Source organism: Cynocephalus volans, chromosome 8, assembly GCF_027409185.1.
Source record: "Cynocephalus volans isolate mCynVol1 chromosome 8, mCynVol1.pri, whole genome shotgun sequence".
Classification (NCBI taxonomy): domain Eukaryota; kingdom Metazoa; phylum Chordata; class Mammalia; order Dermoptera; family Cynocephalidae; genus Cynocephalus; species Cynocephalus volans.
In genome coordinates, this window is record NC_084467.1 from 19,570,981 (window position 1) to 19,641,445 (window position 70,465).

The following is a 70,465-nucleotide window of genomic DNA, read 5'->3' on the forward strand; positions in this document are numbered from 1 at the left end:
TCCTGGGGGAGGCACCTACTGCCTCTGTACAAAGATGTGGCTGCACAGATGCTCTCAGAGCCACCTGCCAGCTCTGGACCCTGGAACCATGATCGCTCTGGAGCATCAGTCCCATTCCTGCCCAGAGCCTTGGAGCTGAGCCAGTCCCTTGTGGGGAGGGCGGTGGGGTCCCCGCCTCCAGCGGGAGGCATCCACCCACGGTCAGTAGGGCCGCCACACGGCCTCGTCCATGCGGCCCGGCGTGCTCAGGGCAGTGGGCGAGTTGCTGTGGCTGCCGTCGGCCTCCACGCCATCACTCTGGCCACCCAGGCTGGGGTTCATGAGGTTGCCGGCCGCGACCGAGGCGGCGCTGCTGGTGCAGGAGGCCAGCATGCGGGTGGGCGAGCGCTCACCCCCGCCGCTGCTGCTGCCGGCCACCATGGAGAACTGGTAGGAGCCGGACGAGGCGCCGTAGTAGAGGTGGTAGGGGGACGGGTTGGCCTGGAAGGGCCCGCTCTGGTTCTGCGGGGCCCCGGGGTAGGGCGGCGGGAGGTAGGTGTGGTGGAAGCGGCTGGTGGCCGGCATGCCTGCCACGCCCAGGCTGCTGATGCTCGTGCCCGAGGGTGTGGCGCTGTAGGGGAAGGCAGCAGACATGGCCCCCGGGTAGTGCATCCTGGGGTCCGGGAAGCGGCTCTCCGTGAGGGTCGGCAGCGCTGGGAAGGAGCGGTCAAACTGGCGGGGGTCGGAGAATGGGTTCAGGTCCGAGGTACCTGGGGACAATGAGGAGGAGGGTCAGTCACAGCCTGAGACCACTCCAGGGGGCCTTCTTCATACACGAGGCCCATTCTGGGGCCCCCTGGCTCTGGAGTGGGCCCTGCCCCTCCTGCCCTGGGCTGCTCAGGGGCCAGAGCCCACCATGACTCCTAATTCAGACCCACCGAGGCAGCAGGTGGGAGCAGGTGCCTGGGCCAGAGACTGGCCGGGGGAGCCTCCCCTGGGCAGGAACAGAGGAGGGTGCTTTTCTTTCTCCACTTTAGATCCTCCTTCACAGCCTAGCCGTGGGGAGTCTGTCTAAGGTGTGAAGGTGGGAGCTAAAGTCAGGGGTCAGCATGGGCTCCCAGCAGGCTTGGCTGGGCAGTCCCCACGCTCCACTCACTGTTAAGATCTGACAAGGCCACGGGTGTGAAAGGGTCTCCAATGGCCCTGTGAGGATGGGAGTTGGACTCTGCTTTTGAAAACAAGGAAACTGAGGCAGAGAGAAAGATTGGTTCTTCTGGCATTGCACAGAACAGACCGGAACTCATCACAAGGCATCTGCTCTCTGCTGGGGGCCCACATGCCAGCCTCTCCTGCCCAGGTGCATCTCAGTTAGGTTCCAGGTGCTCACGCCTGGGCTGTGGGTACTGGGTTCACAGCAGCTCTGCCCGCCCTCCCCTCTACCTCACCCTGGGCCTGTGTCTCCACGGCCACCCTGCAGGCTGGAGCTCACTGGTAGCCACCCAGTGACCAGATGCCACCCTCACCTGCCTCAGCAGCAAAGTAAGACAGAAGCCAGAGGGCTCCCAGACCCCAACCTGGTTACAGAGGGACACAGTGTCCAGCCCAGAGCCTACCCCAGCTCCCCCAGGAGTTCAGCTCCTTGTTGGGCTCCAAGAAAAGGGTGTTCCAGCCTCTGGCCCCTTCTTTTATAATCACAGACCTCCCAAAACTTCAGCATTCAAAGGGGGTTTGGGATTGAGTATAAACTCCTTGGTGGGAAAATAAGCCCAGGGAGGGTGAGGCACTTGCCTAAGGGTCACACAGCACATGGGACGTGGCATAAAATCCTAGGGTTCTGGTCCTGAGCCCCAAAATGTGCCTGATAGATAACTGTCCCATCTTTGAGGCAGCACAGAATCAAGGTTAACTGTGTGGCCTCTGGAGCCAGTTACCCTGGTTTGGACACTTACAAGCTATGTGTCCCTGGGAAAGTCACTTAACGTCTCTCTGCATTAGTTTCCCCATATAAAAAACGGGGACCATAACTTCGTAAAGAATGTTAGTTAATACACGTGACATGCTTAGAATGGAGATGGGCACAGAACAGGGGCAGCGAGAATGCAGCGCTGCAGTGGCTGCAATGCCTCTTGCTCTGGGTACCCAGGAGAACGGCCTGCTCAGAGCGCTGCCAAGGTGAGGCCTGAGCCCGGGCCCTCCTTGTTCTCTGGTAGCACTGGGGAGGTGGATGGGAGCCCAGTGGTGGCCCAGAGGTGAAGTCTGTCTGCCACAACCCCTCTGTCCCACCCACCAAAGGATAAAGGCCAGGAGAGGCCCCAGGAAGAAACCAATCTCTGCCCCTGGCCCGGCAGGGCTGCTGCCAGCTCCTGTGGGCACCGCTCAGCATGACGGAGGCTTAGGGCGGGGAGCCGTGGGTGCCCCCAGCCTCCTGCTTCCTCAGCTCGCCTGAGGTGCTGTGTGACCTCAGGTGACACTTTCAACTTCTCAGGGCTTTGGTCTTCCCACGTCAGCTGGGGTGTGTTTCCCTCAACAGCAGGTTCTGGTCCTGGGTGTGGGTCAGAACAGGGTGATGCTCCAGGCTCAAGGTGGGTTTGGCTGGCTGCAGCCTTCTGGAAGATCTGGTACCCTCCTCCCTACCCGGTCATTGGGCTGCTCTGTGCTGTGTGAAGCCTACGGTTTCGGAAGTGGCTGGCAGCTGCCACTCTCACCAGGCAACCCCAGAGGGAAAAGGGCCCGTCGCAAATGCCAGCCACTCCAAGCACAGCAAGCACGAGGCTGGCCCCCTGCGCTTAGAGGAGTGAAGTGGGTGCTGCCCACATGACGGGAACCCCCATTCTCAAGACAAAGAAACCCAAACAGGAGCTCAGCATGTGACAGCAGGGAACACAAGGCCCTGCAGGGTTGGGCCTGGGCTTAGCACGTGTGTCCCTCAGAGATGGGCCTTCCTGGACCTGCCACTGTCCCCTCCTCCTGCTCTCTCGAGGCCTTCACCCCTCTTCCAGGGTGGCGCAGGAGGTACCTGCCCTCAGCAGCTCTCACGTGTCCCCACCCCCAGCCTCGAGCCCCGGGAAACCCGAGCTGGCCGGGCCACTGTCGAGCAGCCAATCCCAACAGTGGAAGGAAATGTTTATTTTCTTCTCCAAATTGCCCCAGCTGCTGCGTAGTGACTGAATGAACCCTTTGAGCAGTGAGAAGTCCCCATTGTGGGCAGCTGCAGCCGGGGGGGCCCAGGACTGGGGTATGGAGGGGCTAGGACTGTGACACTGCTTGCCAGTGACCAACGCTGGGGGTCAAACCTATAAACAGGCACCCAGGGAAGTGGTGGTGGGGGACCCCCAGCATGGAACCTGAAGGCAGGGGCTCATCCCACCAGGAGGGAGAGCCAGTGAGAGTGACTCCCAAGCCTGGGCCTGCCAATACCCCTCAGTGGCAGGGACCTCCTTCTTCTCACTTTATAGAAGAGAAGACTGAGGCTCAGAGAGGTTCAGCGACTTGCCACAGTCAATGCCTGGCAGAGCCAGAATTCCTAGCCAGGTCCACCTGACTGCAAAGTTCATGCCCCTTCTCTGGCTCCAGTTGTCAAGGGCCCTTTCTCTCACCCCAAAGTGGACAGTCCTGGGGAGGGGGAGGCCTGGCTGGGGCAGGGGGCCTCAGAGACTGCCTGAGGCCCAATGCTGTGGGCAGCTAGTGAGGTGCTGGGGACCCTGCCTCAGGGTGCAGCAGCGGCAGGACTGTGGTGGCTACCGCCCCTCAGGCTGGACCTCTTCTCTTCCCGGCCCTGGAGTGGAGCAGGGGCCCTGCCTGCTGCAGGCCAGACAGAGCCCTGCTGCAGGGCTGGATGGAGGGTGGGCAGGCCTGCATTCATTCCCAAGTCATGCCCACCCAACTGTGGCAGGGCAGCTGGGGCTCTCCTTCCATGGAGCTGGTGGACAGGAGGCCACTGTTCACCTCCACCTGCTGGATTCTGGGGCTCCTCTGGCTGGGCCCTAATTCCCTGTTGGGGCCAGCTCTGCCTGGCAGATAAGGGCCTGGATGTTAATCTACTTTACCTTGACAGGGACAGCTATTAGGCAAGGGGGGGCATAAGCCCAGAGTGCAAGGTACCTCCTACCACCTCCTGAGGCCAGACCCCTACTCCATATCCCCCCATGGCTCAAGAGCTGAGTGTCTCAAATTCACCAGCCCAGAGAGGAGGCTCAAAGAGACTGGTCTGGGGCCTTGCCCTACCTTGGGGTTTCAGCAGGGCCAAGGCCCAGCTTCCTGAGCCCAGGTCAGAATTGTGGGGGGAGGGGGGGAATTTCTCTTCACACTGAGGGGCTGTATCAAGTCCCCGCCACCGCATCATGGCTGGCATGCATGACAAGGGCAGGGGGGCAACGCCTCCCTTAGCAGAGATGTCCTGTGGGCCCCCAGCTCAGCATGGCATTGAGAAAGAGGGACGGGAGCGGGGCAGGCAGAAGCTGGTTTGCAGGCCTGCACTGAGTGCTCCCTGCTCTGGGCCCTCAGAAGTACAGGAAGTTGTTGGGGACAGGCGCTGTGGAGACTTTGGACCTGGTTACAGACAGAATGTGTGACCCAAGGGTGACTCTTAACCTCTTAAACCTCAGCTTGTTCATCTACCAAACGAGCCCTGATCGGGCTCTGGTGAACTGAGAAAGAACAGACACAGTGCAAGGCACCGCCAGCCCTCCGCCTCTGTCCAGTCCTGCTGCCAAGCAACCTCTGCGCTTCCTGACCTGGGGGCCAGCGTGCACATGGCCTCCGGTGCCCCCAGCTCACTGACCAAGAGAACCTGGAGAACAGAAGAGAGTCTCAGCATCCAACTGTTTACTGAGCACCTGCTGTGTGCCAGGCATCTACATGCTCTGGAAGACCCACCTGAGATCTAGCTGCGATTGCTCCTGCTGTATCCATCTAGGAAAGGCGGACAGAGACCCAGTCTTGGTCCTCACCCCACTTCAGCTCCTCCCTGTTTGGGAGGAGTCTCTGGGCAGGGTGACAGACCTTTCCCAGGCAATGCTATGTGCCTCTCCAGGGCTGGAACATCACTTTAAATTTACAAAGTATGTTTGAGTACAACAATGTCATTTGAACATCATGTAAGTGCTGGGCAGAGGCATCCACCACCATGCCACTTTTAGATGAGAAAGCTGAAGCTAGAGAAGGACATTGTATACACAGCAGGGACATGTCTGTCACAGCTCCTTGGACAAGTCATGCCCCAATATTAGTAGGGGCACTGTGGGATTATCCCCATTTCTAGGTGAGCTCCTGGAGGCAAGGGCTGTGTCTGTTCATGCCGATGCCTGGGGCCAGGCACCATGCATGATCAATAAATGCTTGCCGAGTGAATGAATGAAGGGCCTAGCACAGAGCAGACCCTCAGGAAACATCCACAGGAGCAGCTGAGCACAGCTGCTCCTCCATGAAAAGAGTCCAGCAAATGACCTTTGGACTTTTGGTCTGGGGCAGATGGACTGTGTCCAGGTCCCCCATTCCCCTCTATGCATCCCTTTTGCTGTATACCCCCCTCCCCCATGCCATACCTTGAATTGGGGTCTGGGCCTGGCTGCTGAAGTGGCTTGTGGTGGTGAGTGAGCCGCGGGGGCTGGGCGTGCTCGGTGTCACCCGCATGCGCAGCCGTTCCAGGTCCCCAAAGCGGTCGGGGAACACCTTGGTCTGGTCCTCCAGCTTCTGCCGGTGCCCTGCAGAGCATGGGGAGCCCATCAGCCACTGGCTCCCCAGAGTCTCAGGGGAGACAGAAATGCCTCACTCTTCCTGAGGTCTAACTTTAGGCCTCCACAGGGAGAACCATGAGGTCACCACCAACCTCTTTTCTGAGGTTCTCGAAAGACTTTCTGAACAAACAACGGTTATTATGTGCTACCTTGGGGCTGCCACGACCTCATCCCTAAACTTCATGAGGAGAAATAATCACTCTTATGCCACAGGTGGGGCTCAGGGGGCGCTCCAGGTCACAGGGCCAGTGAGTAGAGGAGTCAGGATTTGAACTTGCGGTTCATATCAAAGTCTGTGACCTAAACCTCTCCAACACGTTTGACAGAAGGAGAAACTGAGGCAATAACAAACTGAGGTATGGGAAAGTGGCTCCAGCACACTTCCACGGGAGACCAGGAGAGAACCCAGGAGGGCTGCCCGCCCCCTCAACCCCAGATCTGCAAGAACAACGGGACTGTGGCACCTTCAGCCCTGAGCCAGCCTGGGACCCTCAAACACGCCTTCTCCTCCGTGGGCCTCAGACAGAAGGGGAAATTCACCAGGATGCTGAGCAGAGGTGGCTTAGGGCACTTGAGTGAGGGGCTGGACTCCCATCTCTGCCTGGAAGTTGAAGTCAGGGGACCAGTGCACCCGGCTTGGGCATCGCCCCTGGAGAAAATGGCCAGCATTTCCCACTACCCCTCTGCCATGGCCCATACAGGAAAGACCCCAGCCTTGCTTCCCGGGCCCCAGGGGTGCTGGCAGGATCCAGCTGACCGTGCTCCTACCACCCTGCAGCCTGCTGAGGCCAAGGGAACGCTTACTGAGGGACATCAAGCTTCCAGGGACCGACCCCGCCACACACACTTTTTCAACAGCTCATTGTACATTTTGCAAGCAACACGTAAATATTTACAAACATAAAAACATTACAGATAAGGCTCTTTTGATCCGCCCTAAGCCGTGCTCCAGAAGTCCCCACTGTGACCAGTCTGGAAGTTTTTCTTTCCAGACTTCTTTTGGTCTTACATGCACAGAAAACACAGAGCAAGTTCCTCATGTAACTTTCTTGAATGGTCTCAGCCTGGGTGTTTCATTCTATAGCTTGGCTCTTCTAGTAGCACACCTTGGAGCTCGGCCTCAGGTACCTTAACTGTAAAGCGGGGAGACTAACCCAGCCCCATAGACATGACAGAGTTTCCATAAAACCTGGGGAACCCTCCCTGGAACAGTGAGGGCACCACAGGTGTGACACTACACAGCCGTGCCATCGGATGTCCCTCATTCTCACTTGTCACATCCACTGTGCAGTTCACTCTGCTGTTCCCCTCAATGGACACCTGGGTCATTTTCAAATTTCCTCTACGGTTCCCTGACGTGCAACACTCTCAGGAATGTCCCTGCTCACACCTCCAGGGCTTCTCCAGGGCAGACACTAGAAATGGACCACTCTTTGGAGCCACACATCCTTGGGTCCTATTGATCAGCCTAACACTGTCACAGCCGCTGGCATTCTGCCTCTCATGACCCCCTCGAGGGAGCAGCCAGGCAGGCAGGGTGGCCAGGCCCTCTTGCACAAACAAGAGAACTGGGATCAGAGAGGCAGAAGGCTCGCCCAGGGTCACACAGTGAGGAAGGGGTTGGGAATTCCTGGACCTGGTCCCCTTTAGAAAAGATACGTGGGAAAGGGGCTAAGTGAGAGAAGGTTTGCTTGAGTCCTTGGGTCTGGTGTGACATGGAATTTTCCATATTGACAGAGAAGAGGAGAGAAGGAGGTGGGAGCCAAAACAGACCTCCTCACTGTCCTTCCAGGGGCCTGAACGAGTGATCCGTGGGGGACTGGAAAAGTGTCAATAGACTGTTGACTGCTTCTGGGAACGAGGGAACAGAGAGAGTTGGGGCCTCGGAAAATAGGGACACAATGGATGCTGGTACCTGCAGATCCCGAGCTCCCCACATGCCACCACCATGAGCTCAAATGGGAATCTGAGAGCCTGAGAAATGGAGTGTGAAGTCCTGGGGGCCACAATGGGCTCAGCAAGTCACTGAGAAACGGAACCCCACTTTCTCCTCGGAAGAGGTCCCAAGCCAAGAACCCATGGGACATGCAGCAACAGGAATGAGACCATGTGGCCTCCAGCCATGCCCTCCCGTGGCTGCCTCCCAGGACCCTTGGCAACAAAGGGGAAAATGTGGGCTGGGGGTGAGTTTTGTAGGAGCTGGGGCTGCAAACCCGGATGCCTGTGGGGGCTGGGCAAGTCACGTAAATGAGGCAAGCAGGATGGGTGGGGTCTGGGGCAGAAGTGAGAGGGTGTGCTTTATAGAAGGGCCTTGACTGGTGCCCTGATGGGGGTGGGCCCAGTGTGGCCAGAGCTTCCAATTCCAGGTTTAGGACTCTCCTGACAGGCCTTGGAGGAAATGTTGTTGTCCGTGCTGCTGAGGCCACTGGAAATGGTAGGGTGATGGGCATGAGCTGGGGGACGAATGAATTCAGAACAATCTCAACAGGCAGGAAGCCTGCCGGATGGACGTGGAGACCGCACACTGACCTGGCAGCTGCTTGGGTGCAAAGGATCCGGGTGTCTTAGTCAACCACAAGCTTAAAGTGAGCCAATGGGGCTACACAAAAGCTGGTGCAAAACCTCAGGCCTTGTTATCATCGTCATTGGTGAATAAAGTCCCCAGTTTCTGAGTCACACCGTGTACAGAGAGTGTTTACAGTTACTCCTGGGGCCTGGCGGAAGGAGGGCGGGGTTCACAGCCTGCCTGGGTTCGAGGATGGGCCCTGCCACTGGCAGCTTGGTGGCCTCATGCAAGTTACACTCCCTTCCCCACACCCCAGGCTGCAGTGTCCCCATCATGCTGCCCCCAGGGGTTGAGGTGTTGGCCCAACAAAGTCTGTGGACGCTCTCCACCCACATGGGTCATGCTGTCATGGCCATCACTTCTACCCGTGTTGTGCCCAAGGGAGGCAGGACTGTCACCCCCACGTTAAAGACCAGGACACTGGGGCTGGGATGGTGAAGTGGTGCCCAGAACACAGCCGGCATTTGCACTCTGATCCCCGACTCCGTGTCCAGTGCTCTTTCTCCTGACACTTTCCTTTTTGCTCTTCTTGTTCAGATGGGTCACTGAGGTTTCAGGAAGAGCCTACACGACGTGGCTGGTCTGGGCCTCCAGCTATGAATCGGGTAACCTGGCCCCAGAGCACACGGTCCCACCATATGCTGTTTTGCCTTCATGTACAGCAGGCTTCCTGGAGGAGGGGAGTTTTAAGAGCACTCGGGAATTCTTCCTTGTTGCTGTGGAACACTGGAGCCACTACCAGGGAGGGGCGAGGGGGAGCCAGGGCAGCCCCACGTGGCCAGGGCGCCAGAGAGTCTCAGAGCCACGGGGCCAGGGCCTTCACACTGGGAGCAGAACGGAAGTTCCTGTGCCCGAGGAAAGAAGATGAGCCGCAGAAAAGGCCTCTTTCATTCGGTTACCCACAGTGGGAGCTGGGTAGGGAGCTCTGGCCCTACCCCACTTAGTCACCTGGGGCCCAGCCCTTCTGTGATCTGTGCCTCGGTTTCCCCTGTGCACAGCCTGCTTGCTGAGGCTCCCTCCCTCTGACTGTCCCTGATGTAAGACTGCAAGGATCAGCCACTGGTCAGACTGAGACCCCCAAAGGAGAAAAGGCTGGGCTGCTTGCTCCAGGACCTGCCCCACCACCTCTTTCTGCTGCTGTTGTTCTCAGTGTTTCTCACATGTTCTCTGCCCCCACACTTCAGAGCCTCAGCTCAGGACAGCCTCAGCTAGGAGTGCATTCCTGACCTAGGAGACCCAACCCAAGAGCACCTCCTACAGGAAGCCCCTTATCCCACCTCTGATCTCCCATGGCATCTCTGCAGGCTAAGACCTAAAAGCAGTAGCTAGCAAGAGCAGAAATAATAAAAACAGCAGCTGCCACTTTCTGAGCTCTTTGTCCATTCACTGTCTAAGCAGCTGACATGCGCTGCTTTGTTTCACCTTGTAATATCCCCGCAAGGCAGGTCTACCTCTGTCCCGATTTTACAGGTGAGAAAACTGAGGCTCGACCAGTGACAAGCTCAAGGTCACACAGAAGGTGCCTGGCTACCTGCTCTCCCTGGAGCCCATCTCTCAGGCAAGGAGCCTGGGTTTTGAAAATTAGGGGCTTGGGCCGGCCCGTGGCTCACTCGGGAGAGTGCGGTGCTGATAACACCAAGGCCCCGGGTTTGGATCCCATATACGGATGGCTGGTTCGCTCACTGGCTGAGCGTGGTGCTGACAACACCAAGTCAAGGGTTAAGATCCCCTTACCGGTCATCTTTTAAAAAAAAAAAAGAAAATTAGGGGCTTGATAATGGGTGTTGGGGCCAGCCCAGACCCAGGGCAGAGCTGTTCTCTGCAGGTCCAGGAAGATGGGCCTGGGGAGAGGAAAATGAGAGGGTCTCAGTGGATTCTGCTAGGTGCCCTTCCCTGCTCTGAAGCTCAGGGTTGAGTCCACCTCTCTGATCACACCAAGTAGGTCCCTCTTGTCCTCTGGGCCTCAGTTTCCACGTCTGTAAAGTGGTTATCATACTGTCTAACCCTGGATGGTGTGGATGAGCTGGAGGACAGACCACAAGTTTTTAGAAGTAGAGTGCCTTGTGGGAAGATGGGGAACGCCTGGGGAAAGCCCCACCTTGGCCTGGGGCCTGGGCTCAGATCACAAACAGCTCTCCCAGTCTGGCCTTGAGTAGACCCATGATCCCATTTATGGGAGGGCAGATCCCAGCCTGCCCCTCCCAAGGGCCCAGGAGACCCAGGCCCACATCAGGCAGCTCCCACCCACTGGTGGTCTTGGACAAGTCCCCCTCTCCCTCTGGACCTCAGTCGTCTCATCTGTAATACGGGGATCACACACCCTAACTCTGGAGACTGAGGACAGGTTTCAGGAATTAAACAGCTTACCACATCTTGGCCTTTAAAGAAGGCATCTCGGTTTCAGTTCTGACTTGGCCATCTACTCCACGGCAAACTACTCCTCTTCAATGCATCTATACGGTGGGGTGACCAGCCTCATAGGTGTGCAATGAGGGTCAAAGTGCAAGAAGGACCACAACCAGGGTCACCCAGTGTAGGAGCCAGAGGACAAGATGCCAGGTTGGGGGCCCCCTTACCACCATCCCCAGGGCATTTCTCACTATCACCAGCTGGGCCAGAACAGGGTCCCATTACCTGCCAGGTACCTGGTGCTTCTGGGGGAACTGAGAGTCCATTAGGGCCATCCCCCTGCCTCCATGCTGGCCCAACACAAGTCTGTGCGATAGGAGTGGCAACCGTCTTAGCAAGCATTGCCGATGCACCAGGCACTGTGCTAGGTGGGCCCCGCATGTCGTCTCCAAGGGTCACAACCCTCTTCGAGGCTGCTACCATCACTCCCATTTTACAGATGGGAAAGTGGAGGCACATGGTCAAAGTCACAGAGTGAGGGGCATCCCTGAGATTCAAAGCTGGAATGGTCAGCATGATTCATGGAGCACCTCAGCTTCTGCTAAGGTCTTGGGTTCCCAAGACCTCCAAGAGAGGAGAGCTGGCCACGAGGTCCTGCTGGCAAGAGGCCACCTCCGTGTCCAGCCTCGACCAGCTGGGAAGGGAGCAGCAAGTGGGGAGGAGCAGAGTTGTGCAGGGCCACAGGAGTCCAGGGAACAATGTGTGCCCCAACTGTCAGGCCCTTCACCCATCTGAAGCCACTCAGCAGCCTCCTGGCTGCCTGGTGCGGCCACAACACAGACACAGCAGCCACTGTGTCTGCCCAGCCATGGGGTGGGGCGCCCGGGCCCAAGGCCTGCTCTGCGGCCTGTCAGGAGATTTACACCCGACTCTTAACAACTGCGCGGAATCGCAGGCGGGTGCTGGGCCCGGGGTGGTCTGCTGTGAATTGGCCCCCTGTGAGCAGATGAAAGCAGGTCGGTGGCTGGGCAGGGAATCGGGTTGGCGGGGGGCCAGCAGCAGGGAGGCGAGCTCCCCCCAGGGCTGCAACTGGGGCTTCCAGCGGCCTGGGGTTGATTAGGGGAACCCGGGAGGTCTGAGGTTAACCCCTTCCCTCCTGCTGGGTGGATTCCCTTGGCACCCCTAGGCCTGCTCTCAGCCTGGGGGATGTTCCTGGGGAGTGTGGGGTCAGGGGCAGTTACCTCTCTCCAGCCCAGGCATCCCCGCTTCCCCACACTTGGAGCTGAGGAAGAGACTGTGGCAGCTTACAGACCCTGAGAGGCCCGGCTTAGGGTCACTTTTACTGCTCACGCCACGCCCCCGGCCACCCCACCTGGCCGTCTGGGTCACTTCCTTCAGGCCTCTGCTAGAATGTCACCTCTTCAGAAGCCCCATCCCCTGGCTCTCCACCCCTTCTCCCAGCCTTGTTCTTCTTCCTTGTACTTCTCACTACGTGAAATTAAGTTATTTGTTGACTTCATTTATTCATCAAATATTTATCAGGCACCTACTACGTGCTCATGTCTGCATTCCCAGGGTCTATTTGTCTGGAAAAGCAGAGAAAAGAACCCTCACCCTGTGGAGCCTATATAATAGTGGGGGGAGATGGATAATAAATGAAATAAATTAATGAGCTATGCAGCACCTTAGAAGGTGAGCAGTGCTCGGGGTAAAATGAAAGCCGGGGAGGGTAGGGGAGAGTGGTGGGTGGCTGTGCATGTGCGATCTGAAACAGGCTGGCCGCTGAGACGCTTGAGTGGAGACCTCAGGGTGGGAAGGAAGGAGCCACGTATCTGGGGGTGTCTGAGGAGGAGTGTTCCAGGCAGATGAAACAGCAGTGCAAAGGCCCTGAGGCAGAAGTGTGCCTGGCAAGTCTGAAGAACAGTTGGGAGGCTGGGTGGCCGGAGCGGGGTGAGCAAGGATGAGGGGACAGGAGAGAAAGGCAGGGGGGTTACAGCACAGATTAGGTGGGGCCTTGAGGGCCATGGCAACAATGCTCATTCCCCATCTCGCCTAGTGCTGGGAGTACAGTCCCCAAGAGGGAAGGAACCCACTTGATGGGTTCACTGTGGTGTCCCCAGCACAGGGAACATTGCCTGATACATGGTACGTGCCCAGAAAACATTTGGTGAAATCATTCCATGTACATTTTGGGGAGGAAAGGGCCCACATGGAAGATGCCAGAACCCCCTGCCCCCTCTGCCTCAGGCAGACTTAAAGACCTGGGTCCTATTCTTCCATGTACCAGCACCTGCTAAGCCTGGAAGACGGGAGTTAGCCATTCCCAAATCTGGTCCACACCAGAATCGCCACATGATGTACCACCTCCCACACGAATCCTGGATCTGGTGCAGCAACCTGCTTTTTTAACCAGCCCCCAGTGACTCTGAGGGACACCAGCACTGAGAACCTCAGAAACCAAGGCCACACAAGCAGGAAGCCACCAAGCCAGCCTTCAAACCCAGCTGGCCACCTGGCTGCAGGTCAGGCATGCTCTGCAGGGCACCAGAGGGGAACGACCCGGCCACAGAAGCCACAGCTGGGCCTCAGGGATCTGCGGACTCCCACTCCTTAGCTCCTAGTACCAGCCCTAGTCCCACCCACCCCACCCCACCCCACCCCACCCCACCCCACCCCACAGAAGGCTGAGACCTCACATGGCGATCGGGGGCTGCAAAACAGGAAAAAAGCCTGGAAAGGAAATTCTGGAGCACGAAAGGCTGGTGATAATCCATTAGGGGTTTGGGGCACTTCCTGCGGGCCAGGCAGCTGTAAACTCATTTAGCTTTCACAACAACTCCCCAAAGCAGATACTAATAGTATCCCCATTTTACAGATGAGCACGTTGAGGTGGAAAGGCCCTTCCAAGCAGCCCTCCCTTTTCTGAGCCCCCAGGGTACACTGAAGTTCACATGCAGCAAGTGGTTTTGCCTCCTTGGCCTCTGTCTCCTCCTGGGGAGGCTGAGGATCAATTAACAGAGACTTTGCACAGAGTCTTGCATACAGTGGGTGCCCAGCGACCGGCAGCTGTTAAGCTGGGCTCTTCCCTCTTATGGATGGGGAAACTGAGGCCAGGAAAGGGGAAGGATTTGTGCAAGGCCACAGACTGAAGGCTGGAAGCCAGAGTCCTAGTGAGACCCGATCTCAGGGCCAGGGTGGGCCAGACGCAGAAGCAAGCAGATCCTAAGGATAGGGGACCCCGAGAACTGCCCCTCCCAACTCTGTTCTATAAATGAGCTTCTTCTACAATTTTCTTTGAACAAGTCACTTTAAAATCCTCCATTTTCTAGCCTCTGCCAAGGCCCAGAGAGGGACACCATCTGTCTTAGGTCACACAGCAAGCCTGGCCTCTGACTCTGCTTGTCTCCAGCCCAGCTTCCTTCTCTTTCTCTTGCTGCCTCGTCTCCCTTTGGCTTCAGCTGCCTTATCCTGTGCCACCCCTTCCCTACCAGCTCACTTCAGAAAAGGCCATCTCAGGCCTGGGGCACCCCAGGAGAGAAAAGCAGGCAGAGGGTTCAACTGGGGGCTCCCAAGGGCAGGGCCGAACTTCATGCTCATAGAAGGACCTCCTTAGGGGAGGGTTGGTTGCTCTAGGCTGGGCAGGGCTGCACATGGAGGATCTGAGGGATGCCAGACTCTGCCCTGCCCCGGGGACCTTCCCACCAAGCTCCAAGACCCCTGCTCACATGACTCTACAAACAGGTGCTCACTTCTCTTTGGAGTGGCTCTTAAATGCTGCATCCTCACTCTGAGCCCAATTATGCCTCTGGTCCATCAGTCCATACCAATTCTGCCTCTGGCAACTTAGAGCAGGACTGTCACCTCCTTCAGTGGAAACTTTATACCTGCACCTCTATTACTATGGCCTGGGTTCTCAGCAGCCACCCTGCTGCTCTCAAGAGAAGGTCACCATCAACTAACGGTGGTAGTGGGAGTGTGGGGGGCAGGGACCAGGGATAACAGAACACCACGGATCCAGTGACTCGCAAGGACTATCCATCTGCTACAGCCATTTACTGTCCACATGCTGCCACTGATCTCCAGGCCTGCAGGGGTGGGGGCATCATCCCACTTTGTGGAGGAGAGAGCTGAGGCCCAGAGAGGTCAGTAACTTGCCCAGGGTCCCACAGCGGATAACAGCCCTGGCTAAAGCAATCGATCACCTGCCAAACACCCTGTAAGTGCTTTAAACAGATTAACCCATTTTCCCCTCACAGTAGCACCATGAGGTAGCTGCTTGTGTGTGTACCATTTTTCAGGCAAGGAAACCGAGACATGGGGTGTGTTGTCTAAGGTCCCACAGCCAGGCAGGCTGGCTCAGAATCTGCTCTCTCCACGAAATAATAAACATGAAAGGGTTTTCTAAACTGCAAAGAGTCAAAGAAAGAGGACAGGCCACTCTCAACACACCAGACTGAGTACGCCTCGGGTGGGGGCAGTCCAGACAAGAGCTCTGGGATAGAGTTCAGGAAGCGGCCAGTTCAGAGCTGGCCACCTGCTTCTCTGTTTCATTCGCTTGGTGAACACACACCTGTGGCCCACCCTCCAGCCTTCCCAACCTTAATCTGAAAACTCCAGGGCTTTCAGCAGGTGGAAGAATTAAACAAACTCCCTTTGATGGATCAGGACTCCCTGCACATAGTAGGTGCTCAATAAATATTTGCAGAAACATACTCTGCATTCCTGATCTCACCTGTGTGGATTCTGGGGACAGGGTGCCTGCGCTCTGTGTGACTTCAGCAAGTCACATGCTAAGATTCAAAGACACAGTTTCCAAGGAGGGGATGTGGCCTCACAGATCGGCTGCTGCCTTTGGATCGCTCCCGCCCTCTGTCCACCCCTCAGCCACTGGTAGAGTAAGCTGCAGATGGAGTAGGGCAAACCTGGCCCAACCTGCACCCCAAACACACACACACACACACACACACACACACACACACACACACACACACACACACACACACACACACACACACACACACTCCCACGAACACCCTATCTGAAGCTTTTTCCATCCTTTTCCCTCTGTGACTCCCTCAGCTGGCTCCAATGGCATCCCACGGTGGAGGCAAGATCACCAAGCTGGTCCTGCCATCCCCTCCCAGCATCCTCACTGGCCTCCCACAGTCTGTGGTTAAGCCCAGAGGGGTTAGGGGTTTGCCAAGAACCACAACCCCTTCAGAAGGGCTCCAGGGACTCAAGGCACGTGTCTGACCTTGCTGCTGCTCCTCCCCCACCGGACACTCCCCCTGTTAGTGGCACTTACGTCTGGGCTCTCGGGGTCCATCCACGGTCACCTTGATGGCTCGGTGGTAGGTGGCCACTTGGGTAGGGTTGGTGAACACAGTGATGGTCAGTGTGAAACTCTTCCCTGGGAGAAGTGGGGGATAAAGGCAGGAGGTTGGCACCTGGAGCTTTCACAACACCCTGGTATCCCATCTGCACCCCACCCCTCGGAGCCCCTAACTTTCAAGACGGGGCAGGTGTTTCCCCTCTGAATCTGGGCAGAAGGTGGGGCTCTGAGTGAAGTTCAAGCTGCTGGGTTTGACATTCAAGGCTCCTGGGGATTTGGCACCAACTTTGTCACCCCGCCCCCATGCTCTGGCCACCCTGGTTTCTTAACCTTTCTTTGCGCTGTTCCTTCTGTTCAGAGAGCCACACGATTTTGCAGTGGGAAGCAAGGACAGGTATATATACACAGTATTTTTTTTTTTATCTGAAAGTAATTAGTGATCTTTGTAGAAAATTGTGAGAACACAGAAAATATAAAAAAAGAAGAAAACCCCACCCACAGTCCCACTAGGTGGAGATAAACACTGTTACGATTTAGATGTTTTCTCTCCCAAACCTTTCTGTGTGGGTATGTGTATTTACACAGTGGCAGTGGCACTAAAATATATTTTTGTACCCTGCTGTGTTTTCATTTAACATCACATCAGAAGCACTTTCCCATGTCATTAAAATTTCTTTATAAACTTCATTTTTAATGGCTGCAAAATATTTCAACACACAGAAGCCTCATCTTTTATTTACCCACTTCCTTATTCTTGGGTATCTACGTTGCTGCTGATTTCTTATTGGTGTCTGCAGCTGGAGCTGGAAAAGGACTGATTTGGGAACTGTAGACATTTCATTTGTAGACACAACTGTTATTTCCAGAAACCTGTTCTATTTTTAGATAGACACTTGGCTCCAAAGTCTCCATTCAAAATTCCTGAGAGGGGAAAAAACTTTTCAAAAATACTTTTTAAAAAAAACTATTTAAAGTAAAATGAAAATGACATTCTGTTTATAAAATCTTTGTCTGCACCTCTGCTTAGTTCCTTAGAACAGATTCCAAGACACGGTGAGTGATTTCATCGCATCAGAGGGTTGGGACATATTTACAGGCGCTGATCTCTCTTGGAGCGAGATGACTCTCCAGAGACATCTTTGTCATCATGAGCAGTGTGAGGCCATGTCACCCAGGCACCATCGGCTCTGCCACCCTGTCTATCAAGACGGAAGATCTTTTCAACTCTCTTGATTTCATTTGCTTTTCTTCTGTTACCAGTGAGACTGAAACTTTTTATATGGTTATTATCTGTCATAATCCGACACAAATTATCACTTCGTAATCTTCTATACTTTCCTGTTCAGGTGTTAGTGCCTTCTAAAAATCGCTGTATACGAAGCTTGTTAGCACTTCCCATGTGACATTCGGGGTGATCAGTGTCCCAGCTCACTGGCCTTTGCATCTCGCTTTCCGACGCTGAACTGATTTTCATTTTCAGCTCCATCTCTCGTTTGTGACTTCTTCTATCATTTTTATGTTTGGGCAGGTTTCCCACACAGAGAAAGCAGATAAGGTTTACTTTCAGTAAACAGCGTTCTCTCTAATTTCTACAGTGAATTCTTTGATTTGTCTCGGGGTTTACTTGTTGGTATGGCATAGAGCAAAGAGTTTTCCTCATAGGGCAACCCAATTTTCCTAGCGCTTTAGTGGGAATCCCCCTCTCACCCTATTCCCTATTACAATCCAAAGCCTCACACTGTATGAGCTTGGTGGTGGTGGTGTGGGAGAGCTTCGCTGATCTCCCAAGTCAGAGTTCACCTACCCCTGCCTGTGCCTCTGTGTATCCCCGTCTCTAACCCCAGTAGAGGCCCAGGAACTCCCAAAGAGCAGGGGCCAAAGGCCTTGCACACCAGTCCCTCAGGGATAGCAAAGGACAGCCACCCTCTGCTGTCCTCTCAACAGCTGTCCTCCCAAGGTGAGCAGGAAGGTTTCAACATCCCCATTTCAGAGGTGGGAGATAAAGCTCAAGGTAGAGACCAATATCTTATGGTTCCCTTTGCACAGCTGAGTGCTCGTTGGTTGAGTGATCAAGTAAAAATTCTAGCCCCAGAAACAAGAGTCCAGAACAAAATTAAACCAGCCAGGCTACCAGGGGCCACGCCAAAGAACCCACGGGGTTTTGAGACGCCGGGGGGAGTTTAAAGCTAAAGAACAACTGATGTATGGCTCCAACTGAGAAACAGGGTGCCTGCTCTGGAAGACTTTTCTTGATCAAGCTGGCTGGAGGCAGGGTTGGAAATGCCAACGGCACTTTCCCCTGCAGCCCTGGGTCAGAAGAACAACCGTCGCTCACTCTCACCCACCAGGGCTCTTTGCATGATTTCTGGAAAGAGAAAGTGCAGATCGTCTAGGGGAATGCTGAGCAGGTGGCCTCAGGCTCCCTGTCTGTCCCTTCTGGGACCTTCCTTCTCTCACTCCGAGGTCATTTCCCTCCTGGATGCCCTCCCCCTCCAGCTAGCCAGGCACTCTAGGGGGCCCTGGGCCTCTGAGCCTGCCATCACTTTCCAGCACCTCCTTGGTTCTGTGGGGCACCACACTGATGTGGAGATGAGGCAGAGAACCCGGAGCCCTACTGGCCAGACTTGACACAGGATCGATAGGCCCCAATCCCCTGCGCAGCAGCCCTGGCCACAGCTGCACCTGACAACTTTCTAAAATGCTCCTTCAGGTCTAGACTGAAAAGCACCTTCTTAGTGAGGCCTTCCCTAGTCACTTTATCTAAATTAGGCCTCCAAGGACCCCTCTTAGAATTCAGTAGGCCTGTGTACTGGGACAGGAAAAAAATGACAACTGTATTGTCTCTTGCCTCTAACCGAAATTTAGTATCTCTCTCAAGTAAGAACACAGACAACACACCACAGAGGTATCAGCAGTACCTGTGACCACGTTGCCAACAGACCTCACAGATATTTACATATCATGTTACACTTCTGCAGATTTCTCTAAATATCTTTTGTTTGTCACAATTCCAAAATCATGGCCGTCATTAGAGCCATTGCTAAATCTTGTTACTTAATACATTAAACAAAGCAGCGCATTTATCATATTTTAAATGACAGTTTGCTAACTATGTTTTAATATAATTGGTTTCCATTGTAATCCTTCATATTTTATTTTATGCCTTAAGCACCACAGACACTCCCACCCCCTGCTCGCTCTATTCCCTGCAACTGCTTGAATTTCCCCGCAATGCCTATTGCTTTTAATAATCCATCTACTTACTTGTTTTATTTTGTCTCCCTCTACTAGATTTTAATCTCCTTGGGGACCAGAATTTTTGTCTTGTTCACTGCTGTGTTTCCAGCCCCTAGGACAGCATCTGGCACATAACAGATGCTTAACAAACTTGTGTTAAATGAAATAAGGGCAGAGATGACTGCTCCCATTTTACCGATGAGAAAACTGAGGTTCATAGAGGGGCAGTGAGCTGACCAGGTCACATAGTATCCAGGCAGGGCTCAGCCTGCCCCTCTGCGTAGGTACTAAGGACCTGCTCCTGGGGAGCGAGAAGCCCAACCCCCACCAGGTAGCAAACCACATACCACCCCTGAACACTCTCAGCTTCCTACCAGCTTCCAGGCTTGTCATCACCCCCCAGGTACCTGCTGAGAGGAGAGAGGGAGCTGGTAGGACAGGAGGAGTGGGGCCTAATAGCAGGAGTAGAAGCGAGTAGCAGGTGTCATGTGCCACAGGAGGCAGGGACCCATGAACCAGGGGTAGGAGAAGGCTGTCCCCCGAATGCCCCACTACTCTTCCTGGCCTGCCCAGCGGTCTCTCTGCCTGGTGGTGACAAACCCACCCACCCCCCATCTCTCTCAGCTTGCAGCAGGAAGCTGAGAAGACAAAGGAGGAAGACAGCTCTGGGCAGGGGCCCCTGAGCAAACCTGCCATCAGCCAGGAACCCAGGAACTGCAAATCCAGGCACTCCTAGGGCTGGCCCCAGATATTCCTGCAGGGTCTAGGGCCCTGGAGCAATCAGCAAGTCAGCCGGATCCAGCAGTGTGGCAGCAATGTGGCAGCAATACGGTTGTGGGCAAGTCCCTGAGCCTCCAGCCTGGGTTCCTATGTGATAAGCCCCACCCATAGGAGCTGCATGGGCAGCCAGAGGGGATGGAAGGGATGTGTCTCAGTCTCAGGGGACCTTTGGGCTTTCTCAACATTGGCCAAGCAGCCATCTATCCCCTCCCCCACCAGCAGTCCCCCCTAAGCCTGCACTCACACCTCTCACCCCAAATCTCTCTCTACATACTATTTCTTTTTAACTGGTTAATGACACTTCAGGAGCTTATGTGCTTTTCATTTTTGGCCTAGGCCAGTGGCCGCCTCCCAGAGGGCATTCTGGGGATTTATGGTGGTGTGTGGTCAACATCATGCCAGGGCAGCACTGTGGCATTTAGAGATGGGACGTGTGTACAGGGAGGGTGTACTGCCAATGCCTAGCACTGCACAGGGTGATGACGAATTCAGTCTCCCAGGAAGTAAAAAACTTGCTTATAAAAATTCTCTGAGCCATGAAATTATCTCAGCTTTACATAAAATAAGGCTTTTTCTTTTTTTTTTTGCACTTTTCATATCCACTCAATTTTCCAGGAGGGAAGATGGTTCTTATTTATTTATTTATTTTTTTAAATTTTGTTCAGAACTTTGCTAAGAGTTTTTAACAACTTCAGAAAACCATGGCACTGACGCATTGATGGCAAGCAAGGTGGAGTTCAGACCCTGAGTCCTGCAAACCACCTGCCCGCCTGCTGCGGTGCTCCCGGGCTTGCGCACAGAGGGAGGGCGTCTGTCCACCTGTGTAGTCTCACCCTGACGTGTCCACATTCAAGTCTGCATTTTATTATAAATTGACTTCCCTTTTCCCCTCCACTATAGCTATGGAATTATACAGATTTTGAAACTGCATGTAAATAGGTAGGTTATGTTATCTGCAAATCTCACTGTGGGACAATAAAGGGCACATTACAAAGTGTTTATTGTAAGAAAGTCGCACTGCAGGGCAGGAACCTCGACCCTAATCACTGCAGGGGACAGTCATGGCCTGTTTTTCTCTCCCTTCGTTTCTTGGTTCACTCCTTCAGCTTGTGGTAAGAACTCTGGGGTGTTACTGTGTGTGTGTCTTTCGTGGAAAGCTATCTTCCCGGAATTCAAACAGAATCAAGGACTAAAAAGTGAGGAAAGAAGTAGAAGTTTCTACCTGGCTTCTTAGTCCCGGCAGAAGTCAGAGAGCCAGGGAGGGGCTCTGAGTCCCAAACCCCAACTCGTCTGCCTCTTAAACTGGCCCCGATGGTCTGTTCTGACCATTGATTTGTTCTCTCAGCTGGGAATTTCCCAATCCGTGGGACAGGCACAGCAGATGTGAGGCTGCATGCCACCGGACCCCTGCACCCTCCTTCCCTGCTGCCAGCCGCCTCCACCTCTCCCACTCAACAATTCACACCTTCTGGGTTTCCCCCACCCCCGCCCAAACCACACAGTAATCAGAGAATCAGTGACTGTCACCACTCAAAGGGACCTCAAAGGCCTCCTTGGGTCCCAAGCATTTGAAGTAACAAAATCTCTAACATCTATCAGCTCTCAATATGTGCCAACAGAGAGACTTGTATCAGTGTCCTTAATCCTCCCCAAATTTCATGAGGTAGGTACCATTCTTATCCCCATTTTACACATGAGGAAAATGAGGCACAGAGAGGGTGAGTCGTCTGTTCAATGTCATCCAGCAAGTCACTATCAAAGCTGGGACTCAAACCCAGACTGGGCGATGACAGAGCCCAGGCTCTTAAAGACCATGAGGCTCCGGGAGCTAATCACCCTGTCAAGAGTTCCACAGGCATCAGAACTCATTACTTAGACCTCTTCCTGCCTCCCAGGATCACTGAGACTGGTGAGAGAATGGATGTGAGAGTGGTTTATAAACGCAGCCTCCTGCGTCTTCCAGGGCCACAGCCCCGTCCCAGCCTTAGCTGCGCCCACTACAAGAGCACACTGATAAAGGATGCCTTGGAAACTTCCCCCCACCCTGCCACACGCTCTCCTTCAGGCCTTCAGGGGACGGCGCAGGTCTGCGGGTATGAAAGCCACAAAGAAACCATTTTCAGTGCGTAATGGCCTGACGAGGTCTCAGTAACTCAGATAATCGTCTTTTCTCTCTATATCTCACCTCCCAGGAAAGGGAGGACGGTGGGAATGGGAGGGAAGAACCAAGTTCCTGATGCCTTGCTGGGCTTCTGGTCCGACTTCACTTTCCGCTTGCCTCACAAGGGGGCAGCAGCTATAGTGTCCCCCTACACCTGAACCCGCAGACCCGGACACCACCCTGCAGTCAGTAGAGCCACCAGCCTCGCCTGGGATTAAGTTGCAAAGGGTTTGAGAGATTGGGGATGACAAAAGGGGCTTGGAAACTAATTGGGAGCAGCAACGAAAGCTTAATTCATAAAAGCAAACATTTTCCATCTATCAACCTGCAACCAGTTAAGGGCAACGTTTGAAAGAAATCTGTGCGTGGGGAAGGAAGCCAACAGGAACAGGAAATGTTTGAAAGAATGTAAACTATTTCAGTTTCATAAAAAGTAACAAGTAAACAGTTATTACATGCAAATAATGCCCTGGTTTTAATTAATGCTGAAAAGTCAAAATATGTTTGACATTTGTATGTATACATTGAATGCTGCAGAGGAAAAAATGGTGCCCAGATGCCCATTTTGGAGTGGGGCTGGTTGCTCAGGGGGAACTAAAACCCTGAGAAGGCCTTGTTTATTGGTGATGAAAAGTACAATTCTGCTTCAGCCGCTTCGAGTCGGGGAGCAGAGGGAACCCAGCTTAGTTTCTTAACAAAGCTGGAGGGGCAGGCCTGGTGCTTGGGAAGGGCAACTCCTGGCTCTAGCCACTTCTTGGCAGGCTGGTCTTAAAGGGCCAGTGGACCCTTAGGTCTCCATTTTGCCGGGGCAGGGTTTCTCGGACTTCTTCATTCAGGAATTAAGTGATGATGGGTTTCAGGTCCCAGGAGCCTGCCACTCAACAGCCCCTGGAGGCAGCCACTGTGGCGTCTGGTCCTGCCTTCCTTCTGCTGCCCAAGGAAGATCAGACAGGCAGGGTGGCACACCAGCCCTGACTCTGCGGCAGGAGATTGCAGCCTTCAAGCTGTGCTTCCCAACATTCAGCGTCCTGCACCGTTGTTAGTTTCTATTCTAAACCACCTCGGAGCTCAAAGAGCTGGGGAAACTGTGCCTTTGGGAGACCACGGTTGGGAAGAAGTGGCCTCCAAGCGTGGAGAAATTCTGCCCCTGTGGAGAGAGTGGCTGGCACTGCAGAGAGTGAGTGCTTGGGCACTGCAGACCAAGGATGTGTCCTCCAAGTCCCCTACCAAAAGACCTATAAGCTCTCTTTTTGAGTTTGTTAATCCACAGTCTTTCCCCAGCATCTTTTGTGAGACCACAGGTGCTCAATCAGGAAAGAGGGCTGGCATGGAAGGCTTCAGGAGTTAGTAAACCCCAGAAACTGGGATAAAATTGTATCTTTTTCTAGCAAGATATAACTTTCCTTATTCTGTGACACTGAGGGATTACAAACTGCTGTTTTTAGACAGAGCTGGGTCTGAAGACCTGTTTCTGAGGCTTCCACTTGGACACCAAGGCTTTTCGCTCACCTTCCTTCACCCCATCTTCACCACTGCCAGTGTCAGGCTGGCAAAGCCTCCCTTTCTCTCACCTCGCCCACTGCGGCCCACGAAGCGAAGGTCATTGAATCTGGCCACCTGGTTCTTCATGACGGCAGAGGCATTGCGCAGTTCAGCGGAGTAGTTCTCATCATTGCCTGCCATCACGGTCACTACGGTTCCATCTGGCACATCCCCCAGTGCCACCACCTGAGGACACGGGGGTGGGAGCAGGGGGAGAGCTTAGAAAGGCAGAGGGAGGTGAGAGAAAAGAGGGGAGGGGCTGCACTGGGAAGCTCCCCTAGGTCCCAGGCGCACTGCGGATTTCTCTAATGTGAGGTGGAGAAGCAGCTTAAAAATAAAGACCTTCCTCCAAATATAACAGAAACAAGATGAAATCTCTACCCTCCATACCAAAATCCTAATCAATTGGTTAAGCATGTCCCAAGAAATCACCCTTTCAATTAAACTGCATCTAAGTGAGAGCTGTGCCTTAGCTCAGTCACTATGATGTGGGATGCACTTCCTCTGTTGTCTTCGGCCTTAAGCAAAAGAGGAATCAACACGCTCCTAGCAACCAAGTCTCCAAGTAAAAAGAATATCAGCAGTAATAATACCAGGGCTGCCCATTACACTCAATTTATGCAAGAGCCACTTGGAGTACGAAATTTGTCCCTGAAATGTGGCTCAGGCACAGTTTACTGGCCTCTGCAGAGCCTGAATTCGTTATGCAGAGAAAATGCAAAATGCAGAACAAACTGCTGTTTTGAGAGGGGTCAGCCAGAAAACCCCTTTACAGCGAGAGGGGGGCTTTTGATAACATCTGCATGCACCTGCTGGGAATTGCAGGGTGAGGATGGGGATGTCCCTCTAAATACGTCTCCCCCACTCCCACCCCAAGGAGCAGGCAGCGGCAGATGCTTTCTGAAAAGGAATCAGACTCTAAACAGCCACAGCAATTTAAACGTGGCTGCCGCGTGCAGGGACTAGGGATCCAGATGGTAAAAATTTCAAGGAGAAAATGTTTGGGGTCTGATTAAAAAGGCCAGATTTCCTGTCAACATCCTGTCTTCTTTTAATTTCAAAGACTTCTTTTAAGCTCCAAGTGACAGTAAAACCTCCGATCTGACGATTAAAGTCACACGGGCCTGCTCCCCTCCTCCTCCCCAGAGATTTTCCCCACGGTATTTTAGGATGTCGCACGGGGGACCTCAAAGAGCCACTCATCCTTTTTTTCCAATTTGGAGTCGTCTTAATGGGAGCAAGGACGGGCTCGGCTGCCGGTAGACGCCGTTTCCAGGCACCTCTGCAGCCCCCACCCCCAGCCCTCCCGCCGGCCCTTCCTGCCCTGCCCTTTCTCACAGCAGCTGTGAGAGGTTTAGGGGAAAACCAAGTCGTTTTCGTTTCATCTCGCTGCCCCCTTAAAAAAATGAAAATGAAACAGTCGCCTACTCCCTGATATAGAGAGAAAGATCATCTGAATGACTGGGGGGCTGCCAGGGGTGAGGGCACCCCCAATCTCAGCCTGCCATTCGGGATGCAGAATACCCCAGCGGCAACCGTTTAGGGTGCAGGGCCCCCGTTCCCGGCCTACGGTCGCCTCGAGCAAAATTTCAGAAGCCAGAAGCTGAGGGTGTAGCAGGAAGTGCTTCTGAAGCGGCGCAGGCGGAGGGGTGCTGGCAGTGAAGGGCAGGCCCTGTTCGCTCTCCGCACCCCATCTCCGCTGTCCTCGCCTTGGTCCCGGGGATCCTCTTCCCGGATGCCCGCAGGGCTGTGTCCAAGGGATCCGGGTTGGGGGACAGCGGAGCCCCACCCGCCGGTTTCCGCACGAACGTCTCTACGCAGGGCTCCCCGAAGCCCAGGCGGAGGGAGGCAGTCCCCCCGCAAGTCACCGTGCAGGACGCATCCAAGAGGGAACGCCGAGGTGCGAGGGCCGAGCGCGCAGCGACCGAAAGCGCCCTGGGCCCGGCTACTCGGGCCTCGCCCACGTCCCTTCCCCGCGCCTCCCGGGGCCTGGGCTCCTGCAGCCGGCCGGGGGCGCCGGGAGCCCCAGGGCCGGTGTCCTCCCGCCCCGGGCCCCGCACTCACCTTGAAGGCGACGGGCAGCGTCTTGTTGCAGCGCCAGTGCGAGGGCAGCACGGAGCAGAGGAAGTTGGGGCTGTCGGTGCGCACGAGCTCGCCCGCGTGGTCCGCCAGCACGTCCACCATCGAGCGCACCTCGGGCCGGGCGCGCCCGCCGGGCCCCACGGCCGCCTGCGCGCTCAGCGCGCCGCTGTTCTCGCCCATCTTGCCGCCGCCGCCGCCGCCGCCGCCGCAGGGGAAGGCCGTGGAGGGAGGTGTGAAGCGGCGGCTGGTGCTCGGGTCTACAGGAATACGCATAACAGCGGCCGTCAGGGCGCCGGGCGGGCGGCGGCGGCGCGGCTCCCCGGGGGCGGCCGGCGCGGGCGCCTCCTCGGCCGCCGCGGCCGCCAGAAGCGGGAAAGCAGAAGCGGCGGCGCCGGGGCCTCAGGTCGCAGGGGGCGGCGCCCGGGGACGGCCCTCCGGGGCCGGAGCGCAGAGGCCTCGCTGCCCCGACGGCCGCGCGCCGCCTGCCCGCTAGCCCCGCATCCCCCGGCGCGCGGCCCGCGTGCGGCCGCCCCTCGCGGCGGTCCCGGCTGCCTGGGCCGCGGCGGGGCCCGCGCGGGCTGTGCGGCCGCCGCCTCCCGCCCCCGCAGCCCGCCCGCGGCCGCAGCCCCAGAACAAATCCTCGAGAATCAAGTGGCGGCGCCGCGGCCGCCCGCGCGGGGTTAGTACCCCGGGGCCCGCGGGGCGGGGCCGGCCCGGCCCGAGCGACGCGTCGCGCAGCCAATCGGAGCCCCCATCGCCGGCACCTCGGCGGCCTCGGCGGGGGAGGAACGGGGCCCGCCGAAGGCCGCCCACAGGGGAGGGGCGGAAGGCCCGGCCCCGCGGAGGACGCCCGGGCTCGGGGGCCCCCGCGCCGCAGCCCCGGCCCCCGCGAGGTCTGAGCGCCGGGGCAGACGCGCGCTCCGGGCCCCACACACGCTCCCTGGCCGCCGTCTCCAGGGTCGCGCCTCCCGGGCGCGGGGGCCGCAGCCCCTTCCCTCCGTGTCCCCCGCTGGCCGCTGCCGGGCCTCCCAAGCTCCAGCTGATTTTGGCCTGTGAACAGCTGCACCCTCAGCTGGGGACCGGGAGGGCCCAAGGACGGTGACACCGCGCGGGGAGCCGCCCCAAAGGGCTTACTCACCCCACCCCCTCGCCCCGCAAACGACTTTGACCCACCGCACACGGGAGTCCTCGTGCGTCCGGGCCCAGCCAGCCGCCTCTGCAGCTCCCAGCCGTGCGCGGCTTTGGTCCCAGCCTCGGTGACCCTTGGACCAACCCGGGGACAGACGGAAGGGAACCCCCCACGGGCCCGCAGGCCCCCCTCTCCTCCCAGAACAAGTCTTAGGATCGCACAGGCCTTGGGGCGTCGTTCTTCGTTGTGGCAGCCTGTGGCTCTTTCAAAAACATGGTGGGGCCTGCAAAACGCGTGTTTTCCCGACTTTTCCCCTCCACGCGCGTAACCACGGCCCTGCATCGTCAACAGGGACGTGAAGGAGGTCCGTGGTAAGAAGACTGTGCGGAGAGGCTGCCCAAGCGAAGGGCCCCGGCTTCCAGAGGAAGAATTTTCTTCCTCCATGTGGATGGAAAGTGGCCCCCATGGGTCCAAGTTCGTGTTTTTCTTGGGCCCGTGCGCTCCGACCGCCCCTGCCACAGGGACGCGGACTGAGGCGCTGCCTGCTCGCCCGGCTGCAAACAACCCCTTCCTCTCCCGCCTCCTAGGCCCGGCGAGTGGGCCTACGGCGGGCTGCAGCGGGGAGGGGAACCGGAGAGAGCTAGCCCCCATTTACTCCGAGGCATCGCCCCACATGAGTTCCCTGGACCTGAGAACCCAGCGCGTGCTGAGTCTGCTGACCGCTTTGGAGACTGGACTGGATTTTCGTTGCCTCCGGCGCTCGACAGGTGCAAAACGATGAATTCCAAACCTGGGGAGCAAGGAACCATAGGATCCGACGGTGGCCGCAAGATCCCGTCCTGGGTCTGACCCCGGCCCAGCGTGAGCCATTTCATCGTCGCCAAACGAAATCAAGCCCCCCCCCGTGCCAGGAGGGCAGGCGGGCTCTGGCCCCAACTCCGACTGCCTGGGGACCTATCCCCGGGCTCACGCCAGCCCCTCGGGCCATTTCGAAAGAAGAGACGGCGAGGTCCCTTACTGAACATTTTTGGAAAGCCTACGCCTCAGAGTGGCCGATGGCCGGGGCCGAGGCCCGCGCGCCCTCGGAAGGGCTGGCATGAGCAGCACGACTGGAGCAAAGCGGGGGAGCCGGGCCTCGGCGCGTCCGACCTCCGGGAGCGTCCCCGGGGAAAGGCCGAGCGCGTCGTGGCCAGGTCGGGCCCGGGGCAGGGGCAGGGGACGCGTGCTGCCCTCGAGAGGCTGTGGGGCCATGACCAGCTGCTTCTGGGGCTGTAAATTCGATTGGTCGGGTTGTTTCGGTTGGCATCCACGCTCATCACTTGTCTCTCCGCCTGATTTCTCCCTCTCACCCTACAGCGGGTTTACAAACGGGTTTCCAGAGAACAGGCTTTTGTGGGTGCCGGCACCTGGCCCAGGAGCCGGGGCGGCTGCTTCCCTCGGGGGGCGCTCGCTGCCCGTGGGCGCCGGAATCAAGGGAAGGGGGTTGCTGGCGCCTGGGTCCCCCGCCGGAGGTAGCGGGGGCCGCGGGGCAGGAGCAACTGCGGGAGCCGCCGCTAGTTGGCGCCTGCGCGCTGCCAGCTGGGGACGCGCCGGGCTCGACTGCGCGCAGATGCGTGCCAGCTGCGGTCTCTGCGTCCACCGCGCGCTGCCTCCTGCCAGTTGCCCCTTCTGGACAGACGGCCAGTAATGTTCCTCACCATCTGTACAGCCACGTCTAGGCTAGGATAAACCGATGGCTTAGTGTCAGTCCGAAGGCCGCCTTCCCCACCCCTGATGGACGGACGTTTTCTGCCTTCACATCTCCAGACACCGGAGCGTCCCTGTGCCCTCCTACCAGCAGACCGTTTTCCACACCAGAAATGCACACTCCTTTCCCGTCCAATTCTGGGAAGTTGGGGCGGGGGGGGGGGGGGCGCGCACAGAGGAACAGGCGAGCTCCTTCCCAATTTCCAGCGATCGCCAACCTGCTTCCTCCTCATCCCCGGCGACAAACTCCCATTCCCCCACCTAGGACACCCAGACTCTCCCTCCGCTCTCCATCGTTTGTGGACAGTCGTCTCCTCTCTCTTCCAACGGAAAAACAGCCCGATCTCTATCGAATGCCCCCCACCCAGGAGCACCCCAAGTTGTCCAGCAGTGTGAGGGAGCAGAAGTTCAGGACACCTCTCCCCCACTTTGGCCCAGAGCTGGGTAAACCGGGACCCGATCTGGGACCTCTGTGGCCATCTCCTTTGCTCCAGGGAAGGAATCCGCCGCTGGAGGGCATCTAGGAGTGCACTCCAAGTGCGTTTTTGGCAGTGAGGTGCCAACCGTGTCTCCCATGCTGGCTGGAGAGCTTCTAAGGAATGGTCTGATTCCTGAGGAACCCCCGGGGCCTGGGGAGGGGTGGAGATCCCTCAAGTGTGCCAGAAGAGGGACAGGAATGCTCTGGCAACCCTTCTAAGAGGTCCACAGGCTGTGGAAGGAGCTTGGGTCTGCGGTCCCACTTCCCGAGTTTGTCGTCTTCCACCTCCCCCAGCAATCCAGGGGAAATTGCTTAAAACCTCTCCCAGCCTCATTTCTCTCATCCGTGTAGTGGGAGTAATAATAGTGGCCTCCTCATAGAATTGTGTGCAAAGTGCTTAGCACAGGCCTGGCACATAGGGGGTGCTCCATCCATTCGAGCTGTCACTGTTGTTAATATGAAAAAATTAAGGCCTGTCACCTCTTTTCGGGGGCCTTTGGTAAGTCCCTTCCCCTCTCTGGGCCTCGCATTTCCCATCTGTGAAATGTCCAATTCTCATGTTCAAAGCTTGCCTGGACTCAGAGCCTAGACCATGGCTGTCCTGCTCCCCTTGGTTTGCCTAGGGGCTTCCTGGGGGAGCTAAGGATGTCTGTGACCTGCCTCCTGGCAGAGTCAACTCATGGGAAGGTTTTTCAGCGACCAGCACAGGGTTGCCCCAGCCTGGGTCTTAAGAATGCCCCTTCCCCCTAGGCTCTCAGACCTTCACTCTGGAACTCCACAGGCCCCCATCCCACCACCCTCCCACAGCAGGCACTTGCCGAAGTAGCAACTGGACCTCAGCAGACACTGTTAGCCCCCTCTCCCCTGCCCAGCAGGTGTCTGTTTCCTTTATCTATGAGCCTCATAGGAGCCCCGTCCAGTGAAGAGTGCAGAGGACTCTTCTAGAACTGAGCATTTTTCCCAGTCTGGCTTCCATGCTCCACTCCAGAGGGACCCATGGGGAAACCTCTCTCCTGCCTAGTGCCCTGTGACTCACAGGGGACATTCCTGTCCCTCACGGAGCCTCAATTTTCTCAATTGAGGCTGTTCTAACTGCTTCATTTCACAATCAGAGGGATTAAAGTTTCCCTCTAGGAGGTGTGTGTGTGGGGGGGGACATTGCATTTCACTGTATCTAAAATGCCATCAATTGTTTGCTGTGAAAGAAAAAGAAAGAAAATGCTCCTAAGTAAACTAGGACTCTTCTGAGTCCCAGTTTTAGATATATGTATCTCATCAGGATACATATGCACATGTATAAGTTAGAAAACAGCAACGAAAAATGATAATACATCTAGGTCGAAGGGTTGTCTCCTGCAGGGCTGGGGTCCCCCACCTCAGAGAGCCCAGCTGTGGGGCCATTGCTTCTGCTCAGCCTCTGTGGAAGGATCTAGCACGTGTGGGAGGACAACTGTGCTTCTCGAATTACAGAGACTAGGAGGGGAGGGAGAGGGCACGGGGGAGAGCGTGATTGTTAGGACGCAGCTACTGGCTCTGTCCCTACCTCACTGGGTGACTTTTGCCCAGGGCCTGCACCCCTCTGAACCCCTGCATCTATCGCCCGAGAAGAAGTGCCAGAAAATGCTGTTTCCCTCTGTGCTTCAGTGTCCCCACCTCAATGCTGGGGGTGTGCACTAGGCGCCCAGGGCGGACCCCTGCGGGACAACAGACAGGTTTCGCTGAGATCTCCGCCAGAGCCATGGCCCATCCTCCACACCCAGTGCCTGGCCACCTCCTCGGATGGCACCGGCTCCTGTGCCAGCGCAGCCTCAATTCCCCTCACGCCTACCCCCGCCCTGCCAGTGGCCGTGAGAGGGCGCTCGGCTTTGAAGATGGGAGAGAGAGAGGGGGAGAGATGGAGGGAGAGAGAGAGGCAGGGACAGACGGAGGGAGGGAGGGAAAAGAGAGAGAGAGGTGGTCCCAGCAGGAGCTGAGCTGAGCTGGACGCAGAGCAGAGAACTTAGGCTCCGTCAGTAGCCTGGGAAGTGGCTTCTCCTTTTGGATCACGTCACTTGGGCGGGTCTTCCTACCGCCCTCCCTGCTCCTCACTGTTGTCCTGTATCAATCGGGGAAATAATTCTAGTGAGAATTATTTGGTCTATGACTTTGATTAATGGCCCTAATTTTTTGGATGGCTGCTGTGCGGTGGGAGTTTTCCCCAAGTTATTGCTGTCATGGTGCCTCGGCAGTGTAGAGATTTTATTCTCTCCATTTTACAGATGGGGAAACCCAGGCTCAGAGAGTAAAGAACTTCCCCTCCCTGGACCTCCAAGCCTGAGAGTTTCAAATAAGCAGGTCTCAGGAGCCCCTCCAGCAAGCAGACTCCTTGATCTGGCTGGTATCCACTCTGCTGGCTGGTCACAGAGCTGCAGATTCTCCATACAAAGCAGTGGGTGGGTGCAGAGCTACCTGCTGGCAGAGCCATGGAATCCAAGGACTCTTCTATTGGGGTCCTGGGGAGTGGTGAGAGGAGTTGGGGTAGCTTGAGGCCCAAGGGGGCTTCTGGGAAAGATGTATCCTTTCCCCAGCCCCAGGATGGGGCTTCTGCTCTGGCAGCCGGGGAGAGAAAGGGCTCCTCTGAGTGGCAGTCGCTTCTCACACATCCCACACTTAATGCTCATTTACACCTCACAGCATTCTTATGGGGTAGGTTCAGTTATCACCCCCATTTTACAGGTGAGAAAAATGAAGCAAAGAGAGGGTAAGTAACTAACTTGCACAAGGTTGCACAACTGGAAAACCTAGAGCTAGGATCCCAACCAGGCAGCCTGGCCCCAGAACCCACATTCCTGACTGCTTCACTCTGTTCTCATGGACCAGAATCAGATGCTTAAAGTTACAGTTATGAACTAGAGTTATAATCCTGGCATAAGAATCGTGGGCTGGGTTCAGAATTTTACAAGTCAGATTCAAGAGGGCTCTGAGATATCAAATCCAAATCCCTGTTTATAAAATGGTAGAACCAAGGTCTAGGGAGGGAGGGGTCTCACTCAAGGTCATAGCCTAGGCCGGGGCAGAGTCCGGATCCCCTCTCCCTCTTATCCCTTCCCACTGACTCTGGGTCCTGGTGCCTTCCTTTCCTGGCAGGCCCTCCTCTCCCCATCGCCCACCCAGCAGCTCCTGGGCCCAGCCAGTCCCATTAGGGATTTTCCACCTCCCCGCAAAGGTCCTAATGACTGTCAGTCCTTGTGAAGCTTTAATTAATCTCAGAGGCCAATGGCTTGGAGGAGACTGGGGGCTTTGGCCTTACGCAGATGAAGATTACAGCTCCATTTCATGTGGCGGTGAAGGAACGCCTCAGACATTCCTGCCAGCAATAAAAGCCACATGGCTTTCCAGCGTCGCCCTTGGAAAAGAAAAAAAGCACAGCCCTTTGCAGAAAGAAATCAACTATGTGCTGTATGCATGGCATGAGATAAAAACGGGCATAACGAGGTGGAGAACAGTCGGTCTTTTATGCTGCCTCCGATGGCTACTGAGAGTGGCAGGGCCCAGTGGTCACGATCCCAGCTGCAGCCCTGGGGAGAGGGGGGTGGCCCTCGGCACAGTGGTGGAAGCCACAGAGGAAGGGCTTGAGTGCCTCCACCTGAACTGAGTCTGTGCCACTCCAGATATCCCAGAGGCAGAGCCAGCTTCCTGGGCATGTAACCCTGCAGTGGCACAGGGCCCTGCTCTCAGAAGGGTCCTGAGCTTGGTTTAATGCTCTCCCACTGCTGACTTGAATTTCTTAACACTTGTGGAAGAAGGGGCCTGCATTCTCATTTTGCACTGGGCACCCCCCCCAAATTATCTAGCCAGTCCCAACCACAGGTTTCCTCCATCAGCCAATTTCCACATCTCTCCTGGCCCCTACCATGTGCCCAGGCCTGGGGAGTAGTGTTTCTTGAGCACCTACTGTCTACTTTGCTCGCATTACCTGAGATGAACTGCAAAACAACCTTGTGAATTGGGCAGATGCAGAAACTGAGGCCGAGAGAGGCTTCCATGTGGCAAGAAAGTCTAGATTTGAACTCAGGTCCCCCTGACTCCAAAGTGAGTACTCTTAACCACTCTACTTTCTGCAATATTTCATCTTCACCATGCTCCGGGGGTGCTGATGTACATGGTTAGGCTTTTCTGTTCCCAAATAGCAAAAGGCATAACTGAGGCTGGAGGGTGAAGATGCTCAAGGTGACACATAGTCAATGGTGAATTGAGGACCAGGACAACAGTGGACCTGGGCCTGTATCCATAGGGCTGGGGGTGTGGGTCCCTGTTTTATAGTTGTTTATGCCACTTATAAATTTATCAGCTCTCTGTATGTGAGTCACTGCCTTGAGGCTAGACTGGGATGGAGCTGGAACCCTACCCCCATTCTAGACATCTGGAAGTCCTTCCTGTGTCTTCTTCCACTCTTTCATGCTCCAGTTTTCCTCTGACACCTTCATCGGTTAGGAATCGGTTGAACTTTGCAACTTGATAAACTCAAAGGAGTTCAAATCCTTGATGAATCTTAGAAAGTTAGGGCTGAACAGAGCCCACAGACTATTAGGTCCTTTCACTTGAGCTGAGCTGAGGCTCCTGGACCTGCCTGCTAGCTCCAGGGGGGCCATTCCCTTGTTCCTTGTGGGGTAACCCTGAGCAATTTCCTTTCCTTTGAGTCTCAAACTCCCCTTCAGGGAGATAAGTACTTTGGACTACACTTGCTCTCTAGGAAGTCTGTCCTCAGCATTCTAGAATTCCATATCAATCTACCATAGGTCTGCTTATTTCCCCATTTCACATCTGGGGAAACTGAGGCCCAGGAAGGGTCAGGGATTTTCCCAAGGTCACACAGGGTGCTCATTGGCAGCTGGACCTGACTCCGAGGCTCCTGTCTGCCAGCCCAGCTGTCTCTGCACAAGCCTTGAGAGGACCCAGAGTTAGCATTGGCTCAGCTTGCTTGTCTGGCTCCCACGACTTGCTTTGGTCTGTCAGGCTCCCTAAGTACCCAGGCCTGGACGTCACAGCTAAGAGTCCTTGGTAGGTACTAAAAGTCCTCTGCTATGGTCTGAATTTTCCCCAAGATTCATATGTTGAACCTAACACCCACTGTGGTGGTGGTAAGAGGGGGGTCTTTGGGGAAGTGATGAAGTCGTAAGGGCTCTGCCCTCATGAATGGACTAGTGCCTTACAAGGGAGGTAGAGGGAACTAGCTTAGGCCCTTTTTGCCCTTTTGCTTTCTGCCATGTGAGGACACAACATTTGTCCCTGGGGAGGACACAGCGACAAGGTTCCATCTTGGAAGCAGAGAGACTGGGCCCTCACCAGACATCAAACCTGCCAGCACCTTGATCTTGGACATCCCAGCCTCCAGAACTGTGAGAAATAAGTTTCTATTTCTCTATTTCTATTTATAAATTACCCAGTCTCAGGTATTTTGTTATAGCAACACGGAACGAATTAAGACAATTTCTTTAGAGAAAAATGTGCCAAGTGATGACAACACCTTTTCTTCCCAATCACATTTGGGCTGTGTCAGTGTTGCCATAACAAAGGCCCATTTGCTAGGGGTTATAATTTGACTAGAAAACAGGGAGGAAACGTTAGACTCCAGAGCCCGAGAAGGAAGTGGGCTGGGAAGCCAGGATGAGAAAGTTTCTGCTGGAACCCGGGCGCGCGTGCACGTGCGCGCACACACACATACACACACACACACGCACACACACCCTTCATGGGCGCACTGACACACAGCACGCATGCTCCTGGGCACACTCTCTCTCTCAAGCACCTATGTGGACAAGCTCTCACAGAAGCCAACATTGCTATGGTGCAGTAAACGGTTAAGTGCACGTGCGTGCAAAGAAACTTGTAGGGAGACACATCCATATGCATCGACATGCACAGACCCATTAGTGAAGACGTACAGATAGGCCCCATATAAAGTTGTACAGACAGATGCACGGCAGAGACACATGCCATGGTTGTGTAGACAACAGGCCATTGTGTGTACAATCTACACACACTGAGGCAGGTGTCGAATCAGGGCTCAGAGCTTTGGATTGTTCTTCAGGTCAGCTCTTGGAGGGGTTGAGCCCTGCTGTGGAAGTTTCTGCTTCTCCTCAATTGAGAGGCATAGACTTCCTGGGTGGTGTGCCTGCTTGGGGCTTCCAGATCCTTCCCCAGTATCTGAGTTTTAACTCTCCCTCCCCCAATGTTCCATGGAAGTGAGAAGAACCTGCTCTCCTGGGCCAGAAAGCTAGGGTCCCCCAAGCAGCATGGGCGGGAAGGCAGACCGTTAGCCTGGGGGCCTGAAAATCTGGGTTCAGGTTTAGGTTGAGAGGCCCTGGGCACAGCACATCATTGTAAAATGGGGATAATTCCTGCAGCTTAAAGATGGTATGAAGGGGCTCCTGGCATGCAATGGGAGCTGCCACAGCGTAATGGCCTCAGGAGGAGCAGTCAGCCTGAACCCCCTCTGTTAGGGCCCATGTGACACCTCCAGGGACCTCAGCATGGGGAAGAGTATTGAAACAATGTTATGTGATGAACTATTAAAGCAACTGGGGACTTTGTCCTGGAGAAGAACAGGCCTGGGAAGTAAGAACTCCACTTTCAGATTTATGAAGACCTCCCAGGTGGCAGGGACCACATGGATGCTGGGGGTAGAACTCAGGCCAGTGGGTGTTGGGCTCCATACAAAGAAAAGAAATATAGAGAGCTGGCTAGAAATAGAATGAGACACATCCCTCTGGTGGTAGAGAGCTCCCCATCATGGGAGGTAACAAGTTGAGACCAGGATATCGTAGAGGGAGGTCAAGTGTTGGATGGGGCAGGAGGCTGGACCAGATACTAGTATCCAGCACAAAGTCAGCTCATAGTAAACGTTTATGGAACAAATGAGTGACTGCAAAGCTCCATTTCTGACCCAACCATCTGTGATTCAGGATGTACCAGCTCTGAGTTCCCACCCTGGCATCTCCATGTGCCAGCTGTGTGACCTTGGGCCTCCCCAAGACTCAGTTTCCTCATCTGTAAAATGGGGAGAACAGATCATCTTCCATCCATTTAAACTCCTTCGATAGCTTCAATAGCTCACTTCCCATTGACCGACTTCCCCCCATCCACCCCTCCTTTGTTCCCTCTCCAGTTTCTGGTTACCACTGTTCTACTCTCTACTTCTATACAATCAACTTATTTTTTAGTGCGTGGTTAATAGTAAGGTATTGCATATAAAAATAGCTAGAAGAGAGGTTTTAGAATGCTTTCACCACAATGAAAAGGTAAATACATGAGGTGACCCTGATTTGGTCATTATACTATCTATATGTACATGCATCAAAACATCAAATTGTACCCCATAAATGTGTATGATTACAATGTGTCAATTCAATAATAATAATAATAATAAGCATAGCTTATATCCTTTATTGTTGGCCTTTCAAGTTGTCCCAGACTTTCTGCTCTTACAAAGAGAAAATGACATTGAAAGCAAAAACCATACAGATGAGCAAGAGAATGATTAATACAAAAAACAGGAGAGTGGTCCCCACTGCCCCCCCACGCCATGATGGAGGAGACGATGCAATTGGAGAGGGGACACTAGTGGATCCAATTAGTGCTTTATTTGTTTAAGCCAGGTAGTGGGTACATGGATGTCTCTTCTATTCTTATTTTTAAAATAATATTTTATACCCTCTTCTGTAAATATATTTTACAATAAAATATTTAAAAATATTTTAAGAGGGAAACAAAAGATGAAAAAAAGTAGAAAAGTCTCCCTGCCCCCAAACCTCTGAAAAAGATAGACAAAAATGCTTCAATTTGCATAGCGATCACAGATGTCCATAGTGCATCAGAGTTGAGGTATGTTTATTCTTAGCCAAATCACTGTTTCAACCAGATTGTCCTTTCCACCAGCTCACTCTGTGCTGAACCTTCTGGTGAAACTATCCTCATTGTGGCAGCCCCCATGCATAAGCATTTCTAGGCAATCAGTCCCGCTGTGCATGCTCCCTGCAGCACTCCTTACATCCAGCCGGTCGCCCTCCAGGTACGTGTCCCTGGACCCACTTTATATGCGAGGAACCGAGGTTCATTGAGTCCAAGTTCTCTTGGACCCAGGCAGGAAAAGGCAGAGCTGGGATTTGAACTAAGATCTGTCGATCTGTCGAGGCTGAACTTGTACCCTGCCATCTGCAGCAGCCTCAACCCCTGGGGCCAGGCCCCTCAGTGATAATAACTAACGCTATATACATTTGCACATATTATTTCATTTAATCCTCACAGTCTCCTTATGTATTAGGTCCTACCATCATCACCCCCATTATAACAGTAGGAAAACTGAGGCACTGGAAGGTTAGTACCTTATCCAAGTTCACACCCTGGGTAGGTGTAAGAGCTGAGCTTTGGAGCTTGGCAGCCTGACCCCATAGTCTGTGCACAGATCCCACGGAAGTGAGGCAGAGCTGTGGCCCCAGGATCCGCAGCTGACCCCCAGGAATCAAAGGCCAGCAGGTGGGATGGCTGGGGCTGGGGGATGCTGCTTAGGAGATGTGTTCTCAGAATGACGCCCGCCCTGTGCAATGAGCTGTGTCCCCTCCTCCTTACCAGGTCTGTGGCCCTGGGGGAGGACTGAGGATGTGGGCAGAGCTGAACAGAGGCTACAGCAGGCTCATAAATCCCTGCCTGGCAAGCCAGGCCATGGGCTCAGACACTGGGCACTCTTTGTCATTTGTTGGCATGAGTTTGTCTCTGGCAGAGAGGTGATGTTTATCACCTGTGCATCTCTGGCTGCCCGTGTGGCTTTCAAAAGCCCACCCAATGTCCTCAGACCCAAGGTGGGGGCTGTGACCTCTCAATGCCTCATTTCTGAGCCTTGGCCAAACCGGGGTAAACCCTTTTAGCTCACTGGGGCCTGGGCTCAAACCCATCCCCATCCCTATCCCCAGGGGAAAAGGTTCCCAGTCCTGTCCCAAGGAGCTCTGCGCTTAGATGGGGGAAAACATGGGATGGAAAGGAAAAGAAGGGAGAAACAGGCAGAGGAGGAGGAGTCAGTAGGTTCATGCAGTCAATAGACATTTACTGAGCACCTACGACATGCCAGCGGTTATTTTAGGTGCTGGGGATACAGCAGCAAACAAGATAGCCGTGGAGCTTCATGGAGCTTTGATTCTAGCAGAGAAGAGAGAGACAAACAAGGAGGCAAATAAATAAACAGGCCAGTACTTGGTAGTGTCTTGCGACATTGAAGAAAACAGACGGGGGTAAAGGCATAGAGAGTGACTGGAGAGAGGGGGTCGTCACTAATACTTTAGACGGGGTGGTCAGGGATGGTCTCTCGGAGGAGGTGACATCAGAGCTGAGACCTGAGGGTTGAGAAGGACCCAGAGGGAGGACGAGAGAAGGAAGCTGGTAGGAGAGCCCCTGAGCGGCAGGCACTGGCTTTGCCCCCTGCCTTCTCCCCGCTCCTTGGCACTGCCAATGTCCTGATGTTCCCCAAACTCTTTTCTGCCTTTTGTCCTTTGCTTCTCCCACAACAGCCCAGAGAACCAGATGGGGTGAATTTAAGTAGCCTGATGCAGTTGAGGAAACTGAGGCTGGTGAGGGGAGGGCCTCATACAGTAGTACTTGGCACTCGAATGCTAGGATGACACCCAGCCTGGGCCCCTCAATGCCTGCCCATCGTCCAGGCAGCCTGCAGTCACTGTGAAGTCAGGCGGTGGGCACCGCTCCCCAGAGGTCACAGGGCTGGAAACGTGGGCAGCAGGGAGGGGGCAGCGGGGAGGAGCTGGGCGGGGGTCCGGAGCGGAAGGCGCCCAGCCCTGATTGGAACAAGGTGGCGGCATTGGGAGCTGAGCCGGGCTTCATTGATCTTGCCCGGTGTTCTAGCCACCGGGTGGGGCCAGCGCCGGGCAGACTGCCGGTTTTCCCAGGTGTGGGGACACCCTGGGGGAATGGCTTTTCATGTGGTTGTGGGGTAGGCATGCCACCCAGCACGTGGGGGAGGCCAGGGCGTTGGGGGCACGCTGGCATGGGAGCGGGAGCAGTGCTGGAGACTCAAAATCCCACAGCCAGCAAATGTCAGGCTCCTGGAGACAGGGTCACAGACTGGAGGCTCCAAGACTCCAAGAACGTTAGAATCTTCATCATAGTGCCTATTTATTGAGTGCTCACTGTGTGCCAGGCACGGTGCTGAGCATTTTATATGGTTTAACTCCTTTCATCCTCACTCCACTCTAGGAGGTGGATTGTATGGCATGCCTCCACCTTACAGATGGGGAAACTGAGGCTCAGCAAGGTTAAGTAACCTGCCTAAGTCACAAAGCTTATGAGGCTTTTGTCCCAGAACATAAGATCCCTAGAATCAGAGAAACTTAGAGTGTGGGGATGACAGCTGGTCAATGCTAGGAGGTCCCTTGAAAACCTTTGAGTCCAGCCACCTTGTGTTGGAGAAACAGGTCTGGAGAGAAAATGTGATGTGCTAAGGTCGCAGGATGGTCTGTGGCTAAGGAGAGTCCAAGGTCAGGACTCACTACTCCTCCACGTCACCTTGAGAGCTCAGCTGGTCCCTGAATGTGAGGCCCCTAAGGGTACTGTCCTTGACTCTCAGGCAAGACCCAGTCTCTCAGATGTCACCAGCTTTAACTGACAGCCTCCTGCTAGCACACAGGAAGCTCTTTTAAACATCTAACCTGAATCCCTCATGTTGCAGGGAAACCCTCTTCCTTCTGATCTTATGATCCTTCTGAGAAGAGTTTGGCCTTTGATGTCGGTGAAGACTGCTAATTCCCTGGTGTTGTGGGAGGGGAGAAAGTGCCCCTCCCCACTTGAAAATATTTTCTTCACTGCCAGTCACAGGGCCTGAAAATTAATAACTTAGTCCTCGGGCTATACAGTTTCCTATAAAATGTGAGTGCAACGGTACTTCAAAAAGTTCGTGGAAAAATTGAATTAAAAGATAATACGAATCCTTCCATGAATGTTTTGAAGGCCCCTCATCCTCTTGGAGTGGGTATCAGCTTAGCAGAACAGAATGGTACTGGGGGGCATGGACTGGGGGCAATTGAGAGGTGGGGGGGTATTCTCCCCTTCCAATCAGCCTCTGTGGGGTTCTACATGACCTGTCCCCCCTCCCTCTCTCTGTCTTCATCTCCTTCCACTCTGCCCATCCATCACCCTACTCAAACTATACCAGTCTCAAACATGTCAATCATATCCCCACCACAGGGCCTTTGCACATGCGGTTTCATCTACCTGGAAAGCCCTTCACATTCTATCCACATGTCTCAACTCCCCACCTCATTTTGGTCCCTCTTGCCTCCTCCAAGAGGCTTCCTTTGAGCCTCTATGGTAGGCAGAATAATGGCTCTAAAGATGTGCACATCCTAATCCCGAAACCTGTGAATATGTCACTTTATATGGCAAAAGATACTTTGCAGATATGATGAAGGCTAACTTTGAGTTGGGTCCTTACAAGTGGAAGGGGAAGGCAGAAGAGGACAGTCAGGGAGATGTGACATGGAAAACTGATTAGAGAACCAGAGAGATGGTGGCATGAAAAAGACTTAGCCCAAAGTAGCTGACTCCGAAGACGGAGGAAGGGGCAATCAGCCAAGGAAAGCAGGCAGCCTTTAGAAGCTGGATAAGAAAAGGAAATGAATTCTCCCCTAGCCTCCAGAAAGGAACACAGCCCTGCAGACACCTTGATCTTAGCCATGTGAGACTCATGTAGGATTTCTTACCCACATTATAAATGTGTGTTGTTTTAAGCCATTAAATTTGAGGTGATTTGTTATAGCAGCAATAGGAAACTAATATAGTGCCTTCTCTAATTTATAATTCTTCAGCACGTTTATCTCTGCCTGATAAAGAATACCTTTACTTATGAATTGTCTGTTTTCTCCACAGAATATTGGCTCCAGAAAGGCAGGGATTTTTTGTTTGTTAGGTCTGGCATTCCCAGATAGAAGTGTCAGATTTAGCAAACAAAAATATAGTTAAATTGAATTTCAAATAAACAATGAGCACTTTTTTCAGTATGAAGTCCCAAATATTACAATTATTCATTGCTTACCTGAAATTCACATAATTTGGGGACCCTGTATTTTATCTGGCAACTCCATCCCCCAGCAGCTAAAATAGTTCCTGGGTACATAGTAGGATCTTTTTTTTTTTTTTTTTTTAGCATAGTCTTCTTCTTCTTTTTTTTTTTTTTTTGTTTGTCGTTTCTCGTGACTGGCACTCAGCCAGTGAGTGCACCGGTCATTCTTATATAGGATCCGAACCCGCGGCGGGAGCGTCGCCGCGCTCCCAGCGCAGCACTCTACCGAGTGAGCCACGGGCTCGGCCCCATAGTAGGATCTTGATAAATATCTATTGAATGAGTGAAATAGATAAATAAATTAATTAACATTAATTTCTATCTTAAAAACCCTCTCTGGCTTCCAGAATGCCTGCAGGATAAAGTGTAAATAATAGCAAATAATAAAAGCAAACAGTTTCATAGCTCTTCCTATATGCCAGACATGGTTCTAAGTGCTTTACAATTATTCACTCACTCAATTCTTGTAGTAACCCAAAGAGGTCATTAGCCCATTTTCTAGATGAGAAAACTGAGGCCCAGGAGGCTTAGTCACTTGCTCAAAGTCATACAACCACTGAATGGCAGAGCCAGGCAACTCCAGGCCCCACAAGAAGTCTCATGGAATGTTCTAGCTTTACCTCCCACCCACTCTCCTGAACACAGAGGATCCTCTCTCTCTAGTGGTCTGTGGTGAATTGCAGGGTGTGCTCTCTCCTGTTCCCTGACTGCAGAGCTCCTACTTGTACACCAAAGCCCTGTCCTAATTTTCCCCCTTTGTGAGACTTTCTCTGACACTCCCAGGAGGACTTGGAACCTCTCTCTAGTACAAGGCCCTTGACCAAATGCATTGTAAGGACTGGCGGTTGTGTCCCCCAGATTGTGACCTCTGTGAGGACAGAGATGGGTCACTTTCAGCTCTTTGGCTATGGAATTTAGAACTGAGTCTGGCTCTAGGGGGGTTTCCAGAAGTGTTTGAGAATGAATGAATGAACAAACGAATGAACGATCAAGTGAATGAATGGGTGAGTGAATGAATGAACGTCTTGCCCACTCTGGACCTCAGTTTTAGAGTCTATGAAAGGGGAAGAACAATCCCTAACCCTCCCCCCGCAATCTCTTAAAACAAAACACATTTTTTTCTGATTATAAAAATAATACACATTCATTAAAGAAAAATTAGAAAATAATAAAATTAGGAGGAAGAAAATTAAAACCACCCATAATCCTGCCACCCAGAACAATGGGTGACGTTCTGGCTTTTAGCTTTCTGGTGTTCTTACTGCATGTATCGATTTTTTCTTCTTCACTGCCCCCACCCCCCAAGCTGTTTGTCCCTTCTTTTCTTTTAGAATGTTGGGAACATATACTATATATTGTTGTAATCCTGCTTTTGAAACTCACTGACATGTTGTGTGTGTCCCTCTGCGTCATCCGATGGCAGGGGACACATGGTGGCTGAGTGGGCATATGGGGGGTGGGGAGCTCTCCAGGCAGGACCACTGTAGTATCCTATTGTGGTTGGCTATTTAGGCTGTTTAGGGTGTTTCTGGATTTCTGTTATTACAGACACTTCAGAGAATATCCTTGTATGCGCATCCTAGCATGTCCCTGATTCCTCCTTTAGGACAAATTCTGGGGCTAGGGTTGCTAAGCTTGGTAATGGACACTGTAAGGCTCTTGACCCTGCCGCCCACCATCCCTGCTGCTGCACTCCAGCCCCACTCCCGCCAGCAGCCTCAACTTCCCGGCTTGCCAAGAAGCCACGAGCCCCATCTACACCCAAGGCCTCACTGGTTCCATCTAAGACTGAAAATACTCACTTATTTAGCCGTATGTTCACATTCTGGTCTAAGGCTTATTGTTTCCATGTCAGACACTCAGTTACATCCCAAACTGTCACAGAGGTCCCATATATGATCTGAGAGTGCTCGTGACCTCAGGCCTGTGTAGACATCACACTTGTTAATAACTCACTGACTGAGCTTGCCAAGTACCAGACCCCGTGCATCTCTGTATGTCGTCACAGCAGCCGGCATAGGTCAAGGTGGCTGTCTACCGTCTTACAGACGAGAACACTGGGCCTTGTAATCTGGGGTACAAATATGCAGCCTCACTACACCTGCTACCTGATGGGGAATAGTCCCAGCATCACCCGGAGGCAAGGACAGGTTTTGGCCTAAAACCTGGGTAGCCACATCCTGTCCCCTGTCCTGGTTCCATGTGTGCCTTGGGAGGTCACTGCACCTCATCCTGGGAGAGCAGGGATTCAGACGACAGCCTCCTGGGCTTGTGGCTGTTCTGAGCACAGTTTGTGGTGATATTCACTGCTGAGTCAAAGGGGGAAAGAATTCTGTTAGACGGGCCACCTTGCCACAGGCAGCCAAGTCTGGCAGATCTGGGGCACTGGAGTGGGCAGATCTCAGCCTCAGGTTGGGCTGGGAGGGACCTCACAGCCCCAGATGGAGGCTGGCCTACCCCAGCCCTGGCAGATGGGAGGCTATTTTTTAACCAACCCCACAGGAAGAAGAGGCCAGAAATGAGTTCAGGGGTTAACCCAGGCCCCTGGGGACCCTTGCTATTTGCATCCTCTTTTCCCCACCACCCAGGGAGCTGTGTGGACTTCACCTGGCACTCCCTGGAGCCTTCCAGAGCTCCTATTAGGTCAGGCTGTCGGAGCTGGAAGGCCCCTGAATGGCCCCCATTTGACAGGTGAGGAACCCGAAGCCCAGAGAGGTTTGACCAGGACTGGCTTCCTCTCTGCTGTGTGCTTCCCCGGGGCTAAGCTGCCTCTTCCGCCTCTACCTTCCTGGGGTAACCTGGGGCCGGCCCCTCCCTCTTGCAGCCTCAGTTTCCCCCTCTGTCAGATGACGTGTCCCTCCAGACATCTCTGAGGCTTCCCCCAGCTGGGAAACCTCATTCTGAGTAGGGGCACCAAGCATCACATCGGGACTGGATTCTTATTCAGCCTCATCTTTCCAGAAGCATCACCCCAGTGGACAGGAGCTAATGGCAGGTGTCTGGGGACCTCCCAGGAGGAAGAAGGATTTCCTGGCCAGAGAAGTGGGGACCGCTTGGGTAGGGGTAAAGTGGCTTCCCCATGCAGCCTCCCTCAGACCACTTCACCAGGTGTCCCTTGGTCCCTCAGGCAGGGGTTCCTGAAAAGTCAGGCATCTGTCACAGTGGTTGTGGCCTCTGAAGTGTGTGTATGCCTGTGCGAGGGGGGTGTGTGCTCACACTGGCATGGGGGGGTGTGGCACACTGAGCGGGAGGCCTAAGGTGGAGGCAGGGCCAGACTGTGGTTGCTATGCTGGCGCAGCTTGTGACAGAGGCCCCAGCACACCTGCTGGTCCTACCAGGAACCCCTCAATTGGTGCTGGACATTACCTGAAGGCAGGCGCTTCTGTGGGAGGGGTGCGTGCAGGGTAGAGGTACGTGAGGGGAGGGCACGGTGCCCAAATGCTGTTAGGGTCTGCTCTTATTTATTATCTACTGAAATAATACTGTTTGTAAATAATGTGAATCGAATCCCCCACCCCTGACTCCTGCCCCTGTGATACAAATGAGCATGGTGAAAACCCTTGCAAAATACAGAAAAACACAAAAAGTTAAAGCCTGAAATCTTATAACCAGAGTGAATGGTGTGGGCGTCTGGAGGGGACAGCTTCTGTGGGGCGTGTCAATATAATCATGTTAATTCCCACACACTGAGCATTCCACATGGGGTACCCATATTCTCCCCATTGTACAGATGAGGAGACTGAGGAAAAAGGAAGTCCACTGTCTCCTGCAGGGAGTAAGTAGCAGAGGCAAGATTCAAATCCAGGTCTGGTTAGCTTGAAAGTGTGATTCTTCCCAGGTCGTTTCCTACCTCCTCCCGCAGTGTTCACTGAGCACCTCCTATGAGTCAGACTGAGCTCAGCACTGAGCACTTGGCCATGAGCACGACGCACGGTCCCCAACCTGAGCCCCCTAATGGCCACAAACTGAGTCCCAACCTCGACCACAGCTTGATTCCTTGTCTAGGTTGTCGCTGCCCTGGCCCTGTTCACTGACTGAGCTGTGACCTGCCTCCCTTACTAAGCAGTGGCCTCTGCGAGCTTTCATTTGCCATGATGTGTCCAACAGCCAGGGCCAGGCACCAGCCTTGCCAGGCCCGTTGTCCACATGAGCAGGGGTGGGAGGCCATGAGGAGCCTGCCTGCCACCACCTCGGGACTGACACTCGGGCTGAGCCTCTGTAGGGCAGGGGGTTGACCTTGGCTGTGGCCAGGCCAAGGAAACCCATCCCACCTGGGAAGCCCAGCTCTCCTCTTGCACTTGGCAGCAAGCAGGCCTCAGCTCAGAGCATGGGCCACCCCAGGAGGAGTCAAAGTAGCTGAGCTCAGGGCAGCCACTGGAGGGCTTCCAAGTCCCCAGGTCCCGACACTGTGGTCTCCTCTTCCTGCCCTCACAGGCCCTGGACCCCCAGGGCACCTAGGAGCTGTTGCACCCTCCTCTCACTTGGAAAAAGCTTCAGGGCAGATCCGGTCTGGGCTCTCTCTCCCTGCCTGTGCTGCGTCTTTAAGGACCCTGCACACCCCCTCCAAACCTCAGGCAGGGCCAGCTACCTAATTCGTAGGACCCAGTGTGAAATGAAAATACAAGGCCCCTGTTCTAAAAGCAGGGGAAAAGCTTTCTTTCTTTTTTTCTTCTGCGGCCTCTCCTGACCTACCCTGGTGTTTTTTATTTGCTATTTAACGGTGCACTTCCTTGGACACGGGGATACTTGTGGAAGGAGTACATACCCTCACAGAAGACCAAGGCCCGCCTCAAAACTGGATGCGGGGGTCACGTGCACCCACCCTCCCATGCCTGCCTCATGTCCTTGTCAGCACCCAGGCCCCACCTGGGGAGGCCGGGGAGTGGGGGCGGGTGGTGGCCAAAGCAGCACTTGGCGCAGGGGACTGTCCCAGGCTCCAAGTCCTCGGGTGTGCTCCACTGTCCCATCAGACTTCACTTATGAAACACCAGTTCAAAGATAAAATTATCGAGAATTTCAAGATGGCAACTGCGGAGTGTTAAACCCAAGTGCAGGGCTCCCTTCTGAGCCTGGAGCTGGTTGCACTCCCAGCTCGGATGGGAGGGTCAGCTTCCTTACTCCCATCCAGCAGCAAAGCCCCTGCCATGCAGAGGGGTGCAGGGGGTGTGGGTGAGTGACTGAGCGTGTGCACTCAGGAGCTGCCTTTTGTGCCCTCAGCTATGCTGATGGGGAGCCCTGTGGCAGTGGTTAGTAGACCCTGGGTTCAAACCCCAGTTCTGCCGCTTATAAACTATGCGAGCTCAGGCATGTGGCTTAATCTCTCTGGCCTCACTTTCCTCCTCTGCAAAATGGGGGTAAAAATACCAGCCCCATGTGGTTGTGGGAATTAGCAGTGATGTATGTAAAGTGCTGAGGCCAGTACTTGGAACAGTCAATCTCATAGGTGACTGGGATGGGGTGGAGGGATGTGCACCAGGCCAGCACAGGGGTCCGTGAACAGGAAGGGACCTGACAGGGGAATTCCAGGGGACTTCTGTTGGATCAGGCAGAACCTGCAGTAGGTATTAGGGGTCCCTGGGAGAGCTGAGGAGCGTAGGGAGAGGAGCCCAAACATCCCCATCAGAGTGCTCAAAGTGCTGTCCTGAGAAGGATAACGTGGGCACCTGACAAAAGTAAAAGAAGCCCCTTGTTTGTGTGTGCTGGACATGGACCTGGGTGGGCCATGGGATTCTCTCTGAGCTCAGCGTTGGCCATGCCCTACCCCTTGCCTCAGTTTCTCCAACTATGCACTGGTGAAGAGAGGACTGCCACACCTCAGGTGCTTTCTCCACGGGCCATGCACTGGGTTTTACAAACCTCCCCTCTCTTGGTCCTCAACTGATTACTGGCCCATTTCTCAGGTGAGAGACTGAAGCTCAGAGAAGATGATGACTCATCCACCAAGAAAATGGCCGAGCTGATTCTGATGGGCTTCCCCTCGTCCTTTGAGTTCCCTCAGCCTTTCTGGATGTGGCTGAAGGACACTGGAACCAAGCTGGTGGAAGGGCCGTCGGGTTTTCCAAGGAAGGAGGTCAATGGAGGACAAAGAGTGTTCCTTGATCTGAGGAAACCTCCATGAACTTACAGCTACTGTGCTGTGGTGAGCTACACAGGCTCCAGATGAAGGCTGCCTGGGCTTGAACCCCAGCTGGGTGACCTCGGGCAGTTGGCTTACCCTCTCTGGGCTTCCGTGTCCTCATCTATAGAATGGCCTATATTAATATTAATAGCATTTGTCTTACAGGGTTGTGAGAATTCAGTGAGCAAAGATATGTAAAGCACTTAGTGCCTGGCATATCGTAAGAGCTATTTAAGTGTTTGCTGCTAATATTATAACTATTTGAGAGTTGAGTCATAATTTATATTTTCTAGACCGTCAACTACACACTTATTAATTTCAATTCTGTACTTTTCCTTTTTGTATTTATGAGCCAACAAATTTTTCTTTTAAGTCTTGTACAACGTCCTAGGTCCTTGAAAAGATAGTTTTCCGGCCCCCACAGTGCCTGTGGCCCCTGTTGGAGTTAACAGCTTTTCCTAGAGTAGCTTTTCCCAGATCAGGTTTTACAACACGCCAGCCCTTCCCGGTGCCTATGTTCCTTAGCAGATCAAAGGCTCTGAAAAGTCCTGCAGCAAAACCCTGTTGAACATTGTTTGATACTGGCACTCTCAATCTTGTCTGGCACGGAGCCCTATTATTTCTGTTCAGCACCCGATAACATCTGCTGAACACACATTGGAGATGCCACCCTCATTTCCTGGTTTCTAGGAAATGGCAGATGGGGGAGAGAGCTGTGACACCCCCTCACCGTGATGAGTCCTTCCACCTCTACAGAAACCTTCTCCAGTTCTGTGCACCCCTGCTCAGCGGTGCTCACCTTCCCCCCTTCATTGTCGATTTAGTCCCCACAGCAGCCTGGGGAGGTCAGTAGCACCAATAGCCCCATCACACAGATGAGGAAACTGAGGTTCAGGGAAGTTAAGTGGCCACCCAGCCAGTATGTGGCAGATCTGATAGACAAACCCACAACGTCTGGTTCTAAACCCCACATTCTTTCTCCTCTATATTGATAGGAAATATAAAAATAGATCTCATTCTGCCAGGATCAATCTTTCCCCATGATAGGCTTTTAAAAATCTAAAGGTTTTTTTATTTCCTGTAGTCCTGAATGTAAATGACTTAAAGTCTTTAGTAGCTTTCTTCTGACTACAAAAGCCCTACATGCTTGTTGTGTATAAAACTTCTCAAACATTAGTTGAAAAATGAAAAACTTCATAATCTCACCCTGAGAGATAGCTCAGCTAATAGCTGGGCGTACATTCTTATAGATCTGCACGGTCTGTCCAGGTATCCATTAGCCACACGTGGCTATTTAAATTAAAATAATTAAAATGAAATAAGATTAAAAATTAAATTGCACTAGCCGCATATCAAGTGCTCAACATTCCCTCACAGCTAGTGGCTACTGTATCGAGGAGCACCGACAAAGAGCATTTCCATCACCACCGAAAGTTCTGCTGTACAGCGCTGTTCTAGATTCTTCCGAGACATATCCTGACATGTATGTATAATGACTATTAATATTCTTGATGAGGGGCTTGGATATATCTCTTAATGGCCTCACACACAAAAGGAAGAGACCCCCATAAAGGCAAAAACAAGACACAGGGAAAAAATAGACTGTAAGAAAATTCACCGAATGATGGTGGTTTTCTCTGGGTGTTGAGATGACTGAGTTTATTTTTAAATTTCTTAGATCCTTCAGATGTTCTACAACATACAAGGCAGATGGGGTGGGGACGTTGGTTGGATTTGTTTTCCCTAATGTTCTTACTGGTTCTAAAATTTTCAAGGTACGATTTCACTCGAGGCTTTTAATTTATTATTATTTCTTAAATTGTGGACTTATGAGGAATGGATGCCTGCACAAGCCACAGGCCTGGAGCACAAATGAAGGGAAGGCAGACAGAGGTTTATTTTCAGGCCGGCCTACGGCTGTCCCCAGTCAGGGCCGGCTTTGTGGGCATGTGACCTGGGCAGTTGCACAGGTCCCTTGCTTAGAAGGGCCCCGTGCCTGGTTTAATATTCTTCAGTCACCATCCTGAAATTCTTAATGAATTTTGATCAAGGGTCTGCATTTTCATTTTGCAGTGTGCCCTGAAAATTATGTAGTCTGTGCTCGTCCTGGGATTTTCCCCAGGACAGGCCTCGTTTTGACTGCTCTGAACCTTCCCCCTTGCTCTCGTAGGACAACTACAGACATGGCCATCCGTGGAGCACTCTACGTGCCTGAGAACAAGTGCACTTTTGCTGCTCAGATGTGTGTCTAGTAGAGAGTGATAAAAATAGGGCTCTCGAGAGGGTGCGGGAGGCCCCTGTGGTCGCTGTGCACATAGTCATACATGCACTCAAGGCCACGTCCACACTGGTGTATTTCAGGGAGATGCACTGTGTCTCATGGGATGCTTTGTCCCACATCGCTGCACAGCTCAGATCCTGCCTTGAAGCCATGCCCCACCCTGGGCTGGGCCCATCGTTTTCCTCAGCCTCCTCTCCCTCACCCCCTCCACAGGACTCTCAAGCCCTTCATCTCTATGAAATCCTCTCTGCATGATCCTCCTTCTAAGCCATTCACCCTGCCTGCACCACCCGTGTTCTTTCCTTCCCAGGTCTGCCTATTCTAGACCACCTCAGATTCTACCCTTTCTAGGAGGCCTTCTGGAAATTTTTGAGAAGGGCCTGCAGGGGCTCTGGTTGTGCAGAGAAAGATATAAATCACCTTGCCTGGAGGAATCAGGGAGGTCTCCGTGGGGGTGGTATGTTTGGGCTTTAAGGAAGAAGAGACGTCTGCCAGGTAGAAGGGAAAGTTTGATGGGCTGGCTTTGGTGTCACATAGACCCTGGCATGAATCAAGGTTTCGCCAGTTACTAGCCACATGACTTTCAGTGCAAATCACTTCCCTTTGCTGAGCCTCAGTTTCCCTATCTGTAAAACGGTGATGATAATAACAATGACACCTACTACGTGGATTACCATAGAGCTAAATGAAATGAGATCTGCTTACAGAGGAAGGACCGCAGTGCCTGGCACACAGAAAGTCATCAGCAGACGTGGTTCCCTTCTCTCTTCCGCATTCCCTTTCCTCTTTTTGAATATTAGTTACAGCAACTCACACCGTCTCTCTGAGTCTGTTTGCTTTTCCATCTCCACAATGAGAGTAGTGATGCCCAGCACACCAAGCTGTGATTAGGATTTAATGGGGTATTAGGAGCATTCAAACAAGTCCCAGAAGGCGGAAACTCCACAAAGGTAGGAAGGATATAAGCCAGAGAGGTGCTGGTGGCCAGAGGAGAAGGCCAGCCTCAGGGGAGTGGGGATGGGCTAAGGTCTGGGCTGAGTCTCAGGGGCCCTGGAGATTAGAGCAGGTTCTGCAACTCCCTGGCTGTGGGGCTTGGCAAGGTGCCGCCTCTCTGGGCCTCAGTTTCCCCATCTGTAAACTGAAAGTTGCGATGCTGGAGAACACTGAGGAGTTCCTGAGGTGACCTCCTTCTATGCATCACTAGAATGTCAACTGGAGGAGGGCGGGCATCTTTGTCTGTTTCGTTCACTCCTGAATCCGCAGTGCCTCAAACAGTGCTGGCATGCAGTAGATGCTCAATACATTCCATCGAATGAATCAGCAGCACCAGCTTGCCCACATCACATCTCTAGTTCACTGGGACTGTGAGAATCTGGGAACCATCCTTATCTCTCCAGGGAAACTGTCTCCAGGTTGGGACCACACCTCAGGCCATGAGTATTTTCCTAGCACCTGCTGTATGCACAGCTCTGCCCAGCCGAGGCAGGCAGACCATTGCTCCACAGCCCAACAGGGCAGGGCCAGGGAGGCAGGCAACAGACCTAGCAACTTGAGAGGCAGAACAGAGAGAAAGGTGGCCAGTGGGGCCTTCGCTGGGCAGGAGAAGGCTGATCCCAGGCTGGAGTCCAGGCTGCCGGGATCCCCAGCTCTCCCACTTCTGGGGGGTGAGGCTGCCTCTTCCTCTTTCTTTCTCTGGGGGAGGGGGAAGTTCTTCCCCCTAAATCTATAAGTAATGCATGTTTAGTGTTTAAAAGTTTGGAAGAACACACAATCACTAAAAGAACTTAAAATAAAGTTTCCTTGCTGCAAGTGCACCCCATAGCATTAGCTCTTGCTGACATTTTAGTGTCTCCTTCCAGTCTTTTTCGAAGGTGGCCCTGTTCTCAGAGGTGCTTTCTTTCTCCCTTGGGAAGGAATACGGTTGCTTCGTGGGGGACGTAGGGGACCAGGCTCTCCCCATGGGCTCCCTTCACCCCTGACCTGCAACTCCTCAGTGCCACCATCCTGGACCTGGAGTCTCTTTCTAAGCCAACGAGGGTGCTCAGAGCTGTGGGAAGCGCTTCACTAGCCTCCTGCCCGCACTTCCTCCATGCGGGTGGGCAGAACCCAGGCTCACTGAGGGAGAACTGGAGGGAAATCTGGAGGTGGAGATGGTTCTTGGGGCCGGGGGTGTTGGTCCTCAGCCACTGGCACCCAGGGGCATGACCCCGATGGACCTTTCCTCTCCTTCCCATCCCCTTTCATTTCACGCCCTTTTCCTTCTGAGCTCCCCGAGCCTGCCTTTCCCTGGATCCCCTGCTCTCAAAGGTGAGCAGGTCAGCTGGATTCGTTGACACTCAGATGTGCGTGACAGGAAGGGACCCGCATTCACAAAAGCCCCAATAGCAGCACATCACCCCACAGGAACTGAGAGCTAATGGCTGAATCTCAGTCATCACGTCACACAATGAAGGACATTTCCAGGGGGGCTAACTTCGGTCACCCTACAAATCATAAGTTATACACGTCTGCTCTTTCCGCCCACATGTAAGTCTGAACCTTTCACCAGAGACACTTTTCCCAGACTCGAAAGAAAACCCCAAAGAGGAACCTAAACCTTCAGGCTGCCCACCGTGATTGGATGGGAGCGCTGAGGCTCGCGCCTGCCAGCGTTTGAAAGAAAAAGCCAGACAGCGAAGGGGGAAGTGAGGGGAGAAGCGGAAAGCCTCTTGGGCTGACCAGTTGTTAGCCATTCATTCATTCATTCATTCATTCATTCATTCATTCTTCATCCCTTTATTCTTTCCTCTATCCATGTAGCAGGAAACGCCAAGCATCGCCTGTGACCTGCTGCTACCTCCCAGGAGCACCCTTTGAACACTACCGGGTGAGGGGTGAGGGATGGCAGTGGCAGGTCACCCCAAGTCCTGAAGGGGAGAAGGGGAAAGGCCAGGAAAGGGGCTCCCCAGAGGGGGCGGTTGCCAAGCTGGGCCTTGAGAGGACAGGGCAGCGTTTCTCACCTTCCCCATCCTGCTCAAAGTCAGGGAGACATTTTTTGCAGAGAAGGAGGAGGAGGAAGAATATTAAATGGTAAAAATTTCTGGCATTTATGGAGGGCTTGACTCTGCACCAGGCCCTGTATTAAGCATATTATATATATACTCTTTATTATGTGTGATAAGTATGTATATTGTGTATATTATACATATGTTATACATAGTAATAAGTACATGCAGAAATTCTATCCTATTTATTACTAGAGTCTAAAAGGTAAGTATTCAAAAATATTAGTTGAAAGCAAAAAGAATTACATAATTATATAGGTATGAATTTATTAGAAGTCAAAGTGAATTGTATTAAATTCATTATATTAAATTCACCAACAAGACTTGAGGTGGGTACTGTTAGTTCTTCCCGTTTTACAGATGACAAAACCAAGCACAGAGAGGTGAAGGGCTTCTCCCAAGGCCACACGGCGAGGGAGTGGTGGGGCCTGGCGGCAGCTGGGACTCACAGCCACATTTTATGTTGCCTCCTCACCAAAGGGTGCCCTCTTCTCCACCCTCACCTCTGGGAGCCACGGACAAGGGGCCTGACAGTCCCTCTGCAGTCTCCCCCCAGCTCAGTGCTCTCCAGCACTGAGAAAAACCAGGGGCCAGCACTGGAGAAAGAGCAAGGGAGTGACACATGGAAACATCTGCCAAGTGGCAAGTGACCAGAGTGGAGGTGGCCCAGGGGCCCAATCCCATTAGGAGGCCGGTGCGCTGAGTGAGCACTCACTACATACCGGGTGCCATGTGCAGGGCTTTGGGGCAGGATCACATTCACTCTCTGCAACCATCTTTTGAAGTCAGCGTTATTAGCCCCATTTTACGGAGGAAGAGACTGAGACTCAAAGAAGTTAATTAACATGTGGGTGCCCCAGCTGCTAAGCAGCTTAAATCTGACTCCAGGCCTCAGTTTCCCCACTTATAGAGGAGTCTGGCCTGGTTCAGGGCAAGGCTGGGGTCAGAGGACACTGCTCTCCTCCTGTCTCTCACAGCCTTCTGGAAGGTCAGGTTTTCAGGCCCCGCAGCTCAGGGGCACCCGTCTCCTGCCCCCCCCCACCCCTTCAGGTAACCAAGCAAGCCTCTGCTTTGATGCGGCCACCTCAAGGCCAGGCGTCAATGGGCCTTCTATATGACCAGTGGGGCCGCTGGGGGCCGCCAGCTGCCGACGTGGGCGCGGGTGAGGCCTGGACACACAGTCCCACTTGTAGGGCCGGCTTTTGCCCGCCCAGACCCTGTGGGCAGTGGGGGGCTCCCAGGAATGCCCTTCCAGCTTGGGGGGCACTTTGGACAGGCAGGGTGGTCTGGAGAGATGGGTGTGTGCAGGGTGGCCTCAGAAGCCACCGTCAAAGGGGCCCGGCCGAGGCGGCGCCAGGCAACCACCATAGCGGGTACGGAATGGCTGGCGGACAGGCTGTTCATCTCCCAGCAGTGGTGGGGGAAGGCCAGGCCTCCAGGAGTACAGTGCTCAGGGTGACCAACTGTCCTGGGTTGCCTGGAATTGGGAGGTTTCCTGGGACTTAGGGCTTTCAGTGCTAGAACCTGGAGCGTCCCTGTCATTGGCCACTGCCAGGAGCTTGGGAAAGGACACAGTGACTGACCGCTCTGGTCGGGGCAGCTTCCTCCCTGAATCATACCATCCTGGTGTGACACCTGCCCAGGGCCATTTTGTCCACCCCTTGCCTCCACACAGGCCGCCTTATGCCTGAGAGTCCATTTTCCATTTCTCCCAGGTGTCTTCAGAGGAGGAGTGGCTGGCCAGCTCCAACCACTGTTAAGAGAACCTTGGTGGGACAGTCGAGGCCAGCACAGGCTGGCTCCACTTCCAAGGTCTTCAGCATTCCTTACCTGCCCCATGCCCTACAGCCATCCCCAGGCTCCCAGAACCATCTCATCCTTGCCTGCCCCCACACCCCTGCCCAGGCCACTCCTTCTGCCTGGGACACCCTTTCCCCCCTTCTCTGTCATCTCCTCACTTTTTAAGACCAAGCTTATACGTTGCTCCTCCAGGGAGATTGTTCCCTCTTGGCCCAGGCTGGGCCCGTGCCCCTCTTTGAGTTCCCAGTCTTCCATTTCCCTCATTGTAACATTCATCACACCCCAGTGTAATTTTCTGTTGATGTCTTTCCCACCAGACAGGGTGCTCTTAGATGGAGATCCTGACCCAGTCTCCCTTGGATGTGAACTCCCAGCACAAGGCCAGGCTCATAGTATGAGAAGAATAAAGACATTGATTAAGCAATTACTCTGTGCCAGGCACTCTGCTCATTTAATTCTCTCAGTAGCCCCACAAGGTAGGTATAATCATCTTCCCTCACAGATGAGGAAACTGAGGCACAGAGGGGTGAAGTAACTTGCCTCAGGTTACAGTTGTTGAAGGGCAGAGTCAGGACTTGGACCTGGAGAGTCTCACTCCAGAGACCAGGCTTGAATCTTGATTCTCTGCTCCTTGATAAGCTTTTGTGGAATCCCTGAATTAATAAATGAAAACCTTTGCCTCCCCAGTGCTCTTTAGATCCTGTATGTGTTACTTTCAGCCGATTTCTTCCAGTTCCCTTCTTGGAGGGGCACCCACCCTCGGTGTCCTTGGGAGAGAGTTTTGCCCATGGGGGTACAGTTTAGGGGAACTGCAAAGGGGACCTGCTGTGAGAGGGGTGCCCCAAAGGGTGCAGAGAAGGGCCTCATGGGGAAGATTCAGGATGGAGGTGCTGTCTGCCGGCAGAGCTGTGGATGGGCCCTTGGGGACCCTCAAGGCCACTGCCCACAATTGTCATATGTGGAAACCGAGGACCAGAGAGAGGAAAGGAAGAATAAATACCCCTGGTCCTGCCCGGGAGGCCCCCAGGGGGCCCTGTGCCTCTCATGCCTTCCATCTCAGTGCCTGGATTTGCACCATCACTGAGCCAGCTCCTGCCCCACAGACAGCGGTCGCTGGATCTACTGTGAGGTCTAAGTAGTAACAACTCAGTGTGTACATAAAGGGGTCCTGGTCACCACCTCACAAGCTTACTCTTTTCATTTGACAATTGTATTGCCATAGATCTGGTTTCCTTCGTAATCCTTTGAATCTTGTTTTATGCATTTAAAAATGCGATTCTGAAGGGGAGTCCATGAGACTTCCTGAGACTCCAGAAGGGTCAGTGGCTCAGAACAGGTTAAGGACCCTACGTGGGGCATTGTGGAGTCAGATCCCTGCAGAAGGAACCCTGAGGTTGGATCTCTCTGGGGACAGAATTGACAGCTGGAGCTCTGTGAGCCTCTGGGGGCAGAATTTGGGAGACAGTCCCCTGAGGCAAGCATGTTGTCAGCAGAACTGGGCAGGAGAGAGAGGGCCAAACAGTGTGGACAGAACTTCTCCATGGAAGCACGGGGAAAGCGCTGGCACACCAGGCCCCAGACCCCAGACCCCAACGCCTCCCCAGGGACCCCAGCTACAAGGCACCTTCTGCACCCCTGTCAACCAGGGTTCAGCCCACTCTGCCCAGCCAGCCTCCTGTCTTCAGGTACATATTGGGCCAAAAGCTGCTGACTCTCCCCTCCCTCTGCCTTCATGCTGCCATCTACCATCTCCCGGGCTCCGCGGCATCAGGGGCCCATCCCAGGCAGGCTGGCACTTCAGCCCTGTCTCCCAAGGTTCCTTTGTTTGAAACCCTGCATTTCTCCATCTTGCTCATGGAAGGAGAAATACAGATTACAAAGACCCAGCAAATGGTTTTTATAAACTCTTATTTTCTTGCCACAGAACTGCCTTTAATTAGCTCTGAGGACTACAAAGGGAACAAGGTTATAATAGCAGCAGCTTGAAGGAAGGAACCCACAATTCTCCCCGACCTGGGGCTGCTGCTTGCCACCAGGCACAGCCAGGTTTGGTGGCAGTGTGGGGGATGGCAGCCCCCTCCTCCTCATCTGCAGCCACACAGCCCACCCTGGCCTCCCCAGGGAAGGAGAACAGGCCCCACTGTCAGACAAGCCTTTGCAGAAACCTGTGGACAACACACACCCAACTGTGTCTCGGTCCCTGCCTAGAGCCGGCTGCCCAAGGACTGGCTCGGAGTCCCTCTGTTAGCCAGCAGCAGCACAGGCAGATGGGCAGTGGGACAGACAGACAGTCAGACCAACTTCTGTGTCTCTGCTGACCACCTTGGCTGAAGAAAGAAAGCACCAGCCCCCAAAGCCTGGAGCTCTAGATCCCACGCAGCCCCTCTATTCTGGAGGAAAACTGGCTCCTGTGACCAACCCAGAGCCACCACTGCCCTCATACATAGCCTCAGACCATCAGAACATCACAGTCAGAGGGGACTCCGTTTGGGGCACAGAGATGTTAAGTAACTCGTCTAAGGTCGCTCAGCAAGGTAGCCACTGAGCTGTAGGATGCAAGCTCAGGGACTCTTGAACCCCAATCTCAGGTGCCACAGCCCTGTCTAAGCTTCTGCCGGGGAAGAGGAAGGCAGCAGGAGTGGCCTGAGGCCAGGGCACATCGGCCCGAAAGAAGTCTCTCCGTGAGTCCCAGCCTCAATCAGAGCCTCCAAGTGGGGGATCCTGGACCCCCATCCTTGCTGAGGAACGCAATCCAAAACTCGGGACTCCTCCAGGCTACGAACGAGGCAAAAGCCACCCAGAAACATTTTCTTCTCCCCTGCGACTGAATCCAAAACCTTCCCGAGGCCTGTTGCCCCGACACAGGTCCAGCTTCAGTATGGCCCAGTGCTGTCAAATTCTCCACAAAAGCCTTAGCTCCTTTCTCTTCCCTCCACTTCATTAGCCCAGGGATTGCGTGCAAAACGTGGGGGACGGTCCTCAGGGAGATCTCCAGATCCTAAGGCACAGCCTTGTCCCCTGCCTGCCTCCCACGGCTCTCCTCAGAAGCCGGCCAGCCCGCGTCTGCCTGAGCCCAGGTGGAGGGTCCGAGCTCTGGCAGGCAGGGGCCGGGGCTGTGGGGCCTGGGAGCCCCATTAGTGAGGCAGGGAGCCGAGGGTCACAGCGACTTCCCCTTGTCCTCTCCACCCTGGGACCCTCTGAGGTCTGGCCTTTGAGGTCTTGAGGTCTTGTGGTATCCTTTGCCCTGCTGCTAACTGTCCCCACCCGCTGAGGATAAAAGTCCCATGGTGGCGTTCTACGCCAGGAGACCACGGAGGCCACCAAGCCCTGTTCCCACCTCAGGCTCTCAGAGGCCAGCGGATTTCGGTAGACAGGCCGTGCGCTTGAGGGCAGCCAGGGTGGTCGGTGGAGGGACATGGTCCGGGGCCTGGCCACAGCTCCCCACCCGCAAGGGCCAGCCCAGGGCCCCGGGCGATCGTTACTCACCACGGATGAAGGTCGGCGAGTAGGTCGGGAAGGAATCAAAGATGCTGTTCGATGCCATGACCGGCTCTGAGGAAGGCGAGAATTCAACCCTTCAGGGGGGTTGGGTTGGGATTGACTTGGTTGGCTGTCGTTTTATTTTTGTCTAGCTACTTTTGAAAATAAAGGGGGTGGGGGGGCGGGCTGTTGCTTTTTGTTTGTTTTTTTGTTTGGTCTCTTTTTTCCCCCTGCTGCTACGAAAAAGAAAAAAAGGAAAGAACGCGAGAGTGTGTGTGAGTGAGAGAGAGAGAGAGAAAAAAAAAAAAAAATCCCCAAGGAAAGTAAGTTTCTGTTTGTACCCAAGAATTTGGATTCCCGGTCCCACAGGAATGTCTAGCCACAAATTTTCAACAGAAGCGTATGCAGAGTGTATCATTAGATGGCGGGAAGGGGCTTTCGGCAGCCAGGGTGGAGGCGCTCGCGGCCGCCAGAGCAGAGCTAGGCCCGCAGCAGCGCCACGGGGAATGAATGAATGAGGCTTCCCCTCCACAGGGCCCAGGCTCCAGTGGGTGCGAGGGCGGCCAGGGGGTGGGGAGGGCTGGGAGCCAACCAGCTCCAGCGCAGGGCCCTGGAGGCGGCCGAGGGCCTGGCCTTGTGGTTCTGTGGTTGAGGGACCAGGCCTTCACAGTGTCAACCCAACCTCAGCTCACAGGATGCGAGAAGCCAGCTTGCGGCCTTGGCCTATTGGCTGGGCCCTAGTCACCTGGGCCGTGATGTCACAGTCTCTTAGAAGATCTTGCGGCTGCCTCTTTCTCTTATTTGGAAAAAAAAAAAGAAAATGAAAAAAAAAAAAAAAAAGGAAAGAAAGAGAGAGAGAGAAAAGTGATGGCTTTTATTTGTGAGGCTGGCCCTAGCACGCGGCCCAACAAGCAGAACTGAAAGCAGTTGGAGCGGGGGCGGTGGTTTGGATCCTGTGTGGGAGACTCCTTCTTAATTAAGGCCAGCGTTGGCCTGGGCGGGCTGGGAGCCCTGCAGGCCCCTCACTGGGTGCCAGGAGCCTGGATCCTCTGCGCCCGCCTTGCCCCTGGGCTGCGGCCGACACCCTGCCGTTGTCCACCGCCTGTGTTGCTAGGGCGAGGCGTCTGCATGTGTGGCTGGGTGGCACTTCAGGGGATTTTATGGGAGCTGGGATGGAGTACAAATGGGAAACACATGAAGCGGCATCACATCGGCCTGCCCACCAAGAAAGGCCTTCCTCGTGAAAGCTGGCGGTGTGGCTGTGCCAGGAGGCCCTCTGCAGAGCTTGTCCCTGAGACCTTCTGCTCGCCCTGCCCACTTGCGTATCCCCTGGGGGTTATGCTCCAACCTGATGCTCCTGAGCCTTCCTGCCTCTGGGCCTTCACTCATTCTGTGCCCCCTGCCTGGAATGCCCCTTGTCAGCTCCCTTTCGGATTTTTTATTTCCTGGAGGATTCAAGGCTCAGAGGGTCTCAAAGATAGAAAAGACATGGGAGATTCAACCCAGAAGTCAGGTCAGGCTTGGGGTGGGGGTGGGAGATGGTGGAAGCTTTTACATTTCCCTTGCAAGCTCTACTCTCCCATTTCATAGGCCAGTCCACTGAGGCCCAGGGTGATGAAGCCAGCTTATCTAAGGTCACACAGTCTTCTGGAATGGGATTAGAACTGTAGCCCTGACTCATCAGCCCAGGCCTCAGCCATGACACCATAGGGCTCTTCAGTGCCCTTTAGGCTAAGTCCCAAGACTTCAGAAAGTCCCTTTGCAGCCTGGGCACAGCCCCTGGCCTCTCCCAGGGAGCCCAGTCTTGGGTCCAGGCCCCAGCACCAGCCTGAGATTCACAGTGGCCTCTGTAGGCCAACACAGAGCTGTGGGGCATCTGGGAGGAGGGTGGGCTTGTCCAGAGTCACAGAGAAACTTGTTTCTGTCTCACGGCCACACTGGATCACCTGTGGGCAAGATGCCCTTGGAAATGTACTGCCTGTGCCTCATCTGGAGCCTCATGAAGGTTCAGTCTTCTGTCCCTGTGTAGTGTGTTGTCTGGTGCTGGTGCTGGGTGCGGGGGCGGGAGTTCTGATTTGGCCAGGCAGGAAGCAGATTTATGGTGAAAGCCACAGGGCTCTGGAGTCAGATTTGGGTTCCAGTCCCAGCTCTGCTGATTCTGATCTGTGAGACTTCCGGGGAAGTCACTTCCCTTCTCTGGGCCTCAGCTTCCTTCCCTGTAAAATGGGGATAACACCTTTCTCGGAGAGACAGGCACTGGTTGAGGGCACTATAAACGTTGGTTTCCATGGCTGAGTCTCCATGACGCAATTCGGGCTCTGTTATGAGTAAGCTTAGGTAAGGAACCATCACAGTCATTTGGGAAGGACAGACTGCCCCCAACCCTCCCACCCCGTGGTGTAAACTCATCAGCTGACCCGGCCTTTGGGGGTCAGTGGCACAGCGGAGCCTGCCAATGGGCCTTGGCCTCCTGGTTAAATTTGGTGCATTTTAGAGTCTGCCATGTTGTGAAACAGATCAGAGAATAACACAGTTGGGAAGACCCTCCTTTTATAGAAGTGGAAACTGAGGTCCCCAGAGGGGTAGAGACTCATCCAGTGACTCAGTGGAACCCAGACCCCTGCTTCCAGCACAGGTGTTTCCCCTCTACTGACACCACCTCCAGTTTCTAACATACCACCCCACATACTTTGCTGTTTTTTTCCACATCTAACAGGAGGCCCCCCTAAACTCCTATAATTTGGTCACCCAGAGCAGCTCCCTCTCCCTGGGAAGCTGAGTCCAGGCCCAGGAATAGGAGGGAGCCCAAGAGGCTGTGTTGGGCCTGCTGGTGCACCTGAGCAGCGGGCGGTCCAGTGCATTCGCGGGGCACTGTAGCAAATGCTTACTGAGTTCCAGGCTTGGTTCTTGCCCTCAAGGGACTTATAATCTCCCCATACCCCCTTATAAGAATGTGCTAGACTTTGAACAACCCTTTGGAAGCTGCCTGGGGAAGCAGAAAGAACATGGAGGCTGGAAGCAGCTATACCTGAAGCCTAACTTTGGTTCTTATGAGCCATGAGATCATAAGAAAGAGGTTTTGCTCCTCTGAGCCTCAGTTTCCTTGCCTGTGAAATAGGGCCAACTGTAGTGCTCACTTCCCAAACTATACAGAGGATTAAGTGAGAAAACAATTATGAGTGTGCCTGGCACACGGTAGGTGCCAGATTCCCAGGGACTCCCCTTCCTTTGTCGACTGAGCATTCTCGTGGCACGGAACAGGCAGCCAGGTTTCCTTCCATTCTCCAATGGAAGAAAATTAAATCAGGTTAATACAAAATTTCAACTGAAGAAGGGAATCATAAAAAATAGTATCTTAAACCCTTTATTTTAACTTTAGACCCATAAATGTGCGTTTAAAGGTCTTCCTCTTGTTCTTCTGGCTTAGCCAACCCAGAAGACCTCTCCTACAGTTCCCAGTTTTGGCTTCTTTAGAGTGGAACAGGAATGCAGAGGCTTGCGGAGCAATCAGCATGTCACATCGTCTATGTTACTATTTTCCCCAATCTTTTACAATGTCTCACCCATACCTGATTCACTTTATTTTTAACAGCTCGCTTCCACCAGGTCTTTCCAGAGTATTCCACCTAGTTTTCCTAAAAACAGAGACTCCTGTTGGGCATCTTATTATCGGTATCCTAGCTTCGCCATTAGTCGGAGTCCAGCCAGGAAAACAGGAACCACTTTGAGTATTGGAAACCAGGGAGGTTAATTCAGGGATTATCGGCAAAACAGGTGATGGAAGAGCCGAGAAGTCAAAGAAAGTAAGAAGCCCCAAGATTGGCCACAGCAGGAAGCCACCACCGCCCCTTGGGAAAGGACTCGGGGAGAGGGGGGTGCTACCAGGGCTCCCCAGCGGAAGCAGGATATGGTGGATCAGTCTAGCATTTGCTGGAGCCACAGAGGAGTCACCACCTGGGACAGAGAATAAAGGGGAGAAATACCCTGGCTTCTCCCATTTTTCAATCTCCTCTGGTGCCTCCCATTGGTTGAATGCAGCTGGAACCAGCTGACCGAGGGGCTTGAGAAATGCAACCTGTGGAATCAGACCCCTGCATCACAGATCCAAACAGGGGAAGGGGTGGAATGGATTTGAAGGCAAACTGGCCCAGGATTGGCATAATATCCCATGAAGACCCAACTGGCATAAACAGTTTGGAAACAAACCCAACTTCTGTTTGGTGAGTCGACATCTCAGTGGCTGTTGGAAGCAGAAGGTACAGCATCCCCAGGAGAGATCTGCTAGCACAGGGCATTGACTGGCACATTCTATGAGAAGTGTAGGTGAGTCCCACAAGCCCATGAGCCCTAACTGACCCGGGGTCAGTTAGGAAAGCCCTTCCGTAAATGGTAATAAAATCCATTTCCTTAACCTGTGTGCAGAGCTGATTTTTCCACCATAATCTCAGGTTACTGGGATTGGAGCATTAGGTCACCAGTCATGAGCACTGCGTGCAGGGCCCTGTCTGTGAACTTCATAGTTTACAAAGACGGCACAGCCCTGAACCCACCAGATCATCCTGACAGCCTGTGGGATAGGTGTGGCGCTGCTTACTTTTCAGATGAGGAAAAGATCAATCCCAGGGGTGAACCCCAAGTTTCAGCCTCCAGGAGTTAGTGCAGCCAACTTGTACTGGAGAGGCAGCAGCGTTGAGGTGGTTACTGGTCTTAGAGTTCAAATTCTGGCCTTCCACCAGCATGGCCCAAGGAGGGTGCTGGGGCAGTATTTGACATCTTCTGCAGGTTGGCCGGATGCTTAAATTTCAGAGGCCAGCAGGGACACCAAGCTGCCTCTACACCAGCCAGGCCTATCTCCTCCTGTGGGGTGGAGGATGAGGTCTGTAGGGCTGCACAGCCCATCTAGGGATCAGAATACCCAGGTCAAGCCAAGGGATCCTAAGCTGAGGCCCTACCATGTGTGGCGCACATGCTGAGAGCTCTATGCAGAGAATCTCTATTGATGGCTCTCAGGACAGGGCGTGGTGCGTGCTAAAGGGTCTTACTGCCAGTCACCAGCGGAGAGTCAAGAGGTAAAGAGACCTGCCCAGGGTCACCCCATTTGCAGGTAGAGGAAGCAGGATTCAGTCCCAGCCTGCCCTCGCCTGCTTTCCGGGCCCCTTCTCCCCTCCCCACCTTCGGCCTCTCTCTTTCCTGTTGTTTGTTCTGCAAAACTGCTCATGGTGCCCCCCTAAGAACAAAACTCCTCCCCTCTCTACTCCACCTTCCTGCCTCAGCCCCATTTCCAGGGCTCCTTTGCTGGACCCCTCACTGCCATCCCAGTGCCATTTCCCTGTCATCTCTTACCCTGTAGGTTTAGTGGCATTGAGGACAATCTTATGACCATCTTTACCTGCAGCATCTGACTCACCAGGGGCCCTGCTAGCTATACTCACTGTCTTTCCTCCTGCCTGAAATCCCACCATTAGCGCACGTTTGGGTTTGAATACATTTCAGCGATAAATCCTCTGTTTAAAAGGCAGAGGGAACCCAGTGGAGGAATGCCATAGTCCCTGAGGGGAGTAGCCAATTGGGGGAAGAGCACAGGTTGGGTTCCATCCAACTCTCCCAGAGTATCCTCCCTGCCTAAAATAATAATCAATGCAGCCCCCACCCCATCCCACCTACTCACAAAGGCTTCATGTAGGAGTTTTCAGAGCAAACCATCAGGAGGCAGACAGGGCAGCCAAGGAAACCGAGGCTCACAGAAGGGAAGGGCCTCACACACAGTCACCCGTGAGTATGAGGGATTCAGCCTGCTGCCTCTACATCCAGCCGTGTCCCCAAGATACCCCTCAACTCCCCTTCTCTCCCTAAAGTCTCTTCCAGGGAGGTCGAGGTCCTGGGACCTTGGAGTCAGGTGAGCTGGGTTCAGATCCCTGCTCTGACACTGTCGGAGGCATGTGCTGTTGGTTGGGGCTATCAGAACCTCGCTGCCCGCATCTATGAAATGGGAAAATAAAAAGCCCTGTCTTCTCCCAGGGTGTGAGGGTGAAGATGGAACTCTTGGGAAGAGCACATGGTAGGTAGGCACTCGGCCAGGTGAGCTCTTGCTCTGCAACTGTTCCGTTGTTAATCACCTGAGAGCCTTGGGCGGCAGTGTGCAAAGTATGTGTGTGTGTGCATGTGTGCGTGTTCATGTGAGCATGTGTGTGCATGTTTGCATGCGTGCATGCGTGTGTGCACATGTGTGCATATCTGTGCATGTGTGTGTGTGTTTGCATGTGTGCTGAGGGAGGGCGGGGCAGAGGTGGGCGGTGGGAGAGTGCATAGAGCTGGCTCACCGCTTTGCCAGGGTCCTTGGTGCCCCCAGCAGATTCCTGGCCCCCACTCTGTCACCCCAAGGCCCTGCTGTGAGAGGCACCGAGCTCCCCCAGCTTCTGGAGGCTGACCCCAGCCAAGGGCTGCCTGAGCTGCAGGACTGGGCACTGGAGAGGCTGTTCGGTGCGATGTGTCCTCCCAGAGACGCTGGTCAGCCCGGAGGCCTTCTTGTGTTCCTCTGAGACCTGGAGAGTCGTGATACTCCCCTCCCTTAGAGTCCCAGGCCCCTCAGAGGAAGAAAGAAAACCCCAAACGACAGACAGCCCCTTTTGACTCACAAAATGATCTTTCTCTGGGTCTTTGGGTGGAATAATCTATTTTTAGCATCAAAGCGTTCTGCCAGGGGCTTAAACCTGCTGAGGGACAGGCTTTGTGTGGCCACAACTCAGCTCAGAGGCAGGCACTCCTTGGCTGGGATGGGCAGGCAGGCACAAGGAAGGGTGCCCCCCCTGCAGGGCTGGCAGAGCGGCCAAGGGCCCCACCCTTCAGACACATGGCCCAGGGCTCCTTCCCGGTCCCATCCAGTGAGCATTTGTTTGAGGCCAGGCCTTGTCCCCCCCAGCCCCCATTTCCTCTTAGTACATTCTCACCACAAACCTAGTACTAATAACTGTCATCGTCAGCTAGCACTTGCACAGCACTGACCATGTGCCAGGTGCCCTTCTAAGAAACTTGCATGAACGAGCTCACTGAATTCTCACAATAACCACTTAACAGATGAGGAGACTGAGACGCAGAGGTCACATCACTTGCCCAAGTTCAGCTTAGAAGAGACAGAGCCAGGGTTTAAAGCCAGACAATCTCTATCACCATTACGTAGTCCCATGTCACAGCTGAGGCCCAGAGAAGCTGATAAATTTGCTTAAGTAACTTAGATAACAGATGGTGACTCAGGATTCGTGACCCAGAGCCCTCGGCTTGAACCCTCACTCTGACCTACCTCTGGGCTTCTAGGGTGTGGTACCTACAACCTTAGCTAATTCTCCTAATAATGCTATGAGGATGGGGGTGAGGGGTGGGGGGTACTGTTATCCTCCCCTCCCCCATTTTACTGAGGAGAAAGCTGAGGCTTGAAGAGGAGCAGGGACTCTCTAGAGGTTGCATAGCTGGGAAGTGGTGGAGTTGATACTGGAATCACATCTGCCGGAATTCCCAAAGCCTTTGCTAGGAGCTGCCATCTCAGTCCCCCACCTCCTATCCCTCTCCCAGCTCCTTCTGCTTTCCTTGACGGGGCTGGGCCCCAGGAGAAGCCAGGATTGGGTTGTAATTTTTAAAAAATGATTTAGTCTTTATTTTCTCCCTCTCTCCCTCTCTCTCTCTCTCTCTCTCTCTCCCCCTCTATTTTAATGATAATGACCCCATTTGCAGGGGTGTGCCGGCCTGCAAATTTGCTGAGCCAGGCAAAAGGAAGGGGGGTGTCATTATGTGGTTGGGAAATGGTGGGGCATTTCGTATGCCACTGATCAAGCATCCCAGGAATTTCAACAGCCCTCAAAGAAATGAGGGTATTAGCCACCATCCAGGACTGTGGCTTCCCCATCTGTGTGTGTGTGCATTTTCCTGACATTAAACTAGGATGCTTTGAGCATCAGCACATAAGAGGCAGCATTGTTGGAAGAGGGGCTGCCTGGGGCGAGGAGAGAGACCTGGCCAGAGAGGTTACAGGCTGAGGCTGACACTTGGGGGAACCAGGCTCAGAGAGGGACAGAAACTTGCTCTAGGCCACACAGCTAAGGCCATGATTGATGTCACCTGACTCATGGCCCAGTGCTCTTTCCATGATGCCAGGCTCTGGGAGTAACTTGCTGTGTGCAATCAGACAGGTTCTTTTCCCTCTCAGCATCATTTTTCTCATCTGTGAAAGGAGGAGACCATTGTCTTGGTTTGGGTTCCCCCAAAAGCAGACCCTGAGTCTAAGGAGTTTATTTGGGAGGTGATCCTAGAAAGCAGGGGTGAGGAAGTGGGGGCAAGTGACAAGGGAAGGGAAGACAGCCTATACAGGGTGAGCACCTGGAGCTCAGCTCCACTGGGGATCCTCCAAGGGACTGTGTGAAACACGATCAGAACTGCTCCCAGGGGGTGAGGGAGCTGGGGTGTGTATACACCAGACCATCTTTCATCAGTTTAGGGTTGTTTTAGGAATGATAACTCTCCAGCAATTCTTGATGCTCCCCCTGGGCAAAGCTCATTCAAGGCTGGAGAACATCCACAGGCCACCCTGTTATTATAGGGAACTGTCAATTCAGGACATCTGATTTCTAAGGCGTCTCCCCGCTCTGACAGGTAAGGATTCACTATTTCACATGCATCTTCACCAACATCCTCACAAAGCCTTTCTGAGCCCCCATGCCACCGCGGAGGTGATGTGCTGGCACAGTACAACAAAATCATTCCCTCACCACTTGGCCCAGGGCCTGAGATCCCCCTATCCATTCTTCAGCATGTCACCTGTTGGTTTTTAAATAGTGTCCACTGGAACCCCTGGGAGGAAATGCCTCAGGTTGTCCCCAAGGAGGGAAGTGCTGAGTTTTAGGCTGAGTGGTCCAGCACTTTGACCAGAGAAATCTGCTCTATCTTTTTCATTTTTACTTTATCTTTTATTTTTTCTCAAAGTTAAACATGCTCATGGTTTAAAACCTCACTTTCAATTTCTTTAACTCTTTCTTTTACTATTTCCTCTTTCTCTAAACACCATACTTACCAAGCTCACTGTGATTTTTTAGATTTAGGAGTTATCTAATGACCTTCCACCGTGGAAAAGGATTTGGTTCTCTTTTACCTGGCCCCCTCCTTAACATGCACGCTTTCTATCCTCCCAGATTAGATAATCTAATTTTGGTTAGATTAACTGTTAGGTTATCCCTTTTTTACAACTGGGTAAATGGTTTTCACAGCTCAGTCACAGAGTGTGTTCTGATTACATTTCTTTCCTCGCACAGCTTTATTTTCCCTAGAGTTGCTATCTGTTTAGCTTTTCATCTGCAAAATTTTTTGTGTACTTACCACTAATTCATTCCCAAACTCTCTGTCAGTTGTTTAAATCTCCTAATGAGAAATTCCATAATATTGAGCATTTTATTCAATTATCTTTTTGGAGCCCTCTCTCCCGGAATTCCCTAACTTGATCCTGTCTGGACAGGTTGCTGTCTTGGTCTGCTGCTCAGCTGTCAACCTGGGATATCCCTTCATTGTCATCCTGGGATTCTCTTTGTCCCCTTGTGCATTGGAACCTCTGTTTTCTGGATCCTTTCTTTTTCTTGGTTTACCCCCTTGTTTTGATGGAGCATGTCCTCCAGTAGTTTCCTGAGAAAGGCTGCATGGGAGGTAGATTTATTTGTGGGCTTGTTGCATTTGATGTCTTTAGTTATACTTCATTGGTAGTTTGGCTGGGTATTGAAATCATGGTTGAAAAATTTTCCTTCAGACTTTAAAGGTCTCCATTGTCTTATTGCTTCTTGTGCTGCTGTTGATGAATCCAAAGACATTCTGATTCTTGATATCTGAAAATAGCCCATTTTTTTCTCTCTGAAAGCTTTTAAGAAATTCTCTTTGTCTCAAGTGTGCTGAAATTCCACAGTGAGATGTGTTTGTGTGGTTGTATTTTCTTTATTGTTCTAGACATTCAATTAGTCTTTTTGATCTAGACATTTGTAGTGATCAATCCTGTGTCATTTTCATGAATTATTTCTTTGATCATTTTCTCCCTTCCTGTTTCACTGTTCTCTCTTCTTAAGATTCTAAAGAATTCTAAAACTCTTATCCATTTTATTTTCTATCTCTTTGTGTTTTTAGTCTTTTTGGGGAGGAAGTGATATCTTAATTTTTTTCTTTTAATGTCTCTATTGAGTTTCTCACTTCTGTTATTATAATTTGAATTTTCACTTTTTTGTTTCCTAATCATTATTTTCATGATTGCCTGTGCCTGTTGCATAAGCTGAGGTACTTTCTCTTATCTCGCTGAGGATAGTATTAATGGAATTTGTAAAAAAGATTTCATCTCCCTGCACAATCTGTTTCCTTTAAATTACTTTTTTGTTGTTGTTTTGTCTTGTCTTTTCTGGTAGTGGCTTTCTTCATATGGCTGTCTGCCCTTATTTAATAGTGGGATACTAAACTCTGATTGATAGCTCTTGAAACTGTATAGGATTGCCTAACTCTGGTGTTCATAGAGGGGGTCTGACTCGGTCACGTCTTTGGTCAGTGTCTTTAGAGCCTTCATCTTAGTCTGCTCAAATTCCCCAGGATACATTCTTCTAATCTGCTTGGAAGGCATTGGACTGGCAGCCAGCGTTCTGGGGCAAGAGGATTGTATATGTACATGTATCACCTTCCCTTGGTCCTTTTTTTACAGTGCAGTGGCCTCTGACCTTTTACGTGGCTGGCCCCCTCCTGCCCAGAGTCCCTCTGTTTTTCTCTCTCCAGAAAAGAAACTGTAAATATTCTACTTGGGTATGGGAGAAGACCTGGAGGTCTATGTCCTAAACAGACTTTCAAATGTTCTTCCTGTTCTCAGCCTCTTCTTCACCCCTAATTCCAGTTATATCTCTTGCTCTGCCAATCCCTGAGTCTTTGGGGTTCTGCAGAGTCAGAAGCTGAGTTGCTTCCTGGCCTTCCCCACCGCTGTGTCTGTAGGGACTCAGGTCTCTCAGGTCTGCCAAGGCAGTTGCTTCTCATGCGGTTGCTTTCTAGATTCCTGCACTTCCTTGCTGTTGTCTTTTCCACTGCTCTCTTTGACCTTGTAGGTTTACGCTTAAAACAAAACAAAGAGAAAACACACCACCAACAGCCAACCAACTCGCGGCAATGCTTTATAGATAGTGAGCAGAGGGGAAGCATGCATTCAACCCACACCTGCCTGTTTTCTAGACTGTGGGGAGGATTTCATTTGAGATAAGGATTCCAGATATATCTTGTTTATGTTTGGGAAGACTCAATGTCTAAAAGATGTTAATTCTCCCCCAATTAATTTATAAATTGTATTAGCAATTCCAATTAAAACCCCCAACAAAGTTTTTTATGGAACTTGTCTGTTTCTAAAATTCATCTAGATGAATAAAAAAAGCCAAGACAATTCTGTAAAAGAGGAGCAGGGAGGGGGAAAGATCACTCTACCAGATACCAGGATCTAGAATACGTAATAGTAATAAAGTCAGAGAGATACTGGCACAAGACTACACATTAGGCCAATGAAATGGAATAAAGTACCCAGAATCAGATGCCTCTCTATAGGGTGCATCAGTCAGGATCCTGCAGGGAACAGATGGCATCATCAAAGGGTTAACTAAGGAGAGTTTAATGAGGCAGCTCTTTATGGAGGTGCAGACAGGGTTAAGAAGCCAGGGAGAGAGGACGCCGAACCCAGAATCCAGCAGCAATGGGAAGCCATTACCACCAGGCTGAAGGGCAAGGGAAGGGAGATGTCACAGGAACCCCACAGGAGGGATGACTCAGGAGGAATGCAGACGCTGCCCAAACCAAGGCTGGCCAGCGCCTCCCACTGGCCGAGCCTGGCCAGAGGGCAGGGAGACCACGAGACACCAGCCTCCAGGTGCACAGAGCAGAGTAGAGAAAGGTGAGGAGCAGACCTGCAGAGGTGAATACAGATAACCAATATGTATGGAAATTCCAGATCCAGCTAGAGGTCCTGCAGACAGTGCCAACGCCATAGCTTCCAACATGGGATCTGACTCCCTGCTGCCCTTCACCTGTGAACGGTGCTGCCACCCACCCCACCACCAAGCCAGGCCCTGGCTCACTGTCTGCCCCCATGCCCTGCTCACTTACCTGCAGAAGGATTCTCATAGCACCCTTGTCTGGTGATATGAGCCGCTTCTCCACTTCCTGCAGGAAGAGCCCGGGCTGCCTTCCACCCAGCCCTCCCAGCTGCAGCCTTCCCGACCACATGAGGTGTCTCCAGCACTCCAGGCTGCCTCTCACCTCTGCACCCCTCCCAGCTGCAGCCTTCCCGACCACATGAGGTGTCTCCAGCACTCCAGGCTGCCTCTCACCTCTGCACCCCTCCCAGCTGCAGCCTTCCCGACCACATGAGGTGTCTCCAGCACTCCAGGCTGCCTCTCACCTCTGCACCCCTCCCAGCTGCAGCCTTCCCGACCACATGAGGTGTCTCCAGCACTCCAGGCTGCCTCTCACCTCTGCACCCCTCCCAGCT

At 53.3% G+C, this 70,465-nt stretch overlaps 1 protein-coding gene across 1 annotated transcript; it reads right to left on the bottom strand.

Moving 5' to 3' along the window:
- Positions 1–201: 201 nt before the first annotated feature.
- On the bottom strand, positions 202–58,003 carry RUNX3 (RUNX family transcription factor 3). Its single transcript, XM_063106527.1, has 6 exons — positions 57,946–58,003; positions 25,746–26,020; positions 23,711–23,867; positions 15,935–16,039; positions 5,523–5,681; positions 202–749 (listed from the first exon to the last, which is right to left on the bottom strand). The coding sequence occupies exons 1-6, from the start codon at positions 58,001–58,003 to the stop codon at positions 202–204; spliced, it is 1,302 nt and encodes a 433-aa protein (XP_062962597.1).
- Positions 58,004–70,465: the final 12,462 nt, after the last annotated feature.

What these genes read in the sequence shown, in the direction of transcription:
- RUNX3 (XM_063106527.1), bottom strand. Translation starts at nt 58,003, where the DNA reads ATGGCATCGAACAGCATCTTTGATTCCTTCCCGACCTACTCGCCGACC. An exon ending in CTCGCCGACCTTCATCCGTG is followed by an intron (nt 26,021 to 57,945) that starts GTGAGTAACGAT and finishes GTATTCCTGTAG; the next exon opens with ACCCGAGCACCAGCCGCCGC. An exon ending in GGCCCAGACCCCAATTCAAG is followed by an intron (nt 750 to 5,522) that starts GTATGGCATGGG and finishes CATTGTCCCCAG; the next exon opens with GTACCTCGGACCTGAACCCA.